This window comes from Doryrhamphus excisus, chromosome 13 (genome assembly GCF_030265055.1).
Source record: "Doryrhamphus excisus isolate RoL2022-K1 chromosome 13, RoL_Dexc_1.0, whole genome shotgun sequence".
Taxonomy (NCBI): Eukaryota; Metazoa; Chordata; class Actinopteri; order Syngnathiformes; family Syngnathidae; genus Doryrhamphus; species Doryrhamphus excisus.
In genome coordinates this window covers 6,283,309-6,344,256 of record NC_080478.1, presented here as the reverse complement: position 1 = coordinate 6,344,256, position 60,948 = coordinate 6,283,309, and the positions used below count along the sequence as shown (strand labels likewise).

Below are 60,948 nucleotides of genomic sequence, written 5' to 3'. Positions count from 1 at the left end.
GCCATCCCATCCGGTTTGCGTTTAGTTGGACCATCATTTATTTTTCAACAGGACAATGACCCCAAACACACCTCCAGGCCGTGGAAGGGCTTTTTGACCGAGAAGGAGAGTGATGGAGTGCTGCGGCAGATGACCTGGCCTCCACAGTCACCAGACCTGAACCCATTCGAGATTTGGGGTTTGGGGTGAGCTGGACCGCAGAGTGAAGGCAAAGGCGCCAACAAGTGCTCAACACCTCTGGGAACTCCTTCATGTTGGAAAACCATTTCTGGTGAATACCTTTTGAAGTTCATCGAGAGAATGCCAAGAGCAGGGGTCGGGAACCTTTTTGGCTAAGAGAGCCATGAAGACCAGATATTTTAAAATGTGTATCTGTGAGAGCCATATACATTTTTTTAAACATTGAATGCAATAAAATGTGTGCATTTGTATGTAAGACCAACAGTTTTAGATATAATGGGCTCTAATTACGTAGACGGGGCGGCACGGTGGTCTAGGGGTTAGCGCACAGACCTCACAGCTAGGAGACCAGGGTTCAATCCCACCCTTGGGCATCTCTGTGTGGAGTTTGCATGTTCTCCCCGTGCATGTGTGGGTTTTCTCCGGGTACTCCGGTTTCCTCCCACATTCCAAAAACATGCTAGGTTAATTGGCCACTCCAAATTGTCCATAGGTATGAATGTGAGTGTGAATGGTTGTTTGTCTATATGTGCCCTGTGATTGGCTGGCGACCAGTCTAGGGTGTACCCCGCCTTACGCCCGAAGACAGCTGGGATAGGCTCCAGCACCCCCCGCGACCCTCGTGAGGAAAAGCGGTAGAAAATGAATGAATGAATGAATTACGTAGACCAGGCACACTACCCCACGCCAATGGGGTGTGGCCAGCACACTTTCGTGAGCAGCGCAGTGTCCAATAATAAATCAAATACTTGCTGCCATTAATACAACTTCTGCTGCTGCATAGTTTTGAACCGTATTCAGTACACGTATTTCATTCTTTTGGCCATCCTTACCAGAAGGCTTGGTTCTGCAGCTTTAGCTAGGTGACTATTTGACTAAAGGAGGAAAGTTTACATTTACATGTTGACATCTCAATGACCGAGGTAGACTACCGCATTACCCAGTAATAATCAAGTTTTGGTGTTTGACCTGGAAAATATCATCAAGAAAGATAGATATGGTTGGCCGTATTGCAGTAGAAAAGAGATGGACGGATTAAAATGCATAAGAAAGTTTTGATTTTTAATATTATTTTTAACAGTCATTTCTGTGATGTTTACTTTAAAATGTTAGCAAAAATACATTTTTATTGTGGTAAGAAACGCTTGAGAGCCAGATACAGTCATCAAAAGAGCCCTACCTGGCTCCCGAGCCATAGGTTCCCTACCTCTGGCCAAGAGTGTGCAAAGCAGTAATCACAGCAAAGGGTGGCTATTTTGAAGAAACTCGAATATAAAACACATTTTCAGTTATTTTCACCTCATAACTCCACATGTGTTCATTCATAGTTTTGATGCCTTCAGTGAGAATCTACAATGTAAATAGTCATTAAAATAAAGAAAACGCTAGGTGTGTCCAAACTTTTGGCCTGTACTGTACATCCACGTGAACACAGATTATTATTATTATTATTTTTTGTAAATACAGATTTGAGCACGACTCGTGGACGGGCCCTGCCAAAAAAAAATAAAAAATACAGATTTTTCTTTGTTGTTTGGACCTTTCCCATACTAGAATCAATGCCTTTTTATGCCAATTTTGCCATTTTGGTTAGGAATAATCACTTGTATGATATTTAGTATTATATTTAGGACCACACAAGAATGATTTCATGTTAGAAACATCTTCATTTTTCACTTTTTTCCATCTTTGAAAAAGAAAATGACACCGTACAACAATAGAAAATGTGAGGATCCATTGTGTGTTGCATAAAGGTAATTTAAAAATGTGAATGGCATGATATCAAAAATATGATTTTTGAGGAATATCTGGAATATGAAATGATAACAATTTTTCATTATGAAGATATTTCAAGAAAACAACCTGACCGGGTCATTTTTTACCCACTTATGGAAGGTTGGGGTAGTAACAAAAAAAACAAAAATTTCTTAAAATGTATAAAAGATAAGTTAAAAATGTGAATGGCATGATATCAAAAACATGTTTTTTGAGGAATACCTGGAATATGAAATGATAAAAAAATTTAATTACGAAGATATTTCAAGAAAACAACTTAACCGGGTCATTTTTGACCCACTTATGGGAAGTTGGGGTAGTAACACAAAAACAAAAATTTCTTAAAATGTATAAAAGGTAAGCTAAAAATATGAATGGCATGATATCAAAAACATGTTTTTTGAGGAATACCTAGAATATGAAATGATAAAAAATTTTCATTATTTTTCAAATTTTAAATTTCAAGAAAACAACTTAACCGGGTCATTTGTGACCCACATATGCGTCTAAGGGTTAAACACTCTCAAAGTTCAAATTTTGTTTGATCGTTCAAAAGCCGTCCCTCTGGGTACCAGCCATTTTTTATAATTTTGACTGCTTTTTCAAGGCATAAAAAATATTGTGTTCTTGGGTTATATAGACATGGTATATACCAAAAGAAGGACTTTCATCAGAAAAAAAAAGTTGGTTTCTACCTTCTTGTTCTTTAGTAATCAGCAGTAGAACATAGGTAAGTTTCAGTTCCCAACAAAAAAGGGGCTTTATGTGAAATGATAAATTTCAAGCATAGCTTTCATTTTGACACAAATTTAGCAATATATATTTTGCCAAAATATCTAAACAACGATGCCACAACAGAAACAACACAAAAAAATGATTGTTTTACATGAAAATAATACATTTTCACAAATATAACATCATGAACTATTTACAGTTTTCACTCTTCACATTGAGGGCGGCATGGCGGTCGAGTGGTTAGCGCGCAGACCAGGGTTCAATTCCATTCTCGGCCATCTCTGTGTGGAGTTTGCATGTTCTCCCCGTGCATGCGTGGGTTTTCTCCGGGTACTCCGGTTTCCTCCCACATTCCAAAAACATGCTAGGTTAATTGGTGACTCCAAATTGTCCATAGGTATGAATGTGAGTGTGAATGGTTGTTTGTCTATATGTGCCCAGTGATTGGCTGGCCACCAGTCCAGGGTGTACCCCGCCTCTCGCCCGAAGACAGCTGGGATAGGCTCCAGCACCCCCGCGACCCTCGTGGTGAAAAGCAGTAGAAAATGAATGAATGAATGAACACTTCACATTGAACCATGTGTGTGCACCCATTTGCGACTTAAAACCGCATCTAACATGATCTCTTCTGTTGTAGAGTTGCATCATCACCTGTTTGTGCCTCTCCCGCAAAAAACACAACAGTCGTAAATAAGTCTTTGGTAGTGAAAGACTTAATTCTCTTGGACACAGGAAATTATTAAGTGACTCACTTATTCATACTCTGACATGCCTCATGCCGCCGCTGTTTGGCTGTAACGTTTTTGTATCCTTGTTATTAACATATTATGATTATATGTATGTTGTGATCATATCTATGGTCGCTCATAAACTGGAGACACGGCAGTGGTGCCGTGATTGACTGACAATGGCCTACAGCGAATCGGAACACAATAGGCGGGTTCTCTCTTAGCCAATCAGGACTGTCGTCAATCACGACTGACCTCATGTTAGTGATTCTCCGTTTAACCTAGGACACAGGCTGGAGATGACTTTGTCAATAACAGACTGGGAGTGTTGCTCGAGATCTTTGTTTTTCCTCTGTTAACCATGGTTCCCAGCAAGGAAACACGCACACTCAGAATCGGTGCACCTCAGGAATGGTAGCAGGCAGGCATGAGTGCTCGCATAGTGAGGCAAAGACTTTTGGAAAATCGCCTGGTGTCAAGAAGGACACCAATAAGACATTTCTCTCCAGGAAAAAACATCAGGGAGAGACTTTTATTCTGCTAAGATGCAGGTTTTGGACTCCTAAAGACAGGAGTAAAACCAGTTTCACTTATGAATCCCGGGGGCATCAGTGAGTGCTACCATTAGTCCCGCGTCCTGAACTCATTCAGGTGGGGGGTTGCTTCTCGGCCAAGGGAGTGGCCTCACTCATAATTTTGCCGAAGAACACAGCCACAGTTTTGGAGCTCTGGCTTCTGGACCACCAAAATATGACGTCTTTCACCGGTCTTGATGTATCTGTAAATGTTAATGAGTTTTCATGAACATTTAGCACCCAAACCGGCAAAGAACGGTACCAAAACTACTTCCGAAAGCAACTTCTCCCAATCACCCAAGAACAGTTTAGTGAGGAACAATGCCTTTTCCAAAAGTGGTTTGGGGAACAACATAGGAACATCTGACAAAAAGATTTAAAAAACACAGAAGCAGCAAACTTTATGAAAACTTTTGTTCACGACTCCACACATGCCAATATGCGTGGGCGAAGCAGCTCAGCCAAATGTTCTTCACATGCGAAAATTCTCACATCATCAAAGCTGTCCTTTTTAGGTCCGATTTAATCTAGTCCAGGGGTCTCAAACACGCGGCCCGCGGGCCAAATGTGGCCCGCAGGACACTAGTTTGAGGCCCCCGCCTTGATATGAAAGTTTAATGTTCGTGCGGCCCGCGCAAGTTTGATATGGATGCTGTATGGTATCATGTACCCAGAAAAAATTATTACGTTTGATTCATGTTCATGTTAAAGGTTAAATAACTGTTAATAGTTATCCTCCCTATCCGTGTGGAAGTGGTAAGTTTTGGGCTATTTAAGTTTAAAGGAAATAACTTGAAGGCTACCGTTTAGGTCGCTAGCTCTCTAGTTTGCGAGTTAGCATGTGTCTCAAGACCCTGCAGTTGCGCAATACGTTGTAAATAAAAAAAAGTATAAATGTGACTATAGTCGTGTTTTGTCATGTCTACAGGGCTCTAATAATGCTTTGTTCATTTTAATCTGAAAAAAATCATTTGTCTACCCACCAACTATATGTGGTTTCTTAAGTTTTTATTATTTGCCGTTTTATTATTATTATTATTATATTTATTTATTACTGATTGATTGATTTTCTTTATTCTTGATTTGTTTATTTATTTTTCATCTTATTTTGTGTAGAAAAATAAAAAGTAAGATATTTGAGAACAGTGGAATGTTTTATCAGAGCTTTTCTTGTAGAAAATCGAAACCAAAGCTTATTCATTTTTCTGTTTTTAATAAATGCGTTTTTTTTGTTTTTTTTTGGAAAACCTGATGCGGCCCAGTCTCGCCCAGACCCTAGCTCCAGTGGCCCCCAAGTAAATTGTGTTTGAGACCCCTGTTCTAGTCCAACACCGTTATCGTTGGCGGTAGCAGTAATCCCTCGTTTATCACAGTTAATTGGGTCTAGAGCCAACCATGATCTGTAAATTTCCTCAAAGCAGGATTCTGTATTCATAAATGAAATCCTTTTAGAGCCCTGTAGACATAAAATAACAAGCTTGTAGTCACCTCATATAATAAGAGAAGATTTTAAGATTCATGTGTGCTGCTGTAAAGGTTTCTGGTGCTTGGGGAGCTGAGTGAGAGGTGGACAGGAAGTGATGTTGGAGGATCAGAGTCAAGCTCTATCTCGGCGCTGGTTACGGCCGCAAGAGTAGCTCGTGTTAGGGATTATTGTGCCTGTTGTGAGATCATTCAAATCTGCAGTCGATCAAGTCTGGTGCTTGTGTGTCTCGACAAACATCACAGTATTGTGCCTATTGTGCAGTATTGTATTATTGTGCATTTTTATTTCGTCTCCATGTGGACATAGCCTTAGAGTAATTGCTTTTCTATCTATGTATTTGTTTAAAAAAAAAAAATGTTTTAAAGGCGACCCGCTTAAGAGGACCTGCTGGACCAGTTCAAGACACAACACAGCCCGTATAGTCATTGTTATACGACGCAACAGCCAAAGGCCGCTCATCACCCCAAGGCACCGATACCAAGGACGGCTCCATGTAGCAAACGACAGCATTACCCACCGCCTCCGCTCCGCAGGCTCGCTTGGATTCCGGCTGCAGGTCAAAATCTTCCAGGTCAGTATGATGATGTCACCAGTCTGTCAGTCAGAGGGAGGTCTTCGACTATACAAGGTGTGTCAGAAAAGTTCCAAAGACGAGTAGAGAACAAGGCTGGAAAAGGGCGTTTGACTCCGGGGGGGATTACTTCAAAGGGGACAACTTGTCGTTTGATTTTGAAATCTTTCGTCCTGGTAATTTTCTGACACACCTGTGCACTGCATGCACAATTATTAGGCAAATATTTTTGCAATGCATAGACTTTAAGGCTTACTGGATTGAAGCATATCTTGTGATGTGTATTTGTGTAATAAGTAGGGGGGTTACAGGATCTTGCAAGATTTCTCGTTATCACACAATATATGAAAAAAACTTGATCATTTTGCCATTCCTAGGGCCCTATAAATTCCGTTTATTTTTTCCCAAATTCCGTTTTTTCCGTTTTAATTTTTTGGAATTCCATTTTTGTTTTACCTTTTACTCATTTTACCACGAAAGAGTGCGTTTTAAAGAAAACAAACATATTAGCTCTACTCACAGACACACAGAATTTCCCAGTTTGGGATCAATAAAGTACATCTACCTGTCTATCTATCTATCTAGCTACGCACACGCACGCACACACAGATGGTGACTACCACTACGTTGTATATTAGGCTGATAAATTAACATTAACTTACCAATAACGATGTTTAGCACACTGCAATCCCTAGCATCAGTGGTCTCATCCACAACAACGGAGAATTTTTCCCCCCGGATCTTCTGGAGCACAGAGGAGATGTGTTGCTCAAACACTCGGGGGAGGTGAAGTTGACGGAGGCTGCTGGCATTTTCAGGCAGCGCTCCTCCCTGTTTGCAGTGCTTCACGAGAAAAGGACGTATTTTTCCCAACTTCTCCAAGGGGATGTCGGCCTCAGCACACATGCTCACAAAATCCTCGATGAAGTCTTTTCTTAAGTCCGCTGACTTGAACGAGGCAGTAACGCATGTCTGTCGGGGCTGCCTGCTAGCGTTAGCGCTATGCGTTTTTTTTTTTTTTAGATGACTTTTGGATAACAAGTGGTCATCACATGTGTTTTTTCGCTTCCAGTCAACTGAGTGTTGACAGAAAGTACAAAATAACATGTCACCTGATACATAGAAGTCACCTGGGTACTGCTCCGCTCTGTATTTCGGCGTTAGCGTGGTATTGCGCAACTTCTTCGCAGACGGGGGGAGTGCCATGTTTGAAAAAGGGCGGTAGGCAGGTATTGTGTCACATTGATTACCGACCTCCGGGAACGATTCCCCAAGTTTATGTTCCTCTTTCTCATGAAAACAGCATTTCCGCGATATTCCGCATTCAAAATAATTTCTGTTTTTATTGTCCAATTCCGCGATTCCGTCCGCGATTCCGCGAACGCGGAAATTATAGGGCCCTACATTCCATAATTTATTTACATGATACAAGGCCTGGGACTAACAATTATTTTTGTTGTCAATTCATCTAAAGCAGGGGTGCTCACACTTTTTCAGCATGCGAGCTACTTTTAAAATGACCGAGTCAAAATGATCTACCCACTACAAAAATGCAAAACATCTATTTATTTTCAAATGTATTGAGGATTATTTGTACGTACAATGTATGTTGATGTACCTTACATAACCAAATGAGCCAATATTGCAAAACACACATAATTAACTATTAACATTTTTTGTAATTACCTGAGTTTACTTTGATGACTTGCACTGAATTGAACCAGCCAGGGATGCATAGTCCGGACAGTAGCTGCTGATAGCCAGCCTCAAGCACACTTCCAAATGTTTATCAGTCATGGATAATATCCGTATCATAATATCCGTATAATATTCCATATCCGTATGGAAGTGATATGTTTTTGCCTTTTTACTTGGTCCAGCTCCTTCACTCATTTTAGTGACCATAAACTTTAGCGAGGGCTTAAAATCTGACGCAATTCGCCGACTAGCTTAGCACTTTGCATTGTTGTTTACGCATGAGCGGTGACCTAAAGGTCAAAAATTCAGTTGTCATCTGAATGGCTGCCCTGTATATCAATCAAGTGACGGCATTGACGCTAGGATGATATTTTTTTAATGTCACGCCGCGATCGACCAGCGATAGACCAGTACCACCTCCGCGATCGACCGGTAGATCGCGATCGACTTAATGAGCACCCCTGGTCTAAAGGCTAGGCACTTGACTGACTTTTTCAAAGTCAAAGCTGACACAACACGACAGCACAATTCACAGTTCCGCATGTCCAAAATGAAGCAAAGTTATTTAATCCTACCCCCCCATGGGTTTCACATTAGTTGCAATACATTTGTTCACCTCCTGTATTCCAAATTTACTGTATTTTTGCCATACCAATTGGGTCCTGTTGACAATCTTACAAATGATTTGAACAAGCTTTTAAGTAATGCTCTTAATACCGTAGCACCATTAAGATATAAGACTCCTTCCACAAGACTTACACTTTGGTTTCCAACTCGTCGGCGGATGGAGAGCAAATCGTGTGCGACTAAACTTCAGGTCTTCCGTCAGGCATGGTGGGATAGCCTGACCAAATACAAACAGGCTCTCGTCGTGGCAAAACCAATTATTTTTTCGAGATGAATCGACCTCAATAAAAATGACCCTAAATACTTATTCGACACAGTCGCATCGCTAATTGGATTTTCCAGGTCGGTTAAAGCTATCGGCCGCCAACACCACTGTTGGCATCGCTTCTATTCTTCGTTCCACTAGCTTTTCCTATTTAGAGGAAGTATCCCTTGACGGGCAACATGTCTGCTCGACCCGCTGCCTGGGAAACTCGTTAAAGAACTGTTCCCAATTTTAGGTCCTTCAATCTTAAATATTATAAATCTATGGCTTTGCTCCAGCTCTCTGCCTGGAGCTTTCAAGATTGTAGCGCAACAGCTTAATGATCACATTTTACTTGAACCTCTTCAGTCGGGTCTTAGGGTGAACCACTCTACTGAATCAGCATTTGGAAAAGTGGCAAACCATCTTCTTCTATCTATGGATTTTGACACCTCCTCGATATTATTATGACTAGATCTCAGTGCTGACTTCGATACCGTCCATCGCTCTATCCTACTGGAATGCCTTAAAACACATATTGGTGTTACTGGTCCAGTACTTTCTTGGCTTAGCTCTTATCCCAGGGATCTGACACATCGTGTAGTTTATGGTAATGTGACCTATGAGTACTCTGGTGTCACTTGCGGAGTTCCTCAAGGACCAATGCTCGGTCCTCTTATGATATGGTTCCAAACATAAGATTAGCTTTCACTGTTATGCCGACGACACTCAGCTGTATATACCATTAAAGCTAACTGACCCACGGGACTGCTCTAATCTTAAGGCGTGTCTTATTGATTTATTGATTATTTATCAAACATCGGATGTCCTGTAACTTTTTACTCATGAACCCTGGCAAAACCCAGATGTTGATTATTGGCCCAGCTAAACAGAGTGGCCCGTTTGAGGACACCACTCTGAGTTTTGATAAAAACATCATTGCCCAAAGTGACTCTGGAAAAAATCAAGGTGGGATATTTTATTTGAGTCTATCAATTTAAAAGCACATTAAGAATGTTGGCAAAACTGCATTTTTTCACCTTTGCAACAACGCTAAGATACGGCTTATTCTATCCACGACTAACGCACATTTAAATCAAATCAAATCAACTTTATTTGTAGAGCACTTTTCCTGCAAAGACATGCAACACAAAGTGCTTTCCAGAATTAAAAACAATTACCACAATTAAAAGGAAAAACAATTACAAAGAAAGCCCCTCCCTTCCACCCTCAATACTAGACACACACACCCACACCCACACAATCACCCACAGTAGGGAGACATGGCATGGCACTGAGGAACAAGGAAACGCCACCTTTGGGGCCGTCCACACTGGGAGGAGCCGCAGGCCGTGCCATCGGGGGACCAGCACCCGGTCCCCCCGACTCCGACAGACGGGCGGACCCCCACATTAAAGGGAGGAGCCCCCAGCCGGCCGGGTCGAAGGGACCCAAGGATGGCACCCCCTCAGCAGACCCGACACAGCCCCCAGTGTGGAGGACCCCCCCTTGAGGAAACACTAAAAGCTAGACAAGACTAAGAGCATAAAATAGGACTAAAAAGATAAAAACCTAAGAAAAGTTTAAAAATATGAGTTAAAAGCCTGATTAAAAAGGCGTGTCTTTAATCTTTTTTTAAAAAATATCAACAGTCTCCGCAGTCCTGAGGCTCTCCGGCAGGCTGTTCCACAGGTGGGGGCCATAGTGGCTAAATGCTGCCTTTCGTTCTGGGTTTTGGTATTGTTAAAAGGCCAGTGCCGGAGTACCGCAGGGTCGGGGGGGTTGATATGGTAAAAGCAGATCAGATAAATAAGAAGGTGCCATTAAGGCCGTTAAGACATTTAAAAACCAGTAAGAGAATCTTAAAATCCATCCTGAAGCGGACGGGGGAGCCAATGTAGCGACTTTAAAACCGGCATAATGTGCTCCCGCCCTCTGGTCCTCGTCAGCACGCGTGCGGCTGAATTCTGTGATAATTGGAGATATAAAATACTCTTTTAGGGAAGACCATAGAGCAGGGCATTACAGTAATCTAAGCGACAGGAAATAAATACATGCATTAGCACCTCCGTACTGGCCTGAGAGAGAAACAGGCGGACTCTGGCTATGTTCTTAACGTGATAAAAACCTATTTTTGTTATATTTTTGATATGTGGAATAAAGTTTAGCTCAGAGTCAAAAATCAGTCCAAAAAATAGGATATGTTCAGTAAGGCCCACAAAGGCTGCATTCATTCGTAACGAGAGTACAACAAAGTTGGAAGTAGGAAGTGAGGATGACTGACCCACTCTTGGCTCCGGCTACTGCCTGGTTCAGGAAGGCGTCCGGAGAGTCGGCTTTGCCGATTCCCTGTGAGAAGCCCGTCAGAGAAGGATTGAACTCCCTCAGGATGTCTGCACGCGCACATTCGACAATTTGGAGTATCATCAGTATACAGTATATATACAGTAAACCTCGGATATATCGGATTCAATTGTTCCCACTGGTTTTGTCCGATATAAGCGAAATCCGTTATATGCGTATACCGGAAAATGTCCGTTTTACGCATATATCGGATTTATATCCGGTATATGTGTAAATCGGATTTTAATCCGTTATAAAAAGGCACTTCCTTGACTATGTTTCCAATGTACCTGGACTGGGCAATGAAAAGAGACGTAAGGTAATGAGAATTTAACTTTATTGGACTATGAGCATAACAAATTGTTAATTAAGCTAGGCCCTGTTACGCCCGTCAGGCCTACGTTATTATTATTATTATTTATTATTACTTATCTTCTTTTGTGTCTGTTATTACATGGGAGCCAGCCAACGACATTTCGTTGGCAATTTCACTACTGTGTTTTTGTGCAATGACAATAAAGGGAGTCTATCTATCTATCTATCTATCTATCTATCTATCTATTCACTGCTGTGCTAGTATTATTGACGTCACTCACTTTTATATTTGTCCTAAATCTGGAGCCAGGAGAAAGACAATAGCCAGTGACATCAACAAGATTAGCATAACGATGCAGCCATCCGATATATGCCAGGGAAATTTAATGCAAATGCATTGGAACGGGACTGGAGATTTTGTCCGAAATAGGCGAAATCCGTTATAAAAAATCTGATATATGCAATGAATTTTTATTGGAAATGCATTGCAGAAAAATCGGTTCTTTTTTATTTGTCCGTTGTGAGCGAATTCCCGATATATCCGAGTCCGATATATCCGAGGTTCACTGTAGTAATTGCTGAGATACGGTATGTCCTTTTTAGACATGTTGGATTGTGTGCATGTACGAGTGGTTAGAGCGCAGGCCACACAGCTATGAAACGTGGGTTCAAATCCCCTTTCGGCCATCTCTGTGTGGAGTTTGCATGCTCTCCCCGTGCATGCGTGGGTTTTCTCCGGGTACTCCGGTTTCCTCCCACATTCCAAAAACATGCTAGGTTAATTGGCAACTCCAAATTGTCTGAATTGTATGAATGTGAGTGTGAATGGTCTGCGGGGGTTTGATATAGTAAAAGCAGATCAGATAAATAAGAAGGTACCATTAAGGCCGTTAAGACATTTAAAAACCAGTAAGAGAATCTTAAAATCCATCCTGAAGCGGATAGGGGAGCCAATGTAGCGACTTTAAAACCGGCGTAATGTGCTCCCGCCCATTTAAGATGCGACTTTAAGGTTCTGTTGCCCGCCTACAAAATATTCCATGGGTCGGTCGCCCTAGTTGTACCCTACGCTCACAACACGCCGGTCTTTTGACAATCCCAAGACCCAGACCCGCGTACCCATGCTTTCACACAAAACTGCTGGCTTGAAACCGGTTGAAAGGCACTAAGCCGCCGTAACTCATGTTGAACGCATGTTGAAACATGATGGAGAGAACTTTCCAGTGATGATGTCCCTTGTGCCCGTCCAGGACAGAGTATGTCATCTGCAACAGCTCACAGAATCCTACGACCCCTTCTTGTCGGCACATTCATCCTGGGATGCTTTGTGACTCTTTTTTTGATGTATTTTAAACCCTCCACCGGCTGGCTATCCGGTCCCGTCGAGTCAACGGCATCCACAGAGCGGGTCAAAGGCATCTTCTACGCCAAGAGTGATAAAAATGTCACCACGGTACTCATCTGGCTGTGGCCCTTCGGACAGACCTACGACCTGAATGTGTGCGGCTCGCTCTTCAACATCGAGGGCTGCTTTATCACGGCCGACAGGAACCTCTACAACAAGTCCGACGGCGTCCTCATCCACCACCGGGACATCTGTTCGGACTTGTCCAACCTCCCCCCACTGCAGCGTCCGTCCTTCCAAAAGTGGATTTGGATGAACTTTGAGTCTCCGTCGCACTCCTCTCAGCTCTCCGGCATCGAGAATTTGTTCAACCTGACCCTCAACTACCGCCGGGATGCCGACATCGAAGTGCCTTACGGGTCCATCGTGGCCGCAGAGGGCGAGGAAGACTTTGTCCCGCCCAGCAAAAACAAGCTGATCTGCTGGATCGTGAGCAACTGGAACCAAGAGCACGTGCGGGTCAAGTACTACAACGAGCTGTACAAACACATCGAGGTCCACGCGTATGGACAAGCCTTTGGGGAGTACATCTCCGACCAGGACTACTTCCCCACCATGGCCAGCTGTAAGTTCTACCTGGCTTTCGAGAACTCAATCCACAAGGACTACATCACAGAGAAACTCTACAACCCGCTTGCTGTGGGGACGGTGCCCGTGGTGCTGGGCCCGTCGCGCCAGAATTACGAGAACTTCGTGCAAGGGGATGCCTTCATCCACGTAGACGACTTCTCTTCGCCCAAGGAGCTGGCCGACTACCTGCTGCTCCTGGACAAAAACGAGGAGATGTACCTCAGGTACTTTGAGTGGCGGCGGCACTTTAAAGTGAAGAAGGCATTATTCTGGGCCGAGCACACGTGCCTGGCTTGTGACTACCTGCGCAGGCACAGGGAGTACAAGACGGTCAACAACCTGGACAAGTGGTTCTGGGGCTGAGACAGCTTTGCTGGACTATGCAGAGTCGGTGTCACTGAGCTCATTAGATTCACGTTTCATGCCAATTTTGCCAAGCCTTATTTGATTTTTTTTTTGCCTTTTACATTTGCTGTATTCCCTGCGAAGTCACGTCCGTTCCGTCCGTGGCTCCATATGCCTACGGTACCGCAACATTTGGTTCTCTAGCCACACAGAACAAGACCCCGACTGATTTTAAACAACTCTTGAACGAATCTCAGGGCATTGAATCGATCGCAACTGGATTGTTCAAGTTGTCTCAGAAGATGTTTCGCCTCTCATTCGAGCTAGCGCCATCCGTTCGTGCTCAAGACTTGACAGAACAGCTTGTTGCATTTGATTCATTGCCCTGAGAGTCTGATGACCTGGATGGAGGAGAAGATCCACAGACATGACTTCAAATATATCATGTTGACATTTAAGCACATTTTTGGGAGTGGGAATTTGATCAACTTTTACAGATCACAGTTGCATGGCTCAGGTGGTAGAGTGGTTGTCTCCAAACGTGAAGGTTTGCTGGTTCGTTCCTCGTTCCTCCTTTAAGGGGCAAGATGATGCAGCCTCAGCAGTTAGTAACTGTGGTAAAGTTCAACCTACCTTGGCTTGAACGTAAAAAAAAAAAGTGCTATACGGTCCCAGAAATTAATTAATTCATAAATGATGGCGGGCAGCACGGTGGTCTAGTGGTTAGCGCGCAGACCTCACAGCTAGGAGACCAGAGTTCAATTTCTGTGTGGAGTTTGCATGTTCTCCCCGTGCATGCGTGGGTTTTTTCCGGGTACTCCGGTTTCCTCCCACATTCCAAAAACATGCTAGGTTAATTGGCCACTCCAAATTGTCCATAGGTATGAATGTGAGTGTGAATGGTTGTTTGTCTATATGTGCCCTGTGATTGGCTGGCGACCAGTCCAGGGTGTACCCCGCCTCTCGCCCAAGGACAGCTGAGATAGGCTCCAGCAACCCCCCCTTTGAGGAAAAAGCGGTAGAAAATGAATGAATGAATAAATGATGGCTTTTCTGTGGTTCGACTATGGTCTGTTATTAGTCAAAGTATATGGAAACACAAGTCGTATGTTGTGTTACCGAGTGGTTGGCATGTAGGCCACACAGTCAGGGGATTGCGAAGACCTTGGTTCGAATCTCTGTGTGGGTTTTCTTTGGGTACCCCAAAAACATGCTAGGTTAATTGGCGATTCCAAATTGTCCATAGGTATGAATGTGAGTGTGAATGGTTGTTTGTCTATATGTGCCCTGTGATTGGCTGGCCACCAGTCCAGGGTGTACCCCGCCTCTTGCCCGAAGACAGCTGGGATAGGCTCCAGCACCCCCGCGACCCTTGTGAGGAAAAAGCGGTATAAAATGAATGAATGAATGAATAAATGATGGCTTTTCTGTGGTTAGACTATGGTCTGTTATTAGTCAAAGTATGTGGAACCACAAGTCATAATAATAAAAATAATAATATATTTTATTTGTATAGCGCTTTTCAAAATACTCAAAGACACTTTACAGAAAATGGTGTTGAATAAAAACAAGTAAACAGAGTAAAAGATACGTTACAATACAACATTCATATGTAGTGTTACCGAGTGGTTAGCATGTCGGCCACACCGTCAGGAGATTGGGAGGACCTTGGTTCGAATCTCTTTGTGGGTTTTTCTTCGGGTACCCCAAAAACATGCTAGGTTAATTGGCGACTCCAAATTGTCCATAGGTATGAATGTGAGTGTGAATGGTTGTTTGTCTATATGTGCCCTGTGATTGGCTGGCGACCAGTCCAAAGACAGCTGGGATTAGCTCCAGCATACCCAGCGACCCCGTATGAGGATACGCAGCATAGAAAATGTATGGATGTAGTATTATGGTCAGTAGGTGGCAGTGTTGACACGGAATATTGAAACAATAATGTAATGGAAGGACATGACATTCCCTTAACATGGTATGTCAGACATGATAGTTTGAAAAAAAAAGGTTCTCCTCCCATCCTTTGTGGAAGTGGTTTGCTGTTTCGAGTCCCTGCAGTATACGGGTTGCGATGTGGTGTGAACAATGAATAATAATGAGTGTAAAGGTGACCGTATGGGTGTTATTTCACGTACACAGGGCTCTAAAATTATTTATAAAGTCATAAATGCTGTAATTAAGACAATATAATTTAACGTGGTCGGGTCTGGAACCAATTAGGCGCTATAAACGTGGGACAATGGTACAAGTGAAAGTCCAGTTTACAGTAAACACTCACTGGGAAAATTAAAGCTGGATATTCTCCTGTTAAGAATGTTAAGGCTGGTCCTTATTTTGCAGTAATCAGTGGCACAAAAAAAAGACAAAGAAAAAGTAAGATACACAAGTTAATGCATCCATTATTGAATTGAAATTTTTTTTTTGTCAAATTCCAAAAATATACAAATTGTAGGATGTTTCACTGTATTTTGTTTCTGGAGAAATATGTCAGACCTCGATAAAATATCCTTGAGGTCAGAGGTTACTTTGTGGCGACAACAAGCTGTGACGATTTTTTTTTTTTTTTTCGTTCTTTATATTACAAATGTACATTGTGTACATGATTTACTTTACCATTCCTCATTTTGCTGCTACTACACTGTCAAACTTAAATGTGAGTGTTTACTTGTACAACAGAAAAAGTTATCTTTTATTGTTATCTGATGCTCATTTTACGGTGTCCGACTGACGTAACAACAACAAAGGACTTACATATTTATGACACAATAACGAACATCTGTGCTTGTGATTCATTCAAGTCGCCTATGCAGTGTCTACTGAGCTCAAGTGTCATGCGTGTGTCCTACTGCGCACTTTTTGCCATTTCTCCCTGCATATATTTTATATACACATGTACAGTCCATAAGCATTACATTAGATACACTTTGATTCGATACAAGAGCTGAAATCGAACAAAACGAGCCATTTGGGAGATAATAATGCTCGTACAGCTATTGTATTGCATGTCATTAATGTCATTCAGGTGTATCTATTGGAGTGGCAGTGTCTTTTTTCCTTACTATGCTGTTTTGGATGCATGTTGTCCACTCAAATATTGAAGAATGTGACAACGTCTTTTCATAATTTTTTTTTTTGAAGGGATGGTTTTGTTTACACTCTTGTTTACAGACCTTTACACATAATACATGAAGTTTTTATTGACTGTATGTACAGTAAATATAAATATGACATTTTTGCTAAATCTACCGAACGATGCATCTGAAACAGCAATCTGCAGCTCTTAACCAGGGGGGGGAATTTGATTCCGTTTCCGCTTTTTCATTATTTATAAGCTGTCGCTAAATGTTCTGAACTCCTGTTTCCATGCCAGTTCATGTAGCTCAACCTCCCATAGCTGACGGCATGTTGCGCGAAGTCAACAGTGCCTCTGCTGGTTGCAGCCCAGCGGTGCACCGCAGATGGATTTGACTCCAGTCAAACGTCCACACGACGGTTCCATTTTAGCACTGTGCGAATTCACATCAAGTGTTTTTATGCAAACTGACATTGTCATTCGATTCTTCGGCTCTACACCGGACTGTGTTCTTGCGGAGTGCCATAGTGAATCCTGTATATATATTTAAAAATCATCTTTACGTGTGGAAGTGACTGTAGCTCAAAGTGGGTTGTAAATGTTCAAATCTCTTCATGAAGTGTCGTAACGTGGCAAAGGGAAGCAATGTTACACCTAAAATGTCATTTTTTTTTTTGACGACTAGCACTTTTTTTGTGTGTGTGTTCTGCTTTTTAGATGGAAATGTTGTCACCCATTGTTGACAAAACGATGAAACTGCCATACGGACACTCTGAATACTGTTTGTCTCTTATTTTGCCAAATCCATGTGGTGGAGTTGCCGAGCACCGATGTTGCTGATGTCCTGACAGAAATAACCACAAATGCTCACCTCGCCTCCTTTTTTTAAATCAAGTGAGTCAGTCAGTGTTGAGGTTTTGGGTTTTTTGGGTTGTTTTTTTTTTTTTTGCCAAAATCACTGTATTTTGCCAAATGTTGTATTTGAACTCTTAGCTGTCCAATAGTGTCAACGGAAAATAAAAGAGAAATGAAGCATACGGGATACGTTATTTTTGAACAGGGGTCGGGAACCTGCATCTGGCTCTCACAAGATTTATTATTTTTTTGTTTTTGCTGATATTTTAAAGTAAAATGTTACAGAAATGCAGCGCGGCGGTCGAGTGGTTAGCGTGCAGACCTCACAGCTAGGATGACCAGGGTTCAATTCCACCCTCGGCCATCTCTGTGTGGAGTTTGCATGTTCTCCCCGTGCATGCGTGGGTTTTCTCCGGGTACTCCGGTTTCCTCCCACATTTCAAAAACATGCTAGGTTAATTTGTCCATAGGTATGAATGTGAGTGTGAATGGTTGTTTGTCTAGATGTGCCCTGTGATTGGCTGGCCACCAGTCCAAGGTATTTTTGACAACACGATTGCAGCACTGGCATACGACACGTAAAAATGATCAATGCACCAAACAAAAGGCAGACGCACCCGGCTGAAGTAAATACTACAATCAAATTAGAAACTTAGGTGCGCGTAGAAGAGGGTGTAAAAGTGATGAAACACAGGACAGACCAACACAGGAAAAACTACAAAATAAGAGCACGAAAGCAGGAACTAAGGCAGACAACGTGAAACACAAAAACTGTCACACAAGCAACGGTGCAGATTGTGACAGAATGAACTTTTTGATAACTTTGAAGGTAAAAACGAGCTAATCAAAGGAATAAAAGACCATCGTGATGTGAACTCAAGCGGAGGAAACATAAGTGAAGGACATAACTGCAGTGGTATACTTTTACCTCGCTTTCCATGCGGCACCGGAAGTCACATTCATGGTAATAACTTCCAGGGTGTCACGTTCGCGCTTGCGCTATGCGATGCGACGCCAGGATGCAGAGAGCAGGACCAATATGCAGGTAAAAGGAATTTAATGGCACTTAAACTATGCATACAGCAACTACCAGGCAAACCAAACACAAAGACAATGAAGCCACAAACGAAAGAGCACACACCTGAACTAAATAGGGAGTGTGAAATTAGAGACAGGTGTGTGAAATGAGTCTGAGAGAAAAACGGAAGGGAACAAGAAAGGAAGTAGTTACAAAAATAAGGGCATGGAAACCGGAACTGAGGCAAAGAAGGAAACTAAGAGAGCTGTGTAAGGATCACTTCCAAATGTGCAAACCTCTGGGGCTGGGATGCATCAGGTTTTCCAAAAAAAAAAAACAAAAAAAAAAAAAACATTTATTAAAAACAGAAAAATGAATAAACTTTGCTTTGGTTCTGATTTTCTACAAGAAAAGCTCTGATAAAACATTCCACTGTTCTCAAATATCTTACCTTTTATTTTTCTATACAAAATAAGATCAAGAATAAAGAAAATCAATCAATCAGTAATAAATAAATATAATAATAATAATAATAAAACGGCAAATAATAAAAACTTAAGAAACCACATATAGTTGGTGGGTAGACAAATGATTTTTTTCAGATTAAAATGAACAAAGCATTATTAGAGCCCTGTAGACATGACAAAACACGACTATAGTCACATTTATACTCTTTTTATTTACAACATATTGCGCAACTGCAGGGTCTTGAGACACATGCTAACTCGCAAACTAGAGAGCTAGCGACCTAAACGGTAGCCTTCAAGTTATTTCCTTTAAACTTAAATAGCCAAAAACTTACCACTTCCACACGGATCGGGAGGATAACTATTAACAGTTATTTAACCTTTAACATGAACATTAATCAAACGTAATAATTTTTTTGGGTACATGATACCATACAGCATCCATATCAAACTTGTGCTTGAGCTGTCACGAGGGGGTGAAGCCCGCTCGTGACACAAGGATCACTTCCAAATGTGCAAACCTCATTATTCGAAACTTTGGCGTCATTTAACACGAGAATACAATATTCTAACTACATTTATAGGTCAGAAAAGTGAAAAAAAAACAATCATAGGTCCCCTTTTACCTTTTCAAAACGTCCGCACTCTGGATGTCTTTAGTGTGTAGATGTTGACGGTGTTCCTAGCGTTCAAAGTTTTGGATTGTGCCAATGAAGCGGGTGATTTTATTAATGAAGTAGAAGGAGCCAGAACACCATCGGAATGAACATTTGTGGTTTATTCCTGGATATTCAAAGCGATAAAATGTGTTCTGTTTGCACATAATGTAGACGTGTCGGCATGACTGTTGGATAAGATCTCTGCATACGAGTATTTCCACAGTATTTTAAATGATGCTACTTAAGCTGCTGCTGTAGCATGTAGTGCATCTCAAATGTACTTTCCACGACACACACACACAGTGCAATATAATGCGTGTGGGGGTAAAAATAGATGGTCCAGAAAGCCCAGATAAGTGATTGATGATAGCAAGGAGAGTGTGTTGTGGTGGTTACGCCTCAATCCTCGAACCTGTTGTTAGTTACGCCCTAACCCTCGCAAGCACTCTAGTATTTCCACTCCTTTACGCTCGTCTTTGCCTTGGCCGGAGTCAAAGTGTGTGATAGCAGGATCAGTGATGTCATTAATCCACTGATGTCATTTGAGGATTAATGGAAGGGGTCAGTTGACTCGGGGAGGGATTGTCCCGATAGTTTGAAGGAGTCAGCGAAGTGTCAGTAAGTAGGCGGTTGCCTTTGGGTCTCGAGCACAAACCGAAAGTGTCACAAACCTGGTATATACAGATACCGAGGTGTGTTGTTCATTGACTGACTGTTTTATCTCTTGTGTCTGTCCATCAATCCGTTCATCAGTCCATCCAAAAACATTGAGCCACCATTTAATCAGCCAATATATCTACCTGACTTCTTATCTACCCATCCCATCTCACACATCGACCTACCTACCCTATCTGGCCAGCCATTCACGGGACAAACCACACTACCTAGCTATCTATTGGCCAACCCAGCTCCGGTACTCATCCGTCCGTCCATCCATCTGCCAAACCAACCGACCTCACATACATATCCACCTACTCGTCTACCAACTCATCTGTCCATTCGTCTATAGCAGGGGTCTCAAACTCAATTTACCTGGGGGCCACTGGAGCTAGGGTCTGGGCGAGGCTGGGCCGCATCAGGTTTTCAAAAAAAAAAAAAAAAAAATGCATTTATTAAAAACAGAAAAATGAATAAACTTTGCTTTGGTTCCGATTTTCTACAAGTAAAGCTCTGATAAAACATTCCACTGTTCTCAAATATCTTAATTTTTATTTTTCTACACAAAATAAGATCAAGAATAAAGAAAATCAATCAGTAATAAATAATCCAAACGAGCCTGCGGAGCGGAGGCGGTGGGTAATGCTGTCGTTTGCTACATGGAGCCGTCCTTGGTATCGGTGCCGTCGGGTGATGAGCGGCCTCAAAGAAAATCTATCAATCAGTAATAAATAAATATAATAATAATAATAATAAAACGGCAAATAATAAAACTTAAGAAACCACATATAGTTGGTGGGTAGACAAATGATTTTTTTCAGATTAAAATGAACAAAGCATTATTAGAGCCCTGTAGACATGACAAAACACGACTATAGTCACATTTATACTTTTTTTATTTACAACATATTGCGCAACTGCAGGGTCTTGAGACACATGCTAACTCGCAAACTAGAGAGCTAGCGACCTAAACGGTAGCCTTCAAGTTATTTCCTTTAAACTTAAATAGCCAAAAACTTACCACTTCCACACGGATCGGGAGGATAACTATTAACAGTTATTTAACCTTTAACATGAACATTAATCAAACGTAATAATTTTTTCTGGGTACATGATACCATACAGCATCCATATCAAACTTGCGCGGGCCGCACTAACATTAAACTTTCATATCAAGGTGGGGGTCTCAAACTAGTGTCCTGCGGGCCACATTTGGCCCACGGGCCGCGTGTTTAGACTCTATAGACTCTATAGAAATGTCAGAAGGAATGCGCAGCCTACCTGTTTGCCCATCCCGCCGCAATTTACAAATGACTCATCAGTCCGTCGATTAACCAATCCCTGTATCTATCTGTCTGTCTGTCTGTCCATCCGTCCGCCAGACCAGTCAATTTGCCTTTTTGCTTTACTGACTTACCTTCTTGTCTGTCCAATCTATGTGGCTACTTTTCTACCAACCAAATCTGTCCATTCGCCTGTGGGACCGTCTGTACTACCTATGTGTAGAACCAACCAAACTACCTCTTAGCATCCACCTACCTGCCAAGATCCAAAGGTGTCCAAAACCGTCCAAACACCCTCCAAACCTTTCTTTCTGTATCTTGATTAACCATTGACCAAACTCCCGAAACGTACGACTACTGACCAACATATCCATGTTGGGATGTCCAGCCTACCTGTTTGCCCATCCCGCCGTAATTTACAAATTACCCATCAGTCCATCGATGAACCAATCCCTGTATCTGTCTGTCTGTCTGTCCGTCCGTCCGTCCAGACGGTCCCACAGACGAATGGATAGATTTGCTTGGTAGGAAAGTAGCCACATAGATTGGACAGACAAGAAGGTAAATTGACTGGTCTGGCGGATGGATGGATGGATGGATAGATGGATAGACGGATAGACGGATAGACGGACGGACGGATGGATGGATGGATGGATAGATGGATAGACAGATAGACGGACGGACGGACGGACGGACGTCCGTCTATCCAGCCATCCATCCATCCATCTATCCATCCATCCATCCGCCACACCAGTCAATTTACCTTCTTGTCCGTCCAATCTATGTGGCTACTTTCCTACCAAGCAAATCTGTCCATTTGTCTGTGGGACCGTCTGTCCTACCTATGTGTAGAACCAAGCAAACTACCTCTTAGCATCCACCTACCTGCCAAGATCCAAAGGTGTCCAAAACCATCCAAACCTTTCTTTCTGTATCTTGATTAACCATTGACCAAACTCCCGAAACGTACGACTACTGACCAACATATCCATCTACTTATTAGTCTGTAGAAATGTCAGAGGGACAAGCTCCATCTACCTACTTACCTACCTACCCACCTGTCCAACCAACGGGCCTAGCCGTTGTAGTGTCCCGAGCTACCCACCAGTTTGCTGTATGCCATCCACTGCACCCAAACCAACAAAGGGGTGTAAGCTTCCAGCAATCCAGCAACCCTTCAAAACCCGTCCATCCTCAAACATGGCTGTCCTATTTGTTGGAAATCGAGCTCCGTGTGTGCCTGAGTGCCACATTTGTGAGAGCCCTCTCATTAACCTCCCCAGTCAGCCCTCATCTAATAGATGCCACTTAGGCTGTCATCGCCATGCCAACCAGCTGTCAGATCTGCAGCGCCGAGGCCATTGTGCGCCCCACCGAATTAAAGAGACAGGGAGTCGCAACTGTGTCGCGTTGACGCGTTGCTCTCCAACAAGTCGTCGCCTTTAAAAGGGGCCGCCAGAGTAAATACTTGTGGGTCTTGCGATTTAAGCGCTAGGGGAAAACAACCTCTTAACCGTGGATTTGCACAGCCTGAATACATTGAGATAAGGCCGCTAACCCGAGTCCAGGTCAAATAAAGGCCTATTTAGTTGGGTCCAGACAGACGGAATCAGCTGGCAGCGGCCCACCAGTCGAAACCAGAGGATTACATCAGAAAGAATATGCAAGATAGGCAGATTTTTTTGTGTTGGGTATAATCTGAGCGCACCTGTCGTCTGTCAACTATGTGGACATGAAAGCTTAAAAAATATGCACACATGATGTCGGATTAGAAAGTGGCAAACACACACAGTCATCTGATGTTTGTTGACATGCAATTTGGCTTGTCGTGACTTTGCGTCTATGAATGAATTTCGTTTTATTGTCCTCCACTCATCTGGACACAAGCACAATAAATACTGCAGCGCTTAATCCAGAACAGCAGATAACTCGAGTAATCTTCTTAGAAATACAAAATAGAGTCGATTCGTTCCCTCTACCTGAACTCTTGACATGATGTCAAACCCCCGACACCCCTCGCCAATAGAGCTGTGCATTATTCCTTACAGATGTCTAGTCTAGATTGAATGCAAGAGAAGGGAATGTTAAGATAGTTCATCTTGGCAGGGTTGCAGCAACATCCATGTCACTGACCTATCTATGTGTGTGTGTGTGTGTGTGTGTGTGTGTGTGTTCAAGGGATTAGTCCATAGGCCAGGCTGGTGGTCTTCCCGAGGCTATTTTTATGAAGATGTTTACCCCTTGATCCTTTGGGGAAAACGATATGAGCACGTAGTCTAAGATTCAAAAGTAATTTGCCAACTGTCAGTCGGCGTCAATGCTACAAAAAGAGGATTTGTGTTGTTTCATTGTTGCGTTGTTTGCATTCTTGATAGGTCACCATCGCTTCACTAGCTAGCACAATAGCTCAAGAATGTCCCCTGTTTTCCCCTCATATTCTGCAAAACGTTCCTTATACTAATAATGTAAAATAATAATAATGATGAAAAAAATCTAAAAATATAATGATAAACAGGCAGAACGGCGGTCGAGTGGTTAGCGCACAGACCTCACAGCTAGGAGACCAGGGTTCAATTCCACCCTCCCTGTGCATGCGTGGGTTTTCTCCAGGTACTCCGGTTTCCTCCCACATTCCAAAAACATGCTAGGTTAATTGGCCACTCCAAATTGTCCATAGGTATGAATGTGAGTGTGAATGGTTGTTTGTCTATATGTGCCCTGTGATTGGCTGGCCACCAGTCCAGGGTGTACCCCGCCTCTCGCCCGAAGACAGCTGGGATAGGCTCCAGCACCCCCGCGACCCTCGTGAGGAAAAGCGTAAAAAAATGAATGAATGAATAATGATAAAAAATAATAATGCATGTGTTGACATGTATGATCACTACAAACCACCAATTTCCATCAAACTTATTTCACTAGTTATTTAATGACGCAAACTTGACATAACCAGTGTCCAGGAAACAAGTTACCACACTAGTTAGTGAGCACGTGAAAACAACAAAACCAATTTCCACAAAACAGCTCACTAGTTTGTACAATTATGATACTTACTAATTCTGTTTTTGCAAAGTTATGTTTTTCACTGGACGAGTGGTTAGCGCGCAGGCCACACAGCTAGGAGACCCGGGTTCGATTCACACGATGTGTGGAGTTTGCATGTGGGTTTTCTCCGGGTACTCTGGTTTCCTCCCACATTCCAAAAATATTAGCTAGGTTAGCTAGGTTAGCTTGGTTAACTAGGTTAATTGTCCATAGGTATGAATGATGGCTTTTCTGTGGTTCCACTATGGTCTGTTATTAGTCAAAGTATATGGAAACACAAGTCATATGTTGTGTTACCGAGTGGTTAGCATGTAGGCCACACAGTCAGGAGATTGGGAAGACCTTGCTTCGAATCTCTGTGTGAGTTTTCTTCGGGTACCCCAAAAACATGCTAGGTTAATTGGCGACTCCAAATTGTCCATAGGTATGAATGTGAGTGTGAATGGTTGTTTGTCTATATGTGCCCTGTGATTGGCTGGCGACCAGTCCAGGGTGTACGCCGCCTCTCGCCTGAAGTCAGCTAGGATAGGCTCCAGCATGTCCATGACCCTCGTGAGGTACAGAAAATGGATGGAATTTACTTTAATTTCCACCCATACCCTAAAATCCTGATTCATAACGCTAATGTTCATTAGTCAGTCTTCATTAATTATCTTAGAATTGGGCCAGATAGGACATTTTTTGTGATTCCACTGCACGAAGCAAAGTCCATAACGGTATGCTTGGATGAGTTTGTGCTGGAAGAACAGGATGATGATAAGGCCCAACATCCTCCGAACTAACTAAAGCTCAATAATTCCCACTCCGAAGCGCTCCAGGAAGATGGGAACTCCTCACTGTCCCAGTACTTTTGTCTATATCTAAAATGTATTTCTAATTGTGTCCGGGCACGTCTGGGATGGAGCGATTAAAGCCGTTGAAAAGGCTTAGTGATGTGTGCACTATCAGCTCCCTTAAAAGGTGCAGAATGATGCAGTGGAGCATGTCCGCCCCTCCCTGGAGATTACAGCTAATAAGAGCGCCAGTATTTATAGAAGAAACCCCCCTTGCCCAGTGGATACCCCCTAATCCACGCCTCACCCGTTTCCATCCCCCCCCTACCACCTCCCATTCTTTGCCTGGATCCGGAGCGTCTCCTGGCTCATCCTCATTCCTGCTGCATATCAACATCGTAGTGGTGGAGGTTTTTTTTTTCTTCCCCCCCTTTCTTGCTTTTTAGAGTAACTATAGCTAAGAGACGCTAACAGCAATGTCTACCAACGAGCGCTTCGACTGCCATTATTGCAAAGACTCCCTGCTGGGAAAGAAGTACATTATGAAAGAGGACACGCAGTACTGCACTAAGTGCTATGAGAACCTTTTTGCTAACTGCTGCCAGAGCTGCTCCCTCCCCATTGGCTGCAACTGTAAGGTAAGCGAGGCCGACTGCAAGGTATGCTTACTATGCAATGTATACCACTTTGCACTAATGCTCATAGTTTAGACATTTCCATGTTGATTCATCATTAAATATGAACTACTACTACTACTACTACTACTACTATCGGGAAATAGGCTGAAACAAAACTACTAAATACTGTAATGCACTGGTTCCCAAAGTAGGGTACGTGAATAAAAATGCAAAACTATTAGCGCCTCAGAATTATGAGTGAACCTGAACGCCTCACAGTGCGAGGAGACTGCAGCAGAAGACAGCGTGGAAAATTGTTCATCATCAACAAATAAGTTCATTTATATTGGCATTCCGATCTCACAGCTAGGAGGATCAGGGTTCGATTCCACCCTCGGCCATCTCCTTGTGGAGTTTGCATGTTCTCCCCGTGCATGCGTGGGTTTTCTCCGGGTACTCCGGTTTCCTCCCACATTCCAAAAACATGTTAGGTTAATTGGCCACTCCAAATTGTCCATAGGTATGAATGTGAGTGTGAATGGTTGTTTGTCTATATGTGCCCTGTGATTGGCTGGCCACCAGTCCAGGGTGTACCCCGCCTCTTGCCCGAAGACAGCTGGGATAGGCTCCAGCACCCCCGCGACCCTTGTGAGGAAAAAGCGGTAGAAAATGAATGAATATTAGGATTCCCATTAATCCCTGCATTCCCGCCACAGTGCAAAGAGGCTTTAATGTTGTTTTATGTATTTTTTTAAATTTCAGATACTATTAAAAAGGAGATAGTGGTTCTTTTAGAGTTGGGCCACCATGGACAGATTCCAGTCATATAATGGACACGTCATACTAAACAAGCAGGAGCAAATCTAGCAAACGGCTGTCAGTGCTGCACTCGTACATCACAGCAAACACACCCACACATTTACAAAACGAACCACTTGTCGCTCATACAACAATAAGACAATGTTACACAATGTTCTACTTCTAACAGAAGAACGCAATGTTGCAGATACTGCTTTATCATGATTGTTCAACTTTCCCCTTCAATTTGCTATGAAATGAATATGCAGACTTAAACCATAGCCTGGAGTGGACAAAATAGTGAAGCTTAAATGAAGTCCATTCAATTAAATGAATTCAAAACGGAAGAATGCCAACATCAGAGTGGAATAAAAAATATGTAGGATGATATCTGTCAAAATTAGTCATCATCTTCACTCGGATTTACTATAAAATGAATGAACCATTGAATTAAGTTCAATATTTCAAGTTAATTAACATAATAAGGTTTATGTTTTTGTTTGGGAACAAAGCGCTGTAGTGGGACTGGACCATTCATTTGGAGCAGCAAACAAGACGACTAAACAACGGGATTCCACCATTAAGTATAAACAAAAAGAGCACCTATCATTGAAAAATAGGCTGCAACAAAACAAGCAAATACCGGAACAGCGAGAGCAACTGCTGCTGTCATATGGGGGGGGGGGGGGGGGGGGGGGGCGTATGCTTTGTAAATACTGAGCCTACCCCAACTTAATATAAGTCAATAGCTAGGAACCGGTAGAGTGAGCTCAAACTTGCTAAATAGTTTGACTAAGTCAGTAAATGGGAACAGCGGAAGTACTGAGTACTTCCCAAATAGGGGAAAAAAATAGTCACCCCAGAGACTTCAAAAAAAAATAGCTCGAATGAGACTTATTTGAGCCTACTATTTGCCAAAGAGAAAAAAAACAAAACAAAAACTTTGCAAATAATGAGACTATGCTGAATTAATGATCTACTACTTACCAAATAGTGAGCCCATGGAGGCTCTTGGTAGCTGCAAGTGACCTTCTGCTTTCCAAATAGTGAGCTCTGAAATAGATCATCAAATAGGAACAGTGAGTGAAATACTATTTATTACTAATACTGAAAAAACAAAACAGTCAACCTGAATGAATAGATAGCATGCCAAACAGTGAGCCCAATGTTATTACTCTTTACAGCCTAATTGTAATATCTATGTATGGAGTTCATACAGCATACCCATAGGAAGGTACTCCTGTGATGACGTGAGGTGGGGATATATGAAATGCGACATGTGTTCAGGACCTGTCCTATAAGGACCGCCATTGGCACGAGGAGTGCTTCAAGTGCGCCAAGTGCAGCCGCTCCCTGGTGGAAAAGGCCTTTGCCGCCAAGGATGACCTGATGCTTTGCACCGAGTGCTACGCCAATGACTACTCGTCCAAGTGCTCGACCTGCAAGAAAACCATCATGCCAGGTATCACGGGGGCTCCCGTTACCGACGTCCCGCACTATGTCACCACCAATCAACAGAGTCCTCCGCACCCTTCAGTCGTTTCCCCAGAGGATTAAAGTTGAGATTAGGCTGTCATGTGCACAGAGAATATGTCTACCACTCGTATATAACCGCAATATAATACTCCACCGCTATGCTCTTAATCCCTTCCACTCTTCTCCGTCCAAGATAAACACTTCCAGTAGCTCATCCTAGCGGCTATTTCAAGCTGCTATGAAGGTACGGTAGCGAACGCCGGCTGAGTGAGCTGCTCTTGTGTACTCGTGCCAGGTTCCCGCAAAATGGAATACAAGGGCAACAGCTGGCATGAGACGTGCTTCCTGTGCAACCGCTGCCAGCAGCCCATCGGAACTAAGTCCTTCATCCCCAAAGATGACGGCTTCTTCTGTGTGGCCTGCTTCGAGAAACAGTTTGCCTACCAGTGCTGCGCCTGTAAGAAGGTAAGATCACAGCTCAGTGCTTCAGTGGTTTTACTTCTTTAATTCTCAATACTTTTTGGTTACAATTCTAGAAGTATGAAGTTGACATTGTGAAGAAAAATGTGTGTTTTTTTTATTTGTGACATAATGAGGCGGTCACAGCTAGGAGGACCAGGGTTCGATTCCACCCTCGGCCATCTCTGTGTGGAGTTTGCATGTTCTCCCCGTGCATGCGTGGGTTTTCTCCGGGTACTCCGGTTTCCTCCCACATTCCAAAAACATGCTAGGTTAATTGGCCACTCCAAATTGTCCATAGGTATGAATGTGAGTGTGAAGTTTTTTTAAACATGATTATTAGGGTGTTCAGAAAAATAAAAGTTTGTGATATTAGTTGTGCTGAGTTTTGATTCAGCTCTACTACCCGAGAGTATTGCACCGCAGTTTGCAATTTCTCCCGCGACATCCCTATCCCGTGCCTCACCACATCCCGGATCCTGAGGGTGGGCGAAGCGATCGCTTGGCGATTGTGGTGACAGGAATGGGTCTGGAGAAGATTTTGTCCGTCCCCTCCATCCCGGCAGGGACTGGCGTGGCCATGGGAGGAGCAATCCTGAAGGTTTTGGAAGAATGGCCTCAAGTCAAACCTTGGCTGGCGGGACTCTGCTTCGATACGACAGCTGCCAACACAGGCGTTCACGGTGGCGCTTGTGCTGTAGTGGAGCGAGCTCTTGGATCCCGACTCCTCTTCCTGGCATGCCGTCATCACATGGCAGAGTTGGTAACGTCAGCGGTGTTTGACCACTTCTTCTCCTCGTCTGGACCAGACATTCCCATCTTTGGGAGATTCAAAGACTTCTGGGGCAGGCTAGACCAGTCCTCCTACGATGACTCTGACCAGAGGTCCCATCAATGGATATCGGACAGAGCCAACGAGATCGAGCAGTTCGTCCTCAATCACATGGAGAAGGCCGAAACCAGGGACGACTACCTGGAGCTGCTGAACCTGACACTGGCCTACTTGGGGAAGAAGCCCAAGATGGCATTCCGCCGACCTGGAGCCTACCACCGAGGCCGCTGGATGGCAAAGGGGCTTTACTGTCTGAAGATATGCCTCTTCCGACGGCAGCTGAAGGAAGCAGCGAACTTCGCCATCAGCAAGCACCAGGAACAGGCCATCCAGCGGTTGTGTACCTTCCTGGTCTCTGTCTATGTGCGCCACTGGTTCGAGGCTCCCTACGCCGCGGATGCTCCGATCAACGACCTGCTTCTGGTGAAGGAAATCGAAGCCTATGGTCAACTGGTCGACGCTGACGTGGCGGGGAAGGCGATGCAGAAAGTAAAGGGCCACTTATGGTACCTGAGCGAGGATCTCGTTGGTCTTGCCCTGTTCTCCAAGAAGGTGTCGCCAGACGAGAAGAAGGAGATGCTGGAGAACATGGCATCTGTGCCGCCAACAAAGAAGGACCTCCGTCGGGTGAACCTCAACTTGAAGGCTGGTCCAAAAACAGCTGACTTGAAGTTAAGTCTGTTCGTCACACAACGGTCTCAGAACCTATTCTTGAAGTTGATGGTCGACACGCCGGGTAATGGCATTGGCTGCGTGTAATGGTGTCTACCTATGTGTAATGTGAAAATAAAGGCATCGGCTTCTCGCCCCTGTGGCAGCGGACTATAGGAGCTTTCGCCTAGGGGCAGCAAACTGGACTGGGCTTGGCTGGCAGTGCATGCAACTTCGTCCTTCAGTGGGCACCTGGTACTGGTACAATGTTGTTATCACATACCTGGGTATAGTGAGGCACGGGAATGCGTGTGTGAAAAAAGCTGTTATTTTGCTCAGTTAATGGTTTTACGAAATGGAACCGATTCAGCACTTAGCCGCTTCAAATTTCGAAAGAAAAAAAATCACCATATAAGGGCTGAACACCCTAATGATTATTAATGGTAATGGTAATGGTAATGGTAATGGTAATGGTAATGGTAATGGTAATGGTAATGGTTTTATTTCATTTGAACATGCATCAGATTACAATTGAGTGCATCCCATAATCAGTTCACAGTTCCACATGTCCAAAAGGAGTTGGAAGAAGCAAAGCTTATTAAATCCTACCCCTCCATCTGGTACTTTTACAATCAGTAACTGTTACATTTGTTCACTTCCTGCTTTCCATAATACAGTTTAAGGGTTTTTTTTTAGGAGGTAATATGAGCATCCAATGCCATAATGGGTACCATAATAAGTGTCAATATAGTGATATATATAGCACATCATGACTGGTTCAAGACTCTTCATCCTTGTATTTAGCAAACATCAACTGCTTGTATTGTTTCTTGAATTGGCTCATCGTTGTGCATTGTTTGAGGTCCTTACTCAATCCATTCCATAGTTTGATTCCACATACTGAAATGCTATGGCTAGCATAACGTAGTCCTAGCATAGAAGCGTTTCAAATGTACTTCTTCCCTGAGATCATATTTCTCCTCTCTTGTAGAGAAGTATTGGATGACATTTTTAGGTAATTTTAGCAGTTTGAAGATGAACTATATCAGCAAGTTGAAGTATTTGTGATTTTAGAAATAAGGAGTTAGTATGTTCTCTGTAGGCGGCATTATGAAGTATCCTTACTGACCTTTTTTGCAGTACATTTAGCGAGTGAAGATTGCTTTTATAGTTATTACCCCATATTTCCACACAATAAGTAAGATATGGTAGAACCAGAGAGCAATAAAGAACCCTGTAGACCTGAAATAACAGCCCTATAATCACCGTTACACTCCTCACATTCCTCTACTCTTACACTGCAGCGACTTGAGGAGGTTGCTAGCTTGCGAGCTAACCAGCGAGCCTCAAATGTTATTCTTCTGAAAATAAGAAACCAAAAACTTACCACTTGTACGTTGAATGGGATTTTTTTTTTCCACTCAATTAGGTCGGACATGGCATGGCTGACTTCATGACTTGTGTTAAGTGTTAAGGTCATGTCATGTAAGGTAATGACTCAATGCTTGCTTAGTGTCATTACTGCCGCATAGTGTCCAAAATATCACCAACATGTTTTCAGTAATATTAGACCATAGTCTACCAGGAAACGTCTTGGATTAGTTTTAAATTCACTCATTCGTTCATTTTCTACCGCTTATCCTCACAAGGGGGTGCTGGAGCCTATCCCGGCTGTCTTCAGGCGAGAGGCGGGGTACACCCTGGACTGGTCGCCAGCCAATCACAGGGCTCATATAGACAAACAACCATTCACACTCACTTTGTTTAAAGTATAAAATATAAATATGCTGAGAAGAAAAAGCAGTCTGCACCGCAGCTTTGTCATGAGTATGAAGTTTTTGTTCTTAGTTACACGGTTTTCCATTTCTATTATTTTTTTTATTTTACAAATATTTCTATATTTTTATCTTCCTTTTCTCATATTGTTTTGACTTTATTGCCACAGTTGTCGTAAAATCATGACTTTTTCGCAATCCAATTTTCCAAAAAATCTTTTAGCTTTGATTTGGTTTTCTCACAGCTTTGGAAAATCAACGTCTTTTTTCTTTAATATTTCAACTGTAATTTTAATAATAAACTTATTATTTAATTTCAAATTTTAATCCTTTTTATCCACATAATATTACTGCCTTTTCTTTTCTTTTTTCCTCAGTGTTTTGTTTTCATTTTCTTTTTAAATTGCATTTTTAGAGTGTGCCACTGCCCAAATAAATAAATAAATAAACTACCTGCGAGCCACAAATATCCTCTGGCTTGCCCTTATTTGAGAAAAGGTGCTAGTTTATAGCTTTATACGGCGGAACCTTAAACTCAGAACACAATGTCTGAGTACTGTAGTTAGCATCCAAAAATTGACCTGTGTGTACATTTTTGTTTGTTTTCTTTTTACACTTGTGAGACAGTATGTCTTAACTCCCATCAACAATGGTTATTTTCTAAACTTGTTACTGTTAAGAATGTTAAAATGTGATTCCAAAAATTGCTTGTCCATTTCACAAAGGTCAGTTTGACACCAGAGTGGATTATTTCTATTTCTGTTATTTTTTCTGGGTAAAACTGTCAACAAACCTCCTGGAATTGATTGCTTGGCTTGAATTCCAATGCTGAAAAGTAACCTGTTTTTTGTCAGTGTTTCCCATACATTCTCTATGTGCTAACCAGCCACAAATACATTCAGACCGCCACAGATTTGACGCTACCTTATTTGCCCTTGTTGGCAAGCAGTCACATACCACACACCCCAAAACGAAGACTGCTTTGTGTCTACTAGGCCATCACCACCGGCGGAGTGACCTACCAGGAGAAGCCGTGGCACCGTGAGTGCTTCCTGTGTATCGGCTGCAGAAAGCAACTGTCGGGGCAGCGCTTCACCTCCAGGGAAGACTACCCATACTGCCTGGAGTGCTTCAGTGATCTCTATGCCAAGAAGTGCGTGGGCTGCACCAAGCCCATCACCAGTGAGTGATCCCGCCTCCACTTTGCACCACCATTATGGAAATACGCAGTAAGTGCATATAATAGGCTTTTTTTTTTTTTTTATTTACTCAGGTCTGGCCGGAGCCAAGTACATCTCCTTTGAGGAGCGCCAATGGCACAGCGAGTGTTTCACCTGCGTGCAGTGCTCCGTCTCGCTGGTGGGACGAGGCTTCCTGACCCAGCGTGACAACATCCTGTGCACCGACTGCGGCAGGGAGAAGTGACCTTTCACCGACTTTGATACAAGAGCACTTAAAAGAAAAACACAGATGCCAAAAACACCTAGAGATAAATATATTGACTTTGCATGGCTAATGCGTAAACTACGGTGTAAGTCCAATGCTTATTTGAATGAATCAGCTCTCTCAAACAGGAAGTCAATCCTTTAGCTTGGTTGCTGCCAGCTGCTACCAAAAAACTGACTCTATAGTCATAATAGTTTCAATAAAGCAAAACGCATATCCATCATGCTAATTTGTTTTCTTGTGGGTCTGTGTGGAGTTCACATGCATGCCCATATTCTAAAAACGTGCATGTCAGGCAACTCAAAATGATCCATTGTTGTTAATGTGAGTGTGAATGGTTGTTTGGCTAGAAGTGGGCTGTGATTGGCTGGTGGCCAGTCCAGGGTGTACCTCATCTCTTACCCAAAGTCAGCTGGAATAGGCTCCAGCTCACACGTGACCCTAAAGAGGACAAGCACCTTTTGATTATCCAGGTCCAGGGTCACAGGGGCAGCAGTCTTAGTAGGGAAGTCCAGAGTTCCAGTTCCACTGAGAGGACAGATGTTTCCAGGCCAGCTGTGAGACATTATCCCTCCAGTCGGTCCTAGGTCTTCCCCGGGACCTTCTACCAACTGGGCATGCCCATAACACCTCACCAGGGAAGCATCTGGGCATCCGCTCCTCTCGATCTGAAGGAGCAGCGGTTCCTCCGTGAACCACCTTATCATGGTGGAGGGGTTTGAATGCTGTGTCTCCTGGGGCTATATGCCTTCTGGTAGTCGGGCCTTCACCTGTGGGGCCTGACCTGGCCCAGTCCGAAGAAGCCGCAAGGGATCCCCGCTCCTCACAGATCCACCACCTGTGGGGGCATGGGTTTTTAGTGCGAGCAGGGTTCAATTCCACCCTCGGCCATCTCTGTGTGGAGTTTGCATGTTCTCCCCGTGCATGCGTGGGTTTTCCCCGGGTACTCCGGTTTCCTCCCACATTCCAAAAACATGCTAGGTTAATTGGCCACTCCAAATTGTCCATAGGTATGAATGTGAGTGTGAATGGTTGTTTGTCTATATGTGCCCTGTGATTGGCTGGCCACCAGTCCAGGGTGTACCCTGCCTCTCACCCGAAGACAGCTGGGATAGGCTCCAGCAACCCCCTTTTGAGGAAAAAGCGGTAGAAAATGAATGAATGAATAAATGATGGCTTTTCTGTGGTTCGACTATGGTCTGTTATTAGTCAAAGTATATGGAAACACAAGTCGTATGTAGTGTTACCGAGTGGTTAGCATGTCGGCCACACCGTCAGGAGATTGGGAAGACCTTGGTTCGAATCTCTTTGTGGGTTTTTCTTCGGGTACCCCAAAAACATGCTAGGTTAATTGGCGACTCCAAATTGTCCATAGGTATGAATGTGAGTGTGAATGGTTGTTTGTCTATATGTGCCCTGTGATTGGCTGGCCACCAGTCCAGGGTGTACCCCGCCTCTCGCCCGAAGACAGCTGGGATAGGCTCCGGCACCCCCCCCCCGTCCCCCTCCCCGGAAAAAGCGGTAGAAAATGAATGAATAATTGGCATTCTTGTCCATGAGGCAAAATTCCAGCCAAAGTGGAGACTTTTTAAAAATAAGTATTTGTGGCAGGCCGACTGAATGCATGGGAAAGTAGTCCTCTCAAGTAGTGTTGTGGTTAAAAGCTGTTGTTTTATCAGTCATACTGTTGCTACGTAGTCACATTTTAGACAATCATTGATGCAAAACCGTTGAATTCACGTTCACCTTTGTTACGGCGTTTCATTCCCAACCCAATAACACAAGTAGTTAACTCATACTCGGCAGCTTGGAAGAGTTGTGCAACGTCCCACGCGTTAAAAAAACCCAAAACAAAACGCTGACACAAGCTTCCTGTCACATGATGGAGGAGGTGGAATGACTTTAAGCGCGTGGGGAAAGCAGGGAGCAGCAGTACTGAGGTAGGGTTGTCTTACTTGACGGAAATATCACAATAAATTGATATTTCTCATGCTTCAGATGGTTTTTAAGGCCTTTACACAAACTCATGTATATGAGAGGCAAGTAGGCTTCAAGGAAAAAGGAAAATCCAGCATCCGGTGCCTGGAATGCTTTGAGCAAAATGTGTACATCGGGACCAGAGACGCTACGGTGCAGCAACTGCTTCTTCCGGCATGTAACGACGCAAGGCCACCTAGAGAAGGTAGGGTGAGGAAATTGGGCTCCAGTAGCCCCGTGGTTCAAATGGGGGCCATACCGCTTCTCAACCACCTGCTGATCCTGTGGGATGGCAGCATCACGGCGCTCAACATGTTCTCATTGGAGCCCGTCCAAGCATGGCGGAGGGTCCAACACGTGTCTGCGTTTGAGGTGTGTGACTCCTCACTCACATCTCAGCCCCCGCGTGTACGGGTGGCGGCCTCCTCCAGCCGTAAGAGGCCCATCCGTATCCTGGCAGTCGGTGTGGACGGGTGGGACGTTGTCAAGGAGGTCCCCCTCTTCCAGGAAGTGGTGGGCATGGCGGTGGATGGTGATTATTTGTGTGTAGCCACAAGTGACAAGTACGTCCTGTGCAATGTGGCCACCGGGGGCACCGAGGAGCTTTTTCCACACAATCACAGTCGGCAGGGAGCCATTGTCGCCTCGATGGGATACGGGGAATTTCTCCTGAATGGGCCTGGATCTTTAGGTAAGACGTTAAAGCAGACACACATATTGACTGCCTTTGCTTGTGTGTATATATATATATATATATATATATAGTATATTAGGGCTGTTGTGTTATTTGATTTTTTTATTTGACGTGTGATTAATGTTAATGTTATTAAAACCATAGTTTGTTAGAAGCACCATAAATGTGTAACCACAAGCGGGAAAAAATATTGAGCTTAAATGGAGAAAGAAAACAATATTTAGATTGGTATGGTTAGCTTCAAAATTGTGTGTGTGTGTGTATGTATATGAGAAAGAATAAAGTCAAAATATTTTTAAAAATGTTGTAATTTAACAGGAAAAAGAGAGAAAAACGTCATAATATTATGACGAAAAACACTGTTGAAAATAGAGTTTAAATATTTTTTTAAAAGATGTTATATATTTAAAGTCACAATACAGTATTATGAAAAACAGACAAAACAACTAAAGTCATAATTTTAGAAGAATTTGGTTGTAATTTTACAAAACTAAAATCCAAATATTTGGGGGAAAAATGTCATAATTACGTACAAGAAGAAATATTTGGAAATATATATAAATATATAAGTCATAATTTTAGAAAAATTTGGTTAAGAAAAAGTTATCATTTTACAAAAATAAAGTCAAAATATTTTGGAAAAAAAGTCATTATTACGTACAAGAATCAATATTTGGAGAAAAAGTTGAAAAAATGTGGATAATTAAAAACACTAAGAACAGCAGAAATGAAAAGATCTGTAATTTTCTGAGTATAAAGTCAAACTATTAAGAAAAACAGAAGAGGAAGAAAATGCCACAATTTTAAGAGAATAAAGTTGTAATATGAGGAAACATGTCATTCTCGCCCTTGTGAGGATAAGCGGTATAGAAAATGAATTCATGTCATTTTAGCAGCAAAGAACCGAAATATAAAGAAAAAATGTATTATTACTTTTTAAAGTCCTGATATTCTGGGAAGCAAGCACAAAAGTTGTTGTTTTTTTTTTTTAATTTGGTTGGGGAAATGTATAATATTTTGGGAATAATGTCAAAAATAGCTCCGCTAGCACTAATAACGAGTTCACTGTAAGCAAACAGAGGAGTAAGTCTAACACGCATAACTTTTACACCAATAGTCACAACATTATAAAGCACATGCAGAGCTAAACAAAGTTGCTGGATGCTGATCAGTCACCACTTAAAATGCAGCTGCTCACATCTTGGTAAGGTTGCCTACAGCCGCAGCTGTATGCCGCCATGTTTTGATCCAATGCTAATTTCAGACCCCTGCGACTATTGGAGACTGCGCTTCAGGGAGTGCATGTACATCCATCTGGCTATGAGACTAAATTAGCTATCCTGTGCCTCAGGGATGTTTGTGATGAAGACAGGCGTATGCCAGCGGCCTCCACTGCAGTGGCTCGATCAAGTCCTGGCAGTGGCGGTGTGTTTCCCTTACATCCTGACCCTTCAGTCTGGAGCGCTGTGCGTCTACAGCGCCTTGGATCAGCAGCTCAAACAGACCATCGTGAGTCTCAGCGGGGCAAAGGTCCTGCACTCCACATCAGGTAAAGCAGTCACGATCAAAGTTAATAGCAGCGAATGATCAAGATGAACCTCTCGCTCGTTTAGATGGAGCACTGGTGTGCACCGACAGGGACGTCTTCATGCTGCGCTTGGTGCCCTTCCAGGAGCAGATACAATGGCTGGTAGGACAGGAGAGGATACAGGAGGCCTTGACGTTGCTCAATGGGCTGCAGAGTTTCCATCCATGTGACTCACACAAGGTGAAATGGAGTTGATAACAGCGCTATCAGTTAGACATTCCTTCTTTTTTTTTATTGCACTGTGCAATGTTCCCATTGTGGTTGATGTGGAACAATGCACACATTCTCTATGGACATATTTTATTCATGAATCATACTTGTGGTCAAACTTTCATAGTGTTTTTGCATTTGATAGGCTCAGATGCAAACAGTTATCATTTTCCCAGCGAGGTTTCTGTGATTTAAAAGACAAACGCAATGCTTAGCACTCCATTAAGAATACACAAACTCTAATGACACAAAAAGATTAATGCTCACTTCATTCATTCATTCATTCATTCGTGAGGCGGGGTACACCCTGGACTGGTGGCCAGCCAATCACAGGGCACATACAGACAAACAACCATTCACACTCACATTCATACCTATGGACAATTTGGAGTCGCCAATTAACCTAGCATGTTTTTGGAATGTAGGAGGAAACCGGAGTACCCGGAGAAAACCCACGCATGCACGGGGAGAACATGCAAACTCCACACAGAGATGGCCGAGGGTGGAATTGAACCCTGGTCTCCTAGCTGTGAGGTCTGCGCGCTAACCACTAGACCGCCGTGCCGCCCTAATGCTCACTTGTGATTGACAATGTTAGGACAACAGCAGGTCGGGAATGATCAGGGGAATATTAAAAAAAGAAAGATAAAAACAAAACACAAATTAACCATTGTTTGATTATCACTGAGCGAGAGTTGCTAATGTAACAATATGTTTATTATTGTAGTGGTGTAGAACTACTGAATCTTGAGAGACTCTGCCGGTGTAATGTTGTGATTAATGGTGAATCAAACCTTCAAAGTATTTCCAGCAGTTCAGCAATACCATTGTGGTGCTCAGTCTCATAGATGAACCTGCAAAAAAAAGGGAATTGATGTAGGAGCCACATCGGTGAAATCAGAAATCAGAAAAACAAAAATAAAGTCGGTACCTCATTAAAATGACCGAGTTTTAGGGCCGCACGGTAAACGAGTGGTTAGCATGTTTTCTCCGGGTACTTCAGTTTCCTCCAACTTCCACAAACATATGCATGTTAGGTTAATAGCCAACTCAAAATTGTCCATAGGCAGTGTATATGTAGAGCAGGGGTGCTCACACTTTTTCAGCATGCGAGCTACTTTTAAAATGACCGAGTCAAAATGATCTACCCACTACAAAAATGCAAAACATCTATTTATTTTCAAATGTATTGAGGATTATTTGTACGTACAATGTATGTTGATGTACCTTACATAACCAAATGAGCCAATATTGCAAAACACACATAATTAACTATTAACATTTTTTGTAATTACCTGAGTTTACTTTGATGACTTGCACTGAATTGAACCAGCCAGGGATGCATAGTCCGGACAGTAGCTGCTGATAGCCAGCCTCAAGCACACTTCCAAATGTTTATCAGTCATGGATAATATCCGTATCATAATATCCGTATAATATTCCATATCCGTATGGAAGTGATATGTTTTTTGCCTTTTTACTTGGTCCAGTTTTTGCCTTTTTACTTGGTCCAGCTCCTTCACTCATTTTAGTGACCATAAACTTTAGCGAGGGCTTAAAATCTCGCAATTCGCCGACTAGCTTAGCACTTTGCATCGTTGTTTGCGCATGAGCGGTGACCTAAAGGTCAAAATTCAGTTGTCATCTGACTGGTTGTCCTGTATGTCAATCAAGTAACGGGGATGGATGATAGGCTGACATCGTAAGTTCTGCTGCACTTAGAGACGTTGTTTGATTTGATTGGTCGCCCGAAGGGCAACATTCAGTTGTCATCTGAATGGCTGCCCTGTATATCAATCAAGTGACGGCATTGATGCTAGGATGATATTTTTTTAATGTCACGCCGCGATCGACCAGCGATCGACCAGTACCACCTCCGCGATCAACCGGTAGCTCGCGATCGACTTAATGAGCACCCCTGGTCTAGTCTGATTATCTCAACAGTGGCATATAAAATGGATTTAGGCTTATTTTAAGATCTGCAAACTAGTTTCAAGATATAGCTTTATCACTCCACACCACTGTGTGGTATTGGGTTGGGGGGGTTAGGGTTAGGGTTAGGGTTAGGGTTAAAACCAACTCCAAGTTCTAACACGTCGCCTCCCATTGGACCAACCTGGCAAGGCCGTGTTCAATGGATTATGGTCTCACTTTTTTTTCTAATAAGGTTTTAATAAGGTTCTGAAAAGGTAAAAAAAATTCTTAAAATAAGTATTTCCACCTCAATTAATTCATTTATTTATTTAATGTGCCGCTTATCCTCACGAGGGTCGCGGGCGTGCCGGAGCCTATCCCAGCTGTCTTCGGGCGAGAGGCGGGGTTCACACTGGACTGGTGGCCAGCCAATCACAGGGCACATATAAACAAACAACCATTCACACTCACATTCATACCTATGGACAATTTGGAGTGGCCAATTAACCTAGCATGTTTTTGGAATGTGGGAGGAAACCGGAGTACCCGGAGAAAACTCATGCATGCACGGGGAGAACATGCAAACTCCACACAGAGATGGCCGAGAGTGGAATTGAACCCTGGTCTCCTTGCTGTGAGGTCTGCGCGCTAACCACTCGACCGCCGTGCAACCCCACATCACAACAATGAGCGTTATTATTTTTGCATCCGCATAATTTTGCATGGGTGTGCCTAATGAAGTGCCCGCTGAGCGGAGCAGATTGTGCGTCAGGTGTAGGCTCGCTAACACCTTCCACTTGGGTGGTTGCAGCAGATGGCTCGTAAGAGATGTGTCACCCCGCAGATGATCGTCAAACTAACACGTCCATGTTTGCTTTTCATCTTTTGTTGGCAAATCCTTACTTTTGTCGCTCATGAATAGCGCATACATGCCGCATGTCAACGTTTTAGTGGTGTGCTTGTTTTTGCTGCAGGAGCTGCAGAAGGCCGTCACGTGCCGGGCTGGATTTGTTCTTTTTCACCAGGAGGCGTTCTCTGATGCTGCTGATCTGTTCATGTGAGAACAATGTCATCATTTTATGAGGTTTGCTGTTCAATCACACATTGTTGCATGTTTTAACAGCAAGGGCGAGATGGACCCCCGAGAGGTCATACGCTTGTATCCCAACATGGAGTCTTGCCTCTGTGACGACTTTGAATGCACGTACGGCGACCAAGACAAGATCAGGTGTCTTCATGCGTTGTGGTGTGATGACACAAACATGTTTCATCGCTACCAAGCCTTCCTGGGAGACTTTCTCAGTGCAGTAAGAGAGACAGCTCATGGGCTGCTGAGCAGAAAAGAGGTGGATTGCGCCCTCTTGAGGTTGTACGTTGAACAGGGGGACACTGACAGCCTGGAGCAGCTTGTGGTATCCCCCAATGCATGCAGCTTGGCTCACTGTGTTCCACTTCTGGAGCAAAAAAGCAGGTAGAAAACATTGGAAGATTACAATTTGTGTTGCCTTTTCACTAATTATTGCCTCTTTGAAAAGATTTTTTGCTCTAGGCTCACTCTATTTCAGTCACGGACTACACATGGATGCAATAAAGGTATTGTTTCCTTGTTACCTTTTTGAGAATGACATAGACATAGACTTTCTTTATTGTCATTGCACAATAACACAGCAGTGAAATTAACAACGAAATGTTGTTGTAATAATGAAAAAAAATAAATAATAACTAAAAATAGTAACTAAAATAATAAATAATAACTAAAAATAATAACTAAAAATAATAAATAATAAATAACAAACAACAAACAATAAATAATAAATAATAAATAATAAATAATAAATAATAAATAATAAATAATAAATAATAAATAATAAATAATAAATAATAAATAATAAATAATAAATAATAAATAATAAATAATAAATAATAAATAATAAATAATAAATAATAAATAATAAATAATAAATAATAAATAATAAATAATAATGTGGAGAATAAATAGATGACAGCAAATATGAACAACAATGTGCAGCGTAAACAGTAATTTGTACAATTTAAATACTTTAGAATAAAAAATAATAACTACAAATAATAAATAATAAATAATAAATAATAAATAATAAATAATAAATAATAAATAATAAATAATAAATAATAAATAATAAATAATAAATAATAAATAATAAATAATAAATAATAAATAATAAATAATAAATAGATGACATCAAATATGAACAACAATGTGCAGCGTAAACAGTAATTTGTACAAATTATTTAAATACTTTAGAATAAATAACAATAATTTAAAGTTTTGGTTGTGTGTGTGGGCAGGTAGAGGGGCTTATTTGGCACTGAGCAGTCTGATGGCCAGGGGGAAGTAGCTGTCTCTAAATCTGGTTGTTCTACAGCGGATGCTGCAGAGCCTTCTCCCAGACGCCAGGCGAGAAAACAGTCCATGCTGGGCGGCTGTTTGCGATGTCCTTAATGGGGGGGAGCAGGGTCCCAATGATCTTCTCCGCTGTCCTCACCACTCTCTGCAGTAACGTCCAGTCCGAGGCCTTGCAGCCTTCCCAGACCAGACAGAGATGCAGCTGGTCAGCAGGCTCTCGATGGTCCCTCTGTAGAAAGTGGTCAGGATAAGAGGGGAGAGGGAGGCTCTTCTCATCCGCCGCAGGAAGTGCACTCGCTGCTGGGCCTTCTTTGCCAGAGAGGAGGCTTGGAGTGACCAGCCGAGGTTGTCTGTGATGTGCACCCCCAAGTACTTGGTTGTGCTCACAACTTCTACGGCTGTGTCGTTGATGCAGAGTGGAGTGTGGCTGGGTCTGGATCTCCTGAAGTCGACGATGAAATAGCCATGGTGTACATTAACTTTGTTCTTCCCCATCCCACCCTCCCAGGTGTGGGTACAGATAGCAGACGGCATCCTCAAAGACCCATCGCACTCAGACGTCTATGGCCACATCGTGCGTAGACTCAGCCAGATGAAGGACAAAGACACCGTATGGACGTTTGCAGATTGGACCTTGCAAAGAAACCAGGAGGTGCCTACAAGTGTTTCAAATTGAACTGTAGAGGACAGCATTAAACTCCCTTATATGGCATATAATCTCTTCCCTGCATGTGTGGGAACAAAGATAGGTGTTCAGGTGTTCACCCAACGCCCTCAGGAGGACTGTTTAGAGACACAGCACATCCTCACTCTCCTGAGGAAGTACCCTGTGGCGCTGGTCTTGTATCTGGAGTTCCTAATTGAGCACTTAAACGTTGAGGTGGGTGAGTAAAATCACACGCCTACGTTATTAAATGCTTGATTGCCGTAATGGTCCCCCCTAGGAGCGGCACCATCACACCTCCCTGGCCATGGCCTACCTGACGCTCATACTGCAGCAGGGAGAGGAAATGAAGTCATTCCGGGAGGACGCCAGAGGAAAGTTGCAGACGCTGCTGTGGGATTCTGAATTTGTTGATGTCACGGCTGTATACGGTGTGTGGACGCCTCATTAGGGATCCTAATTTAGTGGAACCTTTGTATTGATTTGTGGACTCCTATAGAGCAGCTACACAAGATAACCAGCACAGAAAGCTTTCTAGTTCTTCCAGAATCTGTACTTATTCCAGCTGTATTTCTTTGGATTTTGTGCTTCCTGTGAAAACTACTGTTTTAAAGTATTCCACCCGCAACTACACAACTCAATACAAAAGGCCAAAAAATTAGCACAACAGGTCCTCTTTAACTGTACTGCATGACTAAAAGCAGCAGCATTTTAATTATTACACCCTGTTGGTACAAAATAACACCTTAATGAGGCATAAGACAGTCAAAAGTGATCATTTCAACTACAGCAAAGCATGCTTGGAAATGCGTTTGAGTTTTGCCCCCCGGTCTGGTTGAGTTTGACACCCCTGTATTAACAGCTCCAAAATAAAAAAATAACGCTAACTAAAAGACAGAACACATCTGAAAATGTATGCGTCTAACGCTAGTCTCCTTAATAGTAGCACAACATTTGAATCACACTTTAACGCTGCCTTACAAGCCAATAAGGGGTTGTATTCACTGCCGCCACGTCTTTTTTTAAGTTAAATTGACATGTATTTTGGGGGGGTTCCCAGTATATTTAAATGCAGTGCTTGTACTTCCGCAGTAAGGGTTACGAAAGTGAGAGATAGAAATAACCACGACGTGCTGTTTTTCTTTGTCGTTTTATTTAATTAGAGACACATAAAGATATTGTGATTTTCGGAGTGTTCATGAATGTATCTCAAAGTCGTCTCGTGACAATGAGGAAGTGTGGTTCTGAGGAGAAGTGGATACCTGTGTGAGTTGTAGAGTCATACAGTATATGATGTCGGAATTGCACTGCTGTTAATGTGTTAATGATGCTGCTAATGTTAGAAAAGAGCGGTAGACTTGTGGGGACGCTACACTTCCGTCTGTCGTCATAACTGAGAGGTGGGGCTTCACATGGCCGGCATTGGTTAATTTCTCGAAATATTTTCACGTAATTGATAAAATAATTAACGCGGTTGTCGCGCTATTTTTGACAGGAGTAGACTTTGTTGCCCTCTATGGATCCAAAAGGGAAATGAAAGGAATCCCAGAGGGTTAACTTTGATAACAAGCATATAGGGCCTTACTATACTGTGAACGGTGGACTGCTTACCTTTTGTAACTTATAGTAAAATGTGTCAAAAACCATAAAAGCAAAAGGAACACCTAGCTCAATGTCCTTTAGATGCATTTTTAAATTATAGATGGCGGCAATTGATGTTAGAGGTTCCAGTGTATGTCTTCTCACTGTATCAAAAAACACTGTTCTCCTTCCCCAGAGAGAATCAAAACCACTACACTGCATTTGGAGAAGGCCATTATCCTGGGGAGAACCGGTGAACACCTCCAGGCCTTGCAGCTTCTTGTCCACCACACGGGAGACCCCCGGCTAGCCGAGGCCTACTGCCACCAGGTCGCACAGGTCCAGGACTCTCAGTCCAGGAAGGCCTTGCTTATCAACCTGCTTCAAATCTACCTGAGCTCTGAGGAACTCACCAGCGCTGCTGTGGATCTCCTCAACAACAACCCTCAGGCCTTGGCGGCGGAGGTTCTCCACTTCCTGCCAGAATCCTGGTCCGTCGGACTAGTTTCCCAGTTCCTTGTTGGATCCCTCAGGGATATGTTCCACCAGGGGAGGATGATGAAGGTACAAAAAGCTCTGGCCCACGCAGAGCTGTTGCGGCACAAAGTCACATGGGTAGGTTTGTAACTTTAACCATTACAAAGCGTATAAGTGATGTTTTAAAGGCATTCTAGCATAGTAAGTGTAAAAATATGTTATGCATGTAATTGTTATTAGTAAAAATTCCATACAATAACAAGTATAGGAAACATTATAGTTAACACATACCATTTTTGGTAATATTTTGAAACAGTATACAGTTTCACTTTTGTCCCCCTTGTACTACAACATAAACCGTATTTGTTTTCATTTTAGTTTGATGAAATATTAACTGACGATTGAACCATTCCCATACCCTAATAATGGGTTGTTACAAAAAACAAAACAAGCAATTTTTCCAACATGTCCTTTCCAGATGCAAGCGTCAAGAACAAAGTTCAGCATGGTCAAGGGGCAGGTGTGTATCATCTGCCAAAAGGACCTAGCACAGTCACACTTTGCCTTGAACCGTTATGGCGAACCTATGCACAGCAGCTGCATTGACCGTTAAACATGAAACAGCATTTCTTTGGACTAAAGCAGGGGTCTCAAACTCAATTTACTTGGGGGCCACTGGAGCTAGGGTCTGGGTGAGACTGGGCCGCATCAGGCTTTCCCCCCCCAAAAAAAAAACGCATTTATTAAAAACAAAAAAATTTGAAAAACTTCGCTTTGGTTCCAATTTTCTTCAAGAAAAGCTCTGATAAAACATTCCACTGTTCTCAAATATCTTACTTTTTATTTTTCTACACAAAATAAGATGAAAAATAAATAAACAAATCAAGAATAAAGAAAATCAATCAATCAATCAGTGATAAATAAATATAATAATAATAAAACGGCAAATATTAAAAACTTAAGAAACCACATATAGTTGGTGGGTAGACAAATTATTTTTTTCAGATTAAAATGAACAAAGCATTATTAGAGCCCTGTAGACATGACAAAACACGACTATAGTCACATTTATACTTTTTTTATTTACAACGTATTGCACAACTGCAGGGTTTTGAGACACATGCTAACTCGCAAATTAGAGCGCTAGCGACCTAAACGGTAGCCTTCAAGTTATTTCCTTTAAACTTAAATAGCTAAAAACTTACCACTTCCACACGGATAGGGAGGATAACTATTAACAGTTATTTAACCTTTAACATGAACATGAATCAAACGTAATAATTTTTTCTGGGTACATGATACCATACAGCATCCATATCAAACTTGCGCGGGCCGCACTAACATTAAACCTTCATATCAAGGCGGGGGCCTCAAACTAGTGTCCTGCGGGCCACATTTGGCCCGCGGGCCACATGTTTGAGACCCCTAGACTAAAGCATTTGGGTGCATTCCCTGGGGATTTTATTGCACGGCGGTCCATGATCCACACGTTGCCCATTGTGGATTTAAAACATAACGGGGAGTCACTCACCAAGCTCGGGCACATGCGTAGTGTAAATAAAGGGTTTGAAAATGCTCCAAAAAAGCAAACATTGCACTTTCCTTAAAGGGCGTCGCATTTGTGCACATCCGAGTGACCTCAATTTAGCCATAAAATGCAATGTAAAGGATGCTGGAGGGTGCACAGTCATCAATTAGACAGTGGCATTCAACCACCAGCGGTCAACCTGAAGACCGAAGCACCATTACAGTGGCACATCACAGTTTTCCACCACTGCACCTTGTTTACTCACTCTGTGCATTAATGTGCATTTATGGCCAAAAGGGACATCACAATTACAGGTTTTAAAAAAGGAGAGTAATGTAAACAGGCTGCAGAGCTAATTTTATGAGCTAGCAAATTGTACGTCTTGTACGCACAGGAAGTGAAGTCAGTCAGCTTTTTAACAGTGCTTCTCCCGGTTTCTCTGAAATTTTAGTGAAGACACATATCATTAAGTTAGACAAGACCGAACGAGGGATATATTTGTCTATTTCTGTCATCAGTGAGTTCCCCCCCCCCCCCCCCCCCCCATCCTGGAGCCAAGCTTTAGTTACACTGGTGGCAGTTGGGCCTGAGCTGGACCTGCTAACTACATTTGTACCACTGCCAGGCTCTGTAGCTCGGAGTGAGCGGCACAATGCAGCGGAGACAATTAGTGAATTATGACAGAGCCCAAGGACATTTGCTCTGGCTTGACTTTATTCTTTCTTCCCCAGTGAGGCCGTGTGGCAGCGCTCCATTGTTGTCATTGAGTCAGAGGGAGGGTTGCTTCAAAGGCCTTTAGGCTGCAATAAAACTACACTTTGACTGTTGGCTTTCTCCTTCTGGCATGCGTCATGTGAATACCATTATATCTTTATGCATTTTGTGCATCTAACCAGTATTAAAATCCATCTTTTAAAAATACTTCCAAAAGTTCCCTTTATATATAGTAATTACAGATCATTATATTACAACATTATATTTCCAAATTGACCATATACTATAAGACGATCCCTTTTTTTGTTGCAAAGCTTGTTTTTTGGGGGGGTGTCATGAGCAATTATCTATCCTAAACCCCTAGCCCAGCCCAATGCCACAGACAGCTTGCAGTCCAATGGGAAACACTATACTGTATACCAGGGGTTTCAAACTCAATTTACCTGGGGGCCACTGGAGCTAGGGTCTGGGCAAGGCTGGGCTACATCAGGTTTTCCAAAAAAAAAAACACATTTATTAAAAACAGAAAAATATACAAACTTTTTCAGTGCTTTGGTTCCGATTTTCTACAATAAAAGGTCTGATAAAACATTCCACTGTTCTCAAATATCTTAATTTTTATTTTTCTGCACAAAATAAGATGAAAAATAAACACATCAATATAATGAAGAATAAAGAAAATCAAATCAATCAATCAGTAATAAATAAATATAATAATAATAATAAAACGGCAAATAATAAAAACTTAAGAAACCACATATAGTTGGTGGGTAGACAAATTATTTTTCAGATTAAAATGAACAAAGCATTATTAGAGCCCTGTAGACATGACAAAACACAACTATAGTCACATTTATATATTTTTTAATTACAACATATTGCGCAACTGCAGGGTCTTGAGACACATGCTAACTCGCAAACTAGAGAGCTAGCGGCCTAAACGGTAGCCTTCAAGTTATTTCCTTTAAACTTAAATAGCCAAAAACTTACCACTTCCACACGGATAGGGAGGATAACTATTAACAGTTATTTAACCTTTAACATGAACATGAATCAAACGTAATAATTTTTTCTGGGTACATGATACCATACAGCATCCATATCAAACTTGCGCGGGCCGCACTAACATTAAACTTTCATATCAAGGCGGGGGGCCTCAAACCGCGTGTTTGAGACACCTGCTGTTTACAATATACAGTATACATGTGTGTATACACATGTATGGGTGTGTGCGTATACACTAGTTAATTGGTTCCAGAACGACACCGATAAATGAGTTTCCGCAAAGAAGGAATCAATATTAATAAATTTAATATTTTTCTTATTTCTATAGCCCTCTAGACATAAAATAATAACCCTATAGTCACTTTGATAGTAGTATTACCCAATGGAGTAGACATAATAATAGAATCTTAGACATAACTAAGGTAAGACAGATTCACACGTTAGCATTGACAATGTACTTCCTGGTGAAAACAACACTTAGAACACTACCTGTGTAGAATACTACTCTACTGCGGCTGTTTATGGTTCACAATGCACTTCAATTTCTTTATTACCAAGCAGAGAACACATTTGGATTCAACATTCAAACAGGAGCTGCTGTCGGCCACTCTCTCAACTGCTAATCTGTTGATAGCAGTCAGCTAAGTCAACTCTCACCAGTGATGTCACACACACCTCAATTCCCAGGCCCTGCTTCGTAAGGCGCACACAAGAAGTCACAGATTGTGTATTACACTTCAAATGACATTTGTGAATGCCCCTTGTTTGTGTTTTCATTCATTTAGCCATTTTTATGCTTGAAAATGCTTAACTCATTCAATACCAAATACGTTTTTATTAACCCCAACACGCGATCCCAAAGATGTACTGTATTTATAGACTAATGAATGTCACTTTTAGAGTAGTTTTGGAAGTGCATTTGATCAGAGCTCGGCATACACGTAGATGTAAAAACACGCTCGGCAGCAAGGAGGATGTAGAAGAGGTCGAAGGAGTGGAGGATGTGGAAGGTTACACATTGTCCAAGTGAAAGTTACGCTTCAAATGTACCTTTTGACAAAAAGCTGTTTTTCTCCAATGTTTTAGTCAGGAACTGATATTTTCATAAAACGTACCCATATGTTTTACTGCTAATTACTAAAGAATGGAAAAAGGTAGAAACAAACTCTTTTTTTCTGATGAAAGACTGGAGTCTAATCTTTCTTTTGGTAGATTATATAGTCATAAAACACAATGTTCTGTGTGCTGATGGCCGGAACTGAAGGTGTTTTCTTTTCAAAAATGGCTTGGATTGAATGAATGAATTTGTTCATGAGTTCAAATGTTTTTGAGGAAAAAGCCGAAAGAAACAAACAAAATTTAAGGAAAGTGTATTCATGGCGAGACCTGGGTTTGATTCTCCGCTCATGCATCTCTGCCATTTGCTCTCCTAAAGACAGCTGGGATAGACTCCAGCATACCAGCCACACTAGTGAGGATAAGCGGCATAGAAAATGAATGGATGGATGGGAAATGCAATAGAGTGAGGGTTGGATGTTCAAACCACGACTGTGTATATAATATAGTTTACTACCATGGGTTCACTTTGGTAAGCAATTGGAAGTCATTATAAAGTATTAAGATTATTAATAGCAACAGCATAAGCAATTGGTGTCCCACAATTTTTGTCCAATGTTGTTTTCGAGCATCATTTTAACCTTCAAATGAACTTTGCTGTAGCTGTTTTCTTCACATGAAAGGCGTCCAATGTTCACAGAATAAGATGGTGACTTGACACGTGAGGCGGCGGATTCGATGCAAACATCAACAGTTCTGGTCACACTTATAAATATCCCTCAGCGCAAGAACATTTCCGTCGTGTGCTTTTCTAAATTTAAAGGAAAGATGTCTGGGCTGTGGCCTGTAACTGTTTACATGTTGGTGGCAAAAAATGGTTTTGATATTCTGGAAACTTCAATGCTTTTTAAATGGTTCAAAGGTGATTGTTTATCACCTTTGATGCCAAATAATTATATCTTTTTTTATGACCATATTGGTACTTTATTACAAAGACTGAGCAGGGTGGTTGCTATAGAAAATGCCAGAATAGATTCTTTTAGTTTGGATTAAAGGGAAGGAACATTGTTATTACCGTAGTTTGTCCAAATATATCACTTTTTGAAGAATTATATTATAATAATTATTTTTGAAGCCTTTTTGAAGAAAAATACTTGAAATTGTAATGATCAGCCTCCATTTTTTTTCCTTGATAATATAAATACAGTAGAACCTTGGTTAGCGTCGGTTTGTTCCAGAGTGTCCAACTATAACTAAAATGGATGCTAACAAAATTACAAAATACTGTAAATCCAATTCATTCGCTTCAGAAAACCAAAAATTTTAACACAAAACACGTTTCTGTAGTTTTACATGCCGTGAACAATTCCAAAGGTTACTTTTACCTCCATTGGAGATGGGATGCTTGATGTGAATGCTCCCAAAGACACGGTGTGGCAGCGAGACACCACACGGACACTGCTTTCCTGTTTTGCTACTGAATTATTTCTTTAATTCAGTAGCATTTCAAGTGCCAACATTTTAATAAGGGCGGCACGGCGGTCTAGTGGTTAGCGCGCAGACCTCACAGCTAGGAGACCAGGGTTCAATTCCACCCTCGGCCATCTCTGTGTGGAGTTTGCATGTTCTCCCCGTGTATGCGTGGGTTTTCTCCGGGTACTCCGGTTTCCTCCCACATTCCAAAAACATGCTAGGTTAATTGGTGACTCCGTGACTCCAAATTGTCCATAGGTATGAATGTGAGTGTGAATGGTTGTTTGTCTGTATGTGCCCTGTGATTGGCTGGCGACCAGTCCAGGGTGTACCCCACCTCTCGCCCGAAGACAGCTGGGATAGGCTCCAACACCCCCGCGACCCTCGTGAGGAAAAGCGATAGAAAATGAATGAATGAATGAACATTTTGATAAATAAGGTGAACTTCACTACTGAATTGAACTCAATTCATGAAATACCTCATGACAAAACAGGAAAACATATCCGTGTTGGGTCTCAGTGGCACATTGTGTCTTTAGGAAGCGTCCCATTAAGAATCACATCTTCAATGAAGGCGAAAGTAACCTCCATTGTCTGGTCGTGGGGTCATTGTCTTTGTCATGGGGAGCCTACCAGGCATAAAACACCTGACAACTTAGCTACTAGGATCATCAGGACACGTAAACTCCTCCGCCAGGTAAGGTGGTAGCTCAGAGAGGAGATCATTTGTTATTGTGTTTATATTAAACGTTTTTTTTTTTAGCTTTTTATTTGCTACACACACAGCCTGAGGACCCCTGCTTGCGGGTACCTCCATGAAAGACGCCCGCTGAGGGTGAGGAGGGGAAAAATATGAACACACAATGTCTCTCTGTGCACCACAGTTCCAGCTAAAGCCACAAATTACCGCACAACGTTCCCTCGTGACGCATTTACTAGTCGCTTAGCGGTCGCTGAGAGACAAGGAGGATCTCAATTTGACAGCAATAATGGTTAGTTAACAGAAACCCTTGAATGATTTCCACATCGCCCGCAAAAACAAATTCTATAGATACAGTGGCGTCAGTATGGGAAGAAATAGCCAAAGAGGATGATCAAACACATCTTTTTATAACTCCCAACACAGGCTACTTCCTGTGGGGGGTTTGGCAGCACGCCCGTGGGAGAGTGTTGTGTGTCCCACTGGAGGCGCCCAGGGACTGAGTCCAAAACCACATGAGACACCCATCCTGGTCTTGTGCATGTATGCATCCATGTACACATGGGCCCCATACATGACTATGGCGGCAATAAAACACATAGCGTTGTGTAAGGATGAATGCCATTACCTTTTATCTGTAAATAATTTGTTTTCACCAAGTACTGTAAATTATATTTTTCGGTGCTTGTGACGCTATAAATGCTATCCTAAACAAATTAAGTAGTATTAGTTTAATGAACTGTACCCTGTGCACAACTAATAAGCACGATTTTATATGATAAATTTTGCTCACCTGGCACGCTTTGGCACACTTGGACGTGTTTATACCACATTTTATTCTGCTAATAGTCCCCAAAAAAGGTCCAGTTGAGGTCAATCACCGGCGTTTTAACAATGCAGGCCCTCATGGTCTAGTCTATCACCCGAAACCAATGACGTTATGGAAATGGAACCAAGCAGAACCGCTGACTCAGTCGAAAGTTGGGCTGGGAGGCAAATGAGTGGCGACTCAGCATTAATACTAAGTGTGTTCATTTTCTTTATTTTTTATGATCCCAATACAGCAGTCATGGCAAAAAAGTCAAATGATGATGAACATAATGCAACATAGGAAAGCAATACATATCTCTGTCCTGGCTGCTCAGTACAACTGAGTTACACAGTGACAATGAGCAGATGAAAATGAATGGGTGAATGGGAGTACACCAGAAAGTGAGCTGCTAAGCATCCACGTCCATTCACTCATTCATTTTTTACCGCTTGTCCTCAGCTGTCTTCGGGCGAGAGGCGGGGTACACCCTGGACTGGTGGCCAGCCAATCACAGGGCACATATAGACAAACAACCATTCACACTCACATTCATACCTATGGACAGTCGCCAATTAACCTAGCATGCATGTTTTTGGAATGTGGAAGGAAACCGCAGTACCCGCTAACCACTTGTACACCGTGCAGCCCGCATCCACGGCCATCACACTTCAATTATTATTAGATTATAGGTATTGTTTCATTTAACTGTTAATAAATTGATGCTAACTTCTCTTTCATGTTATTTGAAAGAGCGCCAAGCATTTATCTGTTTGTTTGTTTTCCAAATAACTTAAAAATGGATTTGGATAACATTTTCAGGTATTGTCGGAAGTGGGATATGGAAGAACTGATTAAATTTTGGGGGTTACCATGCTAACATCTTGCATAATAGTGTCTACGTAAGAAAATGGATACAAATGTTACAATGCCAGTGTCAGCATGCTCGAAATGCAAACATGCCCTTGAAAATGGCAAAAAAAAAATGCTAATATAATAATATAAGCATGTTGGGAGTTCTAAAAATTTTAGCATTTAATATTAGCATGGAGCATGAAAATGGATGAAAATAGTACTATTCTAATGTCAGCATGCTAACAATGCTCACATGCTCATGTTAGCATGGTAACAAGCATAATGGTACTAAGTGTTTATGCAAGTGTAAACCAATGAAAACATCTAAAAAAGCTACTATGCTAATATTGGAATGCTAGCAATATTAACACGCTATTGTTAGCATGCCAACACCTAGCATAGCTAAGTGTTGATATATATATCTACCTTTGAAAATGGGTAGAGATGATACTATGCTAACAGAGTATCATTTTTACCCTAATGTTAGCATGTTAGCATGCCAACACCTTGCGTGTTAAAAGTTTATCTACTGAATGTCTCTCTCTATGAAAATAGCAAAAATGCTATGCTAACATTAGCATGCTAACATCAGCCTGCGAACACCTAGCATGTTAGCACAATACACCCGCAAGTCTAAATGTCCCAAACAAGTGCTTTGAATATTTTTGGGTGGAGTTATATGCACAAATGCCGAAAACGGTCATATCGCGCAATATTAAAGAATACCCCCCAAAATGTAAATCAGTTCTTCCATAAACATAATATATGCATTGTGCTTGACAGATGTAAATATGTGTCTATTAAACAGCCATTAAACAGTTTAGTTTAATGGCATTATAGCTGGCATTTTTTTTTCATTGCCCTTTGGGGGCGTAAATAAATGTGTCCCGTTTTTTTACCTAGCAACAGTGGGCATAATTACATTGAAATTGTGTCTGCAAGAAAAGTTATTGAAGTTGTGATTTATAGTAAATGACAAATATTTTTTTTTGTTGGCAAATTGTGCCCCTGACAGTATTCCTAATTACCAAAACAAAATAATTATTGTGATATAAATAATTTAAATATAAAGTTGTATTTTTATAGGTATGTATAGGTATGTCATTATTTCAGAGGTATACAGGAATGCGCCCGAAGAGGAAAATTATACCAGTGAACAAGAAACTATAGATGGTTTACAAAGTTACTTACATATTTTCACTTAAAGTACTGCTGCTTGGTAAATAAATAAAGAATAATAAAAAAGCAAACCAGGTAACATAGCTTTCATTTTGCAGCTGCTGAACCCGTGTTATTGAGTGATAATATTATGAGATTGAACTATTTACTCAGAGAAAGTCCTATTTTCACTGGAAAAAAAGCAAGATGTTGAGATGGGGATAAAGTGGTAACATAATATAACATAGATGTTTACAATAAACACAGGGTTTATGTTGGCAGTGTGATTTATAACATTGGCATTGGAAGAAAAATTGAAAGGGAAAAAAAAAGCACAAGCCAGAAAGTGTTCTGTAGTTTTCCTGCTACATTGTCAACAAGTGGATTGTGCCACCAGTGGGGGCCGTGATTGCTGCATTGTTCCACACCCTGTAATGACAGTAAGCCCTGCTGGCTGCTGCAAAGTACGCCTGCACAGCAAGCTTAAAGACAAGTAAATAATTAGAAATCAAAATGAAGTCAAGGTATAAATCAAAGGAGGCCTCTTCTAATTCTAAGGAGGGCTGCTGGGTAATGTGCAGGTGATGGAAATAGGTCCATAAAAATGTCTTCTTGTTCTGTCCCGTGTGAAAGGGACCTAATTAAAGGTTTGACAACAGCAGGGACTTATGTTCTTTCAAAGTTTTATCGGTGACGCGGCGTCTCATGTGGCGTTGGACACGACTGATTACAGAGCACTTGGCACATTAAGTTAGCCATGGGAAAGTGGAGAACACTGGATTCGGGCATAATTAGACATTTAACGCTGCCGGTCCGCCCAGTTTAAAACTCACCCTCTGGTATCAGCCAATGGAGTCATAGTAACTGCCTTGCTACTCTTATCTGGGCCTCAATTCTCAGTATAAAGAATACCAAAAAGTCTGCATGGAACCCTCAAGACTTAAGCAAGTCGTGTGTATTCCTCAATTCTCTCTAAGTTATGACATAGCTATTTAAAGCAATCAGAACACCAGCATAGAATTACCATTCTATTTCCATGTAGCTAAAAGTCCTGGGCGCAACAAGGCTTCCATCAAAAGTTCCACCAGAGTGCAAAAAGAATAGATGATTGTGTGCTGACGTGCACTTTGTGGTTGCACGCACCAACACATAAGCCACACTCGAGGCAATTTCAGGAGCAGATGCAAGAGCACAGGATGTTTCCCAAGTAAAAATATACTTATTCTTTGAATTAATCTATCTATACGTGCTGTCCTGCTCATTTCATTTGGCCGCGTCGTCGCTTTATATTCATAACCATGCGGTTTAGAATTTTGCAATAAATCAAAAGACCGCAGCGGTGACGGCGCCGTGATTCACCACCGCATCCTAAAAACAGCTTTCCATTGTCTAAACACCGACAACCCAACACCGAGTTCTCACATATGCTCTACATGGCGCTTAATGAAGCACCAAAACAGCAGCAATCAGTCAAGTAGACGAGTAGATGAAGTTGTTGAAGCCCGTAAAAGTGAACTGTCATAGGCTGCACAAATGGATTGAGGTGTCCAAACTTTTTCCAGAGTTTGATTCCACCCTCGGCCATCTCTGGGTCCCACATTCCAAAAACATGCTAGGTTAATTGGCCACTCCAAATTGTCCATAGGTATGAATGTGAGTGTGAATGTTTGTTTGTCTATATGTGCCCTGTGATTGGCTGGCCACCAGTCCAGGGTGTACCCCGCCTCTCGCCCCAAAAGACAGCTGGGATAGGTTCCAGCACCCCCTGCGACCCTAGTGAGGAAAAAGCGGTAGAAAATGAATGAATGAATGAATACTCCAATTCCAAAAACATGCTAGGTTAATCGGCGACTCCAAATTATCCATAGGTATGAATGTGAGTGTGAATGGTTGTTTGTCTATATGTGCCCTGTGATTGGCTGGCCACCAGTCCAGGGTGTACCCTGCCTCTCGCTCATAGACAGCTGGGATAGGCTCCAGCACCCCCGCGACCCTCGTGAGGATAAGGACACTGGTCACTAGGTATCAGAAATAATACATTGATGAGACGAGACAGACAGCCACAGAAATCTCCCAATGCTAATGTGTTTTATTTTCTCTTTCTTTATGTCTACTATAATGGGTAATACAAGTGTAAAGGTGATTATAGGGGTGTTATTCCATCGGTAGAGGGCTCTAATAATGCTAAAATGCATATTTACTGTAAAGGTTGTAAACAGGTTTTCTTTGTGTTCAAAAAGAAGGAATCCTACTTGACGGAAATTTGCTTATGACAGTTGGCCTGGCGCAGCAACAGAACCAATGTTGTCGTAGCAGTATGGTGCAAAACCCTTTAACATGCTTGTATAATCACTGCAATGCAATGCTGGAAAACTAGCAAAATAGCACTAGTACTAGTAAAACTAACAGTGACGCAGGCACTAGCACCACACATTGGTGGTCGAGGCTGGCCCACCCATATTACACTACCATTAAAAGTAGGTCATCTGGAGTCACCATAGCAACAACAGAGATCCTTTTTGGCCTTATTACAAGAGAGCATACCATCCAAGTCATTTAGAAGCTTTTATTGAAAGTCAAATTGCTACATACAGTTGCTTCTAAGTAGATATATGCAATGCCTTAAGGTGCAAATTGCCACACACTGGAAGATTTTTTTTTTTACAAGCTGCAGTGCTAAAGTGTTCTCTTGAGACTGGGAGAGGCTAGAGAAACTAAGACACTTTTTTAACTGCAAAACGCTGCACAAAAAAAAAACAGAAAAACCCTCCCCTTTGCTTATAATAGTAGCTTCTGGCACATATCCGACCTTTAATTTGGAAAGGGTGTTTCGCAGTCACAAAATTTTTAGGGGCATAATAGTGGATGAAAATATAGCTTTCGGTAGCGGCTTGTACGCAGGCAGGGGCTATAATTAGCTTGATTTCAATGAAGCAAACCGCTAACTCTTTGAGGTAAAAGATGGAATCAAACTGCAATCAAGTGAGGGGCTTCACGGGGGCACACAGAGTAAAAGTGAAGTGCTTGCTGGTATGAAGATCATTTGAAATGGGATGTGATGACTGCCTACAAGCTCAGTTCATCTTTTCAAAGTACTCATAATAAAAGGAATTTTTTTAAAAAATATGAGAAAATATGTAATTTTGGGAGTTTAAATTAACATACATTTTTACAATATACAATTGTATTAGACTTTTTTTTAAATATAGGGCAAAAAGTCAGTATTTTGCAAGAAAAAATTGTGAGAACTTTATTTTGAAAAAAACATTGTATTTTCAGATAAGTAAAATTTTAAAAGTATTTTAAAATTTACTTTTTAAATATTTTTAAAGTAAAATATTATTCACACAATGTGTTTTATTTTGAGATACATTTAGGAACTGTATGATAAAACTGAAAATAATGGAGATAAAAGTCCTTTTGAGCGTTTACAAGCCAAAATGCATTTGTTTTATTTCGGAATGCTCTATTTAGTATTGGACGATTTCCATTAAAAAAGCCAATGAGGAACGTACTTGTTCCCGTCTTGCCGCGAGAATCATTCCGTAAGGACAGCTTGACACAGGCAGCGCCAATCGATGCCAGTGTGTTGGATCACTCCGTTGTCAAACCTATTGGTGTTCCACTTCTCCTGCATGTTTCTTGACACATTTTGCTACCCAGCTACAATAATCCGCCGAGCTGCTCGTCTTCAGATTCCAAATGAGACTTTTTGCCACACTGACATTTTGTTTTTAAAACAAACAAGCAATGCGGTTAGTTTGGAGCTGTTTTTTTCCCCCACAGGGAAGTCGAAGAAGTGTCCATTTTGCAGGGTACGTGCACTAACCTTTTCAGATTGTGAGATTGTGAAAAGGAGGTGGAGAAGCGTGTGCAGGCAGGACGGGTGGCGAAAAGTGTCAGGCGTGATGTGTGATAGAAGAGACATAGACATAAACATAGACTTTCTTTATTGTCATTGCACAATAACACAGCAGTGAACGAAATGTCGTTGCCTGGCTCCCGTGTAATAATAAATAATAAATAATAATGTGGAGAATAAATAGATAATATTCATAGATTCATCAAATACGTATGAACAATGTACAGCGTAAACAGTTAATTTGCACAAATCATTTAAATAATTTAGAATAAATAATAATTTAAGTTTTGCGTGTGCGTGTGGGCAGGTAGACCAGCCATGTTGTTTGGTCTAGAGACAGGAAGCAGAACTGGAGGTAGCAGAGATGAGGATGCTGAGGTGCTCATTGGGAGTGACCAGGATGGATAGGATCAGGAAGGAGTACATCAGAGCGACATCACATGTTAGAGGCCTTGGTTGGGACATGTCCAGAGGAGAGATAGTGAATATATTGGTAGAAGGATGCTGCCAGGTAGGAGGCGTAGAGGAAGACCAAAGAGGAGGTTTATGGATGTAGTGAAGGAGGACATGAGGGTAGTTGGTGTTTGAGAGGCGGATGCAGAAGACAGGGTTGGATGGAGGAGATTGATTTGCTGTGGCGATCCCTGAAAAAAAGCCGAAAGAAGATGAGAAGATGAAGACGTAAACTAACTATTGTTGCCATTATAATATGTCCTCCAAACACCACTTGTGTGTTGTTGTTTAGTGAACATTGCCTATTGGCCTATTTGGGAATGTCTAATAGCGACCCAATAGCACTCATTATAAATGAATTGAAAAATGTACAGTTGATCCATGTGATCAGTGTCGGACGATCTGACTGGTGGATGATCGGAACCGAAATCGGCAACATAAAGCTCTGATTGGAGCATCCCGAGTTTGAATACGTGACCACATCCAATCAACCCAAAGGATAGGAACCCTGCCACACGAGTCAGCGCACTCACACTAGCCAAACATACTCTGCGCCAGGTGTTAAGTAGGCCCAGGCACGGCACCATTCGTCGAGTGTGACTACACCCTTAAATATAGGACGTTTTAATGAAAGTTAAATTAGATGGTTAAATCACCATCTGCATTATAGCGCCACCTGACTTCCCTCTTTTGCTCCTTTTAATCTCGCCAAAAAGCCACCACGGCCTTGTAAAAGAAGTGGATGCATACACCCAATCGTGTGTGGATGTGTGAAACCTCAAATTTTGGCATTTGTCTATTTATTTTGTCCATATTTGAATGAGGGTGAGAAGTACCATAAAGTAATCCATACTCACTATCTTAAATATTATTTAATTTCAAGAAATGGGCAATGGGGGCATATTTAGAGAGAAGACACGAGTTTTCCCATGGGCTTTGAACTAATCATATTTGTTTGGCGCCCTTGTCGCCACCTGCTGGCTGTATAGAGAATACATATTCGAGTCCCTTCACTTTTGTCACCCTGAGGCGACATGCTGTTAGAATGCTTGTCTTTTGTGTGTAAATATGTGGCCTCTGTAGGACACGGTGCTTATGTGGATGACAAATAATAGCACTTAAAAGCCATGAAAACATGTCTATAAAACTCGCTGTTATTTAAAGTGAGTGCAGACCAGGTCCAAAGTGTGACTCAACGTGTTTGGCTGGCATGAGCCACAAAGCAAACTGTATTAGACTCTTCCTTGACCACATCACCTCAGACTTCCACATTTGGAGATTCTGTTTGGAAATCCACAACTACAAATAGCTACAAAGAGGTGAGAGGTACGGGATTAGTCTGTGGAAACCCCTAAAAGACACAAACTGTTTTTTTTTTCCCTGTGAAGACAGACAAAGATGTGTCCTCAACACCAATCCTTGTTTTAAAGAAAAATGGGGAGATTTACTCTTCAGGAATTACAAAAGCGATGAGTAGTCATCAGGCTCGTACGTCATTGTGCTTTATTCATTGTGGATACAATTGAAGGAATGACGGCATTACTGTTATTTTGTTTTTAGGAGAGCAAGTCTTAGATGTGGAGCGGCACACTTCTACAGGTCCAACGTCGTGGTCACTGCATTCAAATTACAGAGCCGCTCGCTTTTGTGTTGCTGGTGCCGCTTGGCCTGGGACGAGAAGGTCTCTGGAAAATGTTTGTTCTTCTCGCCTTGTGCAGGAACATTGGATCCTGTAGACCACCGCGCAGTGTTTATTATTACAGCTGAAGAGTAACGTGGACTTGAACATGCAGATACAACATCGCATGTTCACCCTAAGTTAAGTCCCACATTAGTGTTGGGCAAAGTTGGCAAAGCTCCAGGTTTTATTTTAAGATGTGTAGCAAAGCCTGCTTTTTACAAAGGTATCCTCTGTGAAAAGGTGTTGGGCCAAAGTCATGGAATGCAACACTGACTCATATTAGTAGTTTCTAGTGCATTGTTGTCATTCGTGGTCACGATCAATAACAATGCCCTGCAGTCGGAGGCGGAGTCAAGTATTCCCTGCTGCAATCGCTCTGGCAGAGTTACATTGCATTACATTAAGATTGATAAGTGAATGGGTTGGCCACATAGTCAGGATATCGGGAAGACCTGGGTTAGAATCTCTGCTTGGTTATCTCTGTGTGGAGTTTGCATGTTCTCTCCCACATTCTAAAAACATGCTAATTGTTAAACATGTTAATTGGTGACTCCAAATTGTCCATAGGTATGAATGTGAGTGAGAATCTATATGCAGGGCTCGACAATAACGATGTACCGATGGCCCGGGGCAAGTTAAAACAAAATTGGGGCAAGTAAATCCAATCAGTGATATTCCCGTGGGG

General features: G+C 42.1%; 3 protein-coding genes across 7 annotated transcripts; all 3 read left to right on the top strand.

Moving 5' to 3' along the window:
* The first annotated feature begins 5,908 nt into the window (after positions 1 to 5,908).
* Positions 5,909 to 22,158, top strand: fut9a (fucosyltransferase 9a). 2 transcript variants are annotated; one of them, XR_009132336.1, is made up of 3 exons: positions 5,909 to 6,051; positions 12,529 to 14,479; positions 17,997 to 22,158. XR_009132336.1 is itself a non-coding variant. In XM_058090078.1 (2 exons), the coding sequence occupies exon 2, from the start codon at positions 12,537 to 12,539 to the stop codon at positions 13,614 to 13,616; it is 1,080 nt and encodes a 359-aa protein (XP_057946061.1). In that variant the 5' UTR covers positions 5,909 to 6,051; positions 12,529 to 12,536; the 3' UTR covers positions 13,617 to 17,708. The 2 variants fall into 2 exon arrangements, 1 of the variants encoding a protein (XP_057946061.1); XM_058090078.1 differs by lacking the exon at positions 17,997 to 22,158 and having other exon boundaries at positions 12,529 to 17,708.
* fhl5 (four and a half LIM domains 5) lies at positions 5,910 to 34,135 on the top strand. 3 transcript variants are annotated; one of them, XM_058090080.1, is made up of 5 exons: positions 5,913 to 6,051; positions 28,128 to 28,302; positions 28,612 to 28,781; positions 33,029 to 33,215; positions 33,307 to 34,132. In XM_058090080.1, exons 2-5 carry the CDS (start codon positions 28,230 to 28,232, stop codon positions 33,456 to 33,458), a joined length of 582 nt encoding a protein of 193 aa, XP_057946063.1. In that variant the 5' UTR covers positions 5,913 to 6,051; positions 28,128 to 28,229; the 3' UTR covers positions 33,459 to 34,132. The 3 variants fall into 3 exon arrangements, with proteins under 3 accessions (XP_057946064.1, XP_057946063.1, XP_057946062.1); XM_058090079.1 differs by lacking the exon at positions 5,913 to 6,051 and adding an exon at positions 22,329 to 26,063 and having other exon boundaries at positions 33,307 to 34,131; XM_058090081.1 differs by lacking the exon at positions 28,128 to 28,302 and having other exon boundaries at positions 5,910 to 6,051; positions 33,307 to 34,135.
* Positions 34,136 to 35,153: 1,018 nt separating this feature from the next.
* si:ch211-266g18.9 (transforming growth factor-beta receptor-associated protein 1) lies at positions 35,154 to 47,699 on the top strand. Of its 2 annotated transcripts, XM_058091296.1 has the most exons (12): positions 35,154 to 36,147; positions 37,502 to 37,699; positions 37,764 to 37,918; positions 40,837 to 40,919; positions 40,986 to 41,333; positions 41,398 to 41,455; positions 42,757 to 42,900; positions 42,994 to 43,128; positions 43,193 to 43,343; positions 44,690 to 45,108; positions 45,449 to 45,490; positions 47,230 to 47,699. In XM_058091296.1, the coding sequence occupies exons 1-12, from the start codon at positions 35,469 to 35,471 to the stop codon at positions 47,230 to 47,232; spliced, it is 2,415 nt and encodes an 804-aa protein (XP_057947279.1). In that variant the 5' UTR covers positions 35,154 to 35,468; the 3' UTR covers positions 47,233 to 47,699. The 2 variants fall into 2 exon arrangements, with proteins under 2 accessions (XP_057947279.1, XP_057947278.1); XM_058091295.1 differs by lacking the exon at positions 47,230 to 47,699 and having other exon boundaries at positions 45,449 to 45,913.
* The last annotated feature ends 13,249 nt before the right edge of the window (positions 47,700 to 60,948 follow it).

Bases quoted from the DNA above. Each gene is read 5' to 3' on its own strand.
- fhl5 (XM_058090079.1), top strand. From the start codon at position 25,902: ATGTCTACCAACGAGCGCTTCGACTGCCATTATTGCAAAGACTCCCTG. The intron at 28,782-33,028 runs GTAAGATCACAG...TGTGTCTACTAG, and splicing joins AGTGCTGCGCCTGTAAGAAG to GCCATCACCACCGGCGGAGT. The intron at 33,216-33,306 runs GTGAGTGATCCC...TTATTTACTCAG, and splicing joins CTGCACCAAGCCCATCACCA to GTCTGGCCGGAGCCAAGTAC.
- si:ch211-266g18.9 (XM_058091295.1), top strand. From the start codon at position 35,469: ATGCTTCAGATGGTTTTTAAGGCCTTTACACAAACTCATGTATATGAG. The intron at 41,334-41,397 runs GTAGAAAACATT...CTCTTTGAAAAG, and splicing joins CTTCTGGAGCAAAAAAGCAG to ATTTTTTGCTCTAGGCTCAC. The intron at 43,129-43,192 runs GTGGGTGAGTAA...GGTCCCCCCTAG, and splicing joins TTGAGCACTTAAACGTTGAG to GAGCGGCACCATCACACCTC.
- fut9a (XM_058090078.1), top strand. From the start codon at position 12,537: ATGTCATCTGCAACAGCTCACAGAATCCTACGACCCCTTCTTGTCGGC.